Raw genomic sequence first — 72089 nt, 5'->3', positions numbered from 1 at the left:
TATTCACCAGAGATCTTCCATTCAGTTTAGTTGCAAAGTGGATTAACAGAATTATTAGTATTAGGACACAAAATTTCTAGTTCTTACCTGATCCAGAATCTGTTGTCAGCAAAGGATCTCATTGTCTCTCTTTTTAAAAATATATGGATAATAATCCTTGCCACCTGCCTGCCCCCTGGCAATATTGAGAAAAAGAACAAGTCTCTTAAGAAATTTAAAAATCTTCAGAAGGCATATCAGCATCACTATTTTGAGATTCATCCATATAGGTATATATGCATGTACATACTTGTATATATCAAGCCTTTGGTTTTTTTCTATTGTTGGAGAGTATTCTATCATAGGGATACATCATAATTTGCTTATCCAATCACCTGTTGATGATATTTGAGTTGTTCTCAATTTGAGCCATTTTTCTAAACTTCTATGGACATTCTGTGTAAGTCCTTGTATGGCATTGCCTTTCATACTTTTAGGTAAATATCTAGAAATGGAATAGCTGGATCATATTTTAGATGCACATTTTAGATTTTAACTTGTTGAAAAACTGCCAAACAGCTTGACAAAGTGATTATTTTACATTCCTGTAGGTTGTGTATGAGAATTGCAGTTTCTCTATATTCTCACCAGAATTTCATATGGTCAGTCTTTTTAATTCCAGTTACTTAATAGGTGTGCTGGGATGTTTCAATACAGTTAGAATTTGCATCTTTCCTAAAGCTAACAATGCTCATCTTTTCATGTTTTTATTCTACTCACATCATCTCTAATAGCATTTTTTTTTCAAATATTTTGCTCATTTTATCAATATATCATATGATTACTGAATTTGAGATCTCCTTAACTATTCAGATGTAAATCCTTTATCAGATATACACTTTGCAAATTTTTATGCTGGTCTGTGACTGACTTTTTATATTCATTTCTCTCAATACCGTTTTCTGGTTTTTAGCGTACATGGTTCTCTGTCTTTTGTCAGATACATTGCTAAGTGGTTAGTGTCTTTTGCTTTAGTTGCACTGGTGACATTTCAAATGCTCAGCAGCCATAAGTGACTAGTGGTTCCTTTTTGAGCAATCCAGATGCAAGACCTTTCTATCTCTGTGGAAAGTCGTATTGGTGAGCGGTGCCCCGAGTGTGCCTATGTATTTGACTTACTCTTCTGTGTGTATATTTCACATTTCAATAAACACTACTGAAAAAAATCTGTGACTATTTTTTATTTTATTTAACATGATTTTATAAAGTATATTATATGAAATTTTATATTTTTAAACACAAAAACAAAATAAATCTAGAACCTGGTTTAGAGTCAGTTTTCTTGTTTCAGATCATTGATTTATTTTATAAATGTATGTACCTCCTTTGTTTACTCAGAAAAACGGATTAAGGGATTATATGTAAGTAAATTCAAAGAAATTATCCCGGCTTATAATTTTAAAGTAACTAGCCCAAATAGCAGTATGCATTATTTTTTGTTTGGCATTATTCACTCCATAGTTGTTTGTCTTCCTCATCAGCAATTAATTATTTATTCATCAGAGATCATTACACAGCAATATAGGAAAAGCATCATGGAAAAAAATTACTGATTTAATAAAAATTTGAGATAGTGAGAAATTTACTAATCTTCAATTCAATGTTAAAAAATTCCATGTGAAATTGCATATATTTCTAATGGTGAAAGATATTATATACACTTCTGAAATCTCCTACTGATTGATTTTCTTCTTTTACAAGGTTTTCTACCAGTGCCTACTACCTATTTTCTACAAGGTGTAAGGCACAAGAAGGAACTTCTGACCTTGAATTGTTCATCTTCAGAAACCCCTTCCCAGGGAATATTGCCTGGTACTTTCCCAAGAACCTGCCTCTCTATTTACATTTATTTCTCTTGGTTGAATTTTAACAGGTTGCAGCTAATAAACAACAAAGTCACTCAGCCAGAATCTCCATAAAACTAAGAGCTACTTCTTGTTCAAAATTACACAGCATTAATCATTTTAAGAGATAAATTTAATAAGCTACAATAATTGACTACTTTGTGGACCCTTTGCTCTTTCAACAAAATAGAGTAGAATGAAATTGTGAAAAAAGAAATCTTTTTTTCTATTAAACCTCTCACATGGATGGCCTGACGGCACACTCATTCATACAAATGGATGAATGACCAAAAAGCCAAACAAGAACCTGGTCAATCCAATGCTTCATTTTTTCTTTACAATAGTCCCCAACTAAAGGAAAGAGAACCCACTGCCTCTTGTGAAGCCCATTCTTTGTGCATACTGTAACTGCTATGGATAACTTCTCATGTGGACCTGAAATTTTTCTCCATATAATTTACAATTACAGGGTTCTAGTGTAGTTCTCCAGGATTACGGAGGACAACCCAATCTTGATGACTTGATATTCAAATATTTGAAAACATAAAGCCATATATTCTACCCTCTTTTTCAAACACACACACACACAAACACACACATCTATCACCACCACCATTGCCAAATCTTTTCATTTAACCTTCCCATTATTTTCAGACTTTCTTCACATGAAAGTCTCTAGTTCCTCCACTATCCTTTGAACACATTGTGTATCCTTAAAAATGTAATGCTAGCCAGGCATGTGGCTCAAGCTGTGTAATCCCAGCGACTCAGAAGCCTGCAGCAGGAGGATCATGAGTTCAAAGCCAGCCTCAGCCAAAAGCAAGGTGCTAAGCAATTCAGTGAGACCCTGTCTCTAAAAATACAGAATAGGGCTGGGGATGTGGTACCGCGGCTGAGTTCCCCTGAGTTCAATCCCTAATACCAAATAAATAGATTTTTAATAAATAAAAAATTAATGTAATGCAAAGAGCCAAAGTAAATTTCTGGAAATGGCTAGGACAGAGAAGGTTAAGGTAGAGCTAACGTTTCCTTTGCTCTCAAATATTTTATTATTCTGTAATTTTTTGAGATCACACTAGCTTTTTGGGCATGCACTTTATAGTTCTGACTAATATTTTCCTGAAGTTATCTATTTAGTTCTTATTCAAAGCACAAAATGGACTCACAATCTTATCAACTAAACCTTTCTAGTCTTGCTCACAGGAACTATGGCAAAGCTACTCCTCCCTCATCTGTGCTAATAAAATTAGAGAATCTTAGGATCATGTAAGAAAACAGGTCCAGAAGGAGGATGTGACCAGCTAATCGTCACACAGCTAGATATTGGCAGAACCAAGCCTAGAAGATAACAAAGTCCTTCACTCTTGGGACAGTATTTTTTCACATTCACCATCCTGGTATATTTTGAACTATTGGGAGGTCTACATTAGCCCCTATTGCATTTATTTTTTTTTCAAGAAGTATTTATTCTTACGAGTCATTCAGATTTAAATGTTATTTGGTTTTGTTTTTGTACGTTTTTGCCATAACAATAGTTAAAGTTGCTCCATCTTAAAATGTACTCAGAGACATTACCTTATTTGAATCACACTGTAGGATTTACAGTGCATTTGCTCATCTGTCATCATTTATTGTCTTAGGTTTCCTCTCAGCTCATCTTAACTGCATCTTTTATAAGAACTTCAATCCTCTTCTTAGCCAAATTGTTACTAAAACTATTAAACTTGGTAGAACCAAAAACAAAGCCCTTCAGTGAGATTATTATTATTTTTTAATTTTTTTTTAGTTGTAGGTGGACCTTTATTTTATGTATTTATATGCAATGCTGAGGATCAAACCCAGGGCCTCATACATGCTAGGCAAGTGCTCCACCCCGAGACACAACCCCAGCCCCCCTTCAGTGAGGTTCTAAAAATCTTCCTTTATAGAGACATCAATCAATTAATTAAAATTATTTAGTTTTGGTCAACCAACCAATTATAATTCCGACTACTCACCCACTTCATGTGCATTTGCCTGACTCACTAGGCTACCTCCATTGTTGCAGAAACGGTCTCCAGAATTTGTCAAGCATCTTGCTGAAATTCAGTGATAGCAGCTAACACTATTGTACCAACCTTATGGGCAAAAGGAACTTAGAATTTTCTTACGCCAATTATAATCATTATAAGTCTTTACATAAAGCCTTGCTCCTCTAAGTGTGACCCCTAAGACTAATGCATTAGAATCATCTAAAAGTGTGTTAAAAATATAGGATCTTCCATAAGATCTCTCAAACTCAGACGTATTGAATCAGAATCTGCAATTCAACAAAATCTCCCAGTTATTATTTTTTAAGAGACATTTTGCTATATAAAACAACTTATGCACCTCAATATCATGCCTAATTTCTTCACTGTTACTTTTCTGGTATATCAACAAGAAACTACTACCATAAAAACTAAGTTTTAGTATTTTTCATACTAAAATGCTAATCACAAAAAACAGGACACAAAATCTGATAGATAAATAGAATTATTATAGTAAAATATTGTATATTTTTTAAAAAAGTTTAAAAATTCTAAAAAGATGGGCAGAAAATGTACCAAAATAAGTTTAGTTATCTTCAGATAAAAAACATAGTTTGTATGATATCAGACATGGATGGATTAAAATAAGCCCTGCAGTTTTGTACCATGAATAAAGTAGGAAATTAGAGGTATGACATTAGAATTCTTAAGGGCTTCATATATTGACTCAATGGATATGTTACTCAACATTTCATCCCTATGACCAAAATCTCTGGCAAGAATAATTTAGAGGAAGAAAAGTTTGGGGGGGGCTTATGATTTCAGAGGTTCAGTGCATGGTGGGCCAATTCTACTGCTCTGGACATGAGGTGGTAGAGGAAAGCTGCTCAGCTTATGGCAGACAAGAGCCAGAGAAAGGAGGCAGGAAGGGAGTGGGAGAGAAGAGCTAGGAATAAGATATAGTCTCCAATGCCACACCCTCAGTGATCTGTATCTCCAGGCATACTCCACTCTCTATAGTTACCACCCAGAAGTTCAAATAATTAATCCATCAAATGGATTAATCTACCTGTGAGGTTTATAACCCTCATAATCTAATCATTTCACCTCTGAACATTCCTGTATTGCCTACCACATGAGCTTTGAATAAAAAAATCCACATAACAATGGGGAATCCATCTTCAACCAATGGGTCCACTAGCAAGTGGCTCATCCTATGAAAACAGAGCTGACAACATCTTACTCATCACACTCTTAGAACAGAGAACAGAAAGTGTTTTGGACAGAATACATGCTACTCAAGGACTTGTGCCTGGCCTCTAACTCTTCCCCAGGAATTTTGCAAAGTGTACTGTAGGGACACAAGGCCTGCTTAGCAACAGTCAGATAAACTCCTGGCAGAGTGGACTCTAGGTCAGATTATATGCAGAGGCTGCCAGTAAGTATGCTACTTAGTGAAATAACAACCTAGATGAGGCCAGCAGGGGACACAAAAGAAGATGAGTAGAACCAGAATAAGAATTTAAGCTAGATTGGGCTGGGCCACTCTTATACTCCCATACAATAAAGTCGTCCAATATGTATTTTACATTTTGCAGTATACAAGTTAACATATAGTTAATATTCAAAGTCCATGTTACATCATTTTTCAGAAATCTTTTTGTTTGGTAAAGGGTCATTTCAAACAATATATAGATGAATTTGGTAGAAGTTTGACCTTGTTTGTGCTTAACTCTTTTTTATAAAGATGTTGAGTAAGCAAAACTAAGTAATGCCATCTTTTACAAAACTTTCTTTATTGGCAAAGATTGTTGGACTTAAAGGAATATGAGTGATTGTATTTTCTCTTATCTTTATTTTTCTGAATATTATACATCTTTTAAAATGAGTTCAGATTAATTTTAGATAAACCAATGAGACTTGCTTTTTAAAGTTCTGCCATGGGGGAATCTATGCATTCCTCTGAAAGAAAGACATGTTAAACAATTATAAAGGTGGACCTTATTTGAATTCCCAAATAAAATTAATCCTAAATAATTAATAACATTTGCAAAATATCGCATGTATTTTTATATTAATAAATTATTGTTAGCTTTTGCTTTAATCATAGACTTGTGTTTATTTTAAATTAGTCTTTATCATTAAAAGCACCCATACAAAAATACTGATGAGTATCTTCAATCTGTTTAGAATTACTATATGAAAGAATGTAGGTGGAGATGAAAAACAATGTTGCCCATGAGTTGATAGGTACTGAAGTTGGGTGATAGATAAATGGGTATACATAATCCTCTTCTGATTTTGTATATATTAAAATTCTCCGTTTAAAAAGTTAAAATCTTGCAATAAATATTTGCATGCCAATTGAATCCTTTTAAATTTTACCTATTGAAAATGTGCTCTTTTTTGCCATAATTATTATTGGTTTTTTAAAAAGAACGGTGCTCTAATTAGAATAAGATATATTCCATGCTTGTATAATTTCCAAATGGATCTACTGTCATGTATAACTAAAAAGAACCAATAAAAAAGTGAAACCTCTTTGATCAGACACTTCCTTAGTAATCTAAATCCTAGTTCGACATACCACAGAATTAAGTCCTCTTGGTTTTGTGCTGAAAAATTCTTGGTAATCTTTTCCTTGATGTATTGCAAAAATATAAAAGATCTGTTCTTATTTTTTTCTGTTGACTTTTCAGTAAACTATCACTGGGTTCTTGCTGTAGAAATTACAGATACTTACATAAGCAAAGTTGCAAGTTTCTATTGCTGTGTGTACAGAACTGAAAGAACTGTGCATCCTTATAGAATAAAGAACAGTTATTTGTCCTCAAAAATTATATCCCACAGCATCCTCCTTTGCCTTAGCTCTAATTCACTTGCTTCTCTTGACCATTTTGTGTGCATTCCTTGGCAAGGCTATAGAAACAGTGTTGAGAAAATCAAGATAAATTGTTCGTACCCTATTGAGAGTTAGACAAAAAAAAAAAAAAAAAAAAACAGGCACCTGAGGTTGGCCATGGCTTCAATTTTCAAAATGAGTTCCTCTTTTCTACCAAAAATTAGCTCCTCTTTTCCATCCCAAGACATATAGCTTTTTGTATCCCTTAAAGAAAATATAGATGTCATCCTTCAGAATATCCATTCAAATGAGAGTCAAATGTCAATCAAAAAATATATTGGATGAAGTGAGAAGTCATTAGAAAGAATGTGGGAAATATGAAAGACATCATTGTAATATAACCTCTATTACTTTATTTTAAGCTCATATGATAGGATTCAATCTTGCAAGAACTGCATAAAATTTACTCATGTACTTCGTTTTAAATAGGTGTCTTTTACTGCAAAGTGTTTCAGAATTTAATAAATGCCCTGCAGTTCCAAAGATGACCATTCATTCATCTGTGTCTAAGAATCCTTTGCAAAGAGAAATCAGTTGAGGTCAGACATAGGCAAGATGGTAGAATAGGAGTTTCTAGAAGCATTTGTTTGAACAACATCCAGACACAAAAAATACTTTCACAGTGACTAAGGAATTCAGTTTAGAGTATATGGAATCTAAAAGGAGCATTGAAATGAAAAAAGACCTGTTGATTAAGATAGAAAAGACAGTTTTACATTTCCTGTGTCACTCCCTCCCTCAAGCCATGCAAACAGGACAGAGAGAGACAACCTCTGCAAAGAGGATTTAGAGTAAAGTGAGCACTTTAATTGGACCTCAGCACCAGGCCGGATCCAGTGAACCCCAGTGTTGTCTGGTCCTCATGGCTTCAGGCTCTAGGCTCAAGCCTAGGAACTGGACCCCAAATGGACTCAGGCCTGCCCTCAGAATAGAGACAATACTTACGAACAACCATACTTTTGATAGGGATTAATGTATAAAAAACATGAATTACATATGTAAAAAATATGTAAGGAGCTCAAACATCTCTGCAACAAGGAAAGAAATAACCCAATTGGAACAAAGACCTAAATAGACATCAAAATTATACATAACAAGTAGTCAGTAGGTATATGAAAAAAGGTTCACCATTAATCATTAATGCAAACCAAAAACACAGTGAGATATCACTTTACACTGGTTAGGTTAGTTATTTTCAGAAAGAAAGAAATAACAAGTGTTGGTAAGGATATGGAGGTAAAGCAACGCTTGAACACTGTTGGTGGGAATCTAAATGGTACAATAATGTTGAAAAATGTTGTAAATTTTCCTCAAAAAAACAAAAAATGCAACTACCATATGATCCATCAATCCCATGATTGATGTTTGCACCAACATCATTCACAATAATCAAGATATTGAGTCAACCTAAATGTCCACTGGCAGATGAATGGAGGAAAATGTATATGTACACAATGGAAATGTATATATGGAATATATATATATATAACTGGAATCCCCCCATTCATAATAATATGGGTGGACATGTTAGATATTATGCTAAGTGAAATAAAATAACATAGAAAGGCAATTTCTTCCTGTTCTCACTCAAATGTGCACTCTAAAAAACTCAAATCTTTAGGAACAGAGAATAGAACTGTGATTCCAAGAAGCAGATGAAGAGGAAATGGGGAGATGTTGGTCAGAGTGAACTAAGGTAAAGCATGGTGACCATAGTTAATAATATTGTGTTGTATACTTGAAGTTTACTAAGAGAACAAATCTTAAATCTTCTCACCCTACATAAAAGTAACTGTATAAAGTAATGAATATATCAGTTAGCTTGATTGTGGTAGTAAGTTCATGTTTTTTACATTAAATATATAGAATATTTGTCAACGATACCTCAGTAAAGCTGAGGGGGAAAGGTAATTTGGATGGCAAAAATCTTTTCAATTATTTCCTAACATAACTTTGAAAATATTCGTCTTGTCACCAAATATCATTTGCATATTTCTTTTTCTTCATTCAACATGTCAAGCCAAAACCAAACAATAAAATAAAATTATTGCATCAAGTATATGATTACTGATTTAAAAAAATTAAAATATAGTTAAGAATTCTTAGCCAAATATCAGAGACTAAAACAACCTGAAGAGAGACAAGACTGCTTTTTCACCCTCTCTGGAAAGTAAAGACTCAAATTTGCATAATCATTAACTTTACCTATTTTTGGTTTGAGCTGGTCTTTTGAAAGGCCCATTTTGTTTGATGTGGGATCTAAAATGTTTGGGCAACAAACATGATAAATATTTACGCTAACACCACTCCAACCTTACATGATGTAAGCCTTAATAACCTCAGTGACCTAATTCATTCAATGGTATGCTTCTTAAGAGTGCTTTAATTATCCCACTGCCATTTGTACTTTCCACATATCTAAGTGCTAATTTAACATCATGTGACGTCCTTTACATTAAACACTAAACATGAATTTAAAATAGGACACAAAGATTTGTCCCTCAGTCTTAATCTGTGTCATGCTTCTGTGTGTGCAGCCAACTTTCAAATAATTGATTTTTTTTCTGTGTACCCTATGCCCTTGGTGAAGTTTGTACTTATAAACTATTTACTTACACCCTGCATGGTTCTGATTTTGAAATTCCTCTTTGGAGAATTTTTTTTATTCAGATTCATATGCTGATCTGGAGGTTGTTAAGAGCAGGTTTTGTTACTTCTCATGTAAGTGTCTGGAAGAGAAGCAAAAATTGTTTCTCTTCTCAAGAGCTTCTTCCAATTCCTTTTGGCTTTGCTGCAGTGGGGTGGGTTTGGAAGGGCAGATAAGTGTATTTCCTGGCTTGTTTTTGCCCATCTGTGACATTCTTCTGTACACCCAATGTTGATGCATCAATAATTTTATGCAGTTAATGATAAAATTTTCAGCTTTGAGAAGTGAATTGAGAAATGTTCTCCCATCAAAGTATCTGGCATAACTGGCATAGCGTAATAATGAGGGTCTGCAATGAGAATGGCCATGAGCCATTGGTTTTGAATAGTACCTGTCCAGGATTCTTCAAGGGGTTCCTGAAAATAGATCACTGTAAACCCCATGGACTTCAAAAATAACAGCGAATAATACTTTGTCGATGTATGTTGGTAATACCATTCCGCAGTGTTCTTAAACACTATGCCCTTGGTGCTCCTCTGTAGTATTTTGTAGCCCAGATTTATTTGTGTGCATTCATCACAACATATTGCAGACTGTGTAGTGTGCTATTTCTTCTCATTACTGATTAACTTATTTCTGTAGTTAAACGTTTTTAAGGAATCTATGATGAAAAATGATAAAAAATTCCCTTTACCTAATATGAAACTTTACATTAAGAAAGCATAGATAGTTCAATAGATACACATGTATTCCAAAGCCATTAAAACAATAAAGCATATCTCTAGATGCTCACATTGCAATAATAATATGAATATAAATGCTTTTTTCACTTAGTTTTTATACACTCCTTTATTTGATAATATTCTAATTTATTCATCCAGTTATATTTTGATTTTAATTTGGTATTTCCAATACTTTTAGTTAATAGCCTGTGCAATAGCTTAGTATGCCTGCAAGAATACTGGTATCTGGAAACTGAGTTACTAGATCAAAGAGGGTAGCATTTTTAATAGATGGACCAAATTGCCCTCAAAGAGATCCTATGAACAGTATAAGTAGGTATGATTTTCTACATTCTTTTTGGCAATTGGTATCATCAGATGTTTTCACTTTTGCTAATTGATAGGGTAACATGTTATCACATTATTTACTAGTATTTCTTAGTTATGAATGAGTCTGAAGAATGTTTAGCACATTTATACACCATTTTTATTAGCTTGATCTGAATGCTGATTAGATCTTTGTCCATTTATTTACCTTGTTTTTTATTTATGTATTAATTTGTAAACCATTTTACTTTTCAAATATTAAGGAGATTTGTAATAGTTAAAGAAGTGAATACTAAATGATCCCCCCCTTTGTGCTTAAAATTAGTTTATGACTTTTTTTTCTAACCATCAAGCAAAAATTTTAAACTATCATATTCTCTGTGGCTTCTGAGTTTTTGTGTCTTGCTCAGACAGCTTTTTGCAATTCAGCATTATGATAATATTCTCCTATACTAGTAATATTACAACTTCATTTTATATTTTAACATTTGCGTTATCTACAAACTGTTATGTTTAAAGAATGAGAGTCAGTTTTCCACATGACTAGCCACTTATTCCAAAAGCTTGTATTTTGCCTATTTTACCATTCACTTGAGATTCCACACTTACCATATACCAAGGTTCAGAATGCTTATCGTCATTTCTGAGCTTTTTGTACTTTTTTATAAAATACTTACTTGTTTATAAGCAGAAACTGGGCTTCATGCTATGTTGACATTTTAGCAATTATTAAGCTATGAATTATGGTCAAAATTGTTTTCCATTTTTATGTTGGGAACATAATATGTAAAGAACACTGATTCTGTATTTTAATGTTGTATTCTTTTTAAAATTTGTTCTAATTAGTTACACATGACAGGAGAATGCATTTGACACATCATACATAAACAGAGTATAATTTCTCATTCTTCTGGTTGTATATGAGGTAGGATCACACGAGTCGTGTAGTCATATATGTACATAGGGTAATACTGTCAAATTCATGCTACTATCCTTCCTATCCCCATATAGCTTGCCTCCCTTCACTTCCCTCTACCTAATCAAAAGTAAGTTTTAAAAAATTGAACTATACAACTTGGAGTTATTTAAAATGCTTCCATTCCAAACCATTATCAAAATACTGCAAACTAAAATTCTCCCAGCTTACTTTACATACTAAGAGCAATTTTCTGGATACATTTAGTTGAAGAAAATCTGTCATAAGGACACGATAATACTTAGTCTTTTATTTCCTGACACTTACAAATTATACATATGGTTAAAACAAAATGATAGAGTATATTTACTTTAAAACTTTTTTGTTGGCTCAAGGTGAAAGAGGAAAACTATTAATAGGACACATCTTTTTTTTTTTTTTTTTTTTTAAGGTAGCAATTTCTGGCCACTAAAGGGAAGGGCAGGAAGAAGCTGCCCAGACTAGCTCTGGGTGACCCAGACCTGCAGACGTGCAAAGGCTGGAGGGTACACAAAGCCTCCTGTCCTAACCTGAGTGTTTCTTACTTTTTGTGTTCACTTCACTTTACAAAATTCAGTGTCAACAGACTCCAAAGAGCAATTCCATATGAATGCGCTATGCTTTTATAAAAGTAGCAGCCCTGAGATTTCACATCTCTGCTCCCAAATCCCATGTGTTCACTCTCCACAGCCTTTCCCTGTGAACAGGAGGAGTTGTTGGGTGGGAGGCTGCATGATGTATGGTGAAACACCCAGCCACTGCTGCAGGCAGGCCTGCCCATGCCCACTGGTTCAGATCTCGCTGCCCTGCACATGAGATTATTGAGATGAAGCCATAGGACATTCCAATGCCTTACCAGAGGCGCCTTCTCCAACAGCTGCAACCCCACCTCCCCACACATTTCAGGAAGGGGCCTGAAAACCAGGAAAAGGACTCCTTCTGGCCAAAGCAACCAGCTCAAAGTGAATTAAGTCTATACTACTCAAGGGGAGTATCTCTATCTATACTATATCAAGGGGAGCAAGTCCCATTTACACTGGTTTAAGGCAAGTGAGTCCCCATCTACATGGTTCAAGGTGAGCAAATATATACAGTGAGCAGGAGGGGGAGGTACAGTGGCCCGGGCCCTGGAAAGATGATGACTACTGGGCTCTGGCCCTCGCCCTGAGACCTCTTTCAAAAACAAACAAAAATGGGCTGGGATGTAGCTCAGTGGCAAAGCATATGCCTTGCATTTGCAAAGCCCTGGGTTTGACCCCCAGTTCAAAAACAAACAAACAAAAAATTAAAAACAAAAAAAAAACCCTACCTTTTTAACTTTTTAAAATCTTTGCAACATTAATTTTATTATACAATTTGTAAAAAAATACATAAAAATAAATTTCTCCCAAAGTATGGGAGAAAGGACAAAAAGCAGGATAGGGCGGAGTGTCCCAGGGAAAGTCTCCATGATGTGTCATCAAGGGGTTGGCTTCTGAGCCCTAGACACACCTCATCCCACACCATGTCGTCAGCCTCCAGAGAGCTCAGGGTCTTGTGGCTGTCCCTCAGTTCTGTCTGTCTGTCTGGGCATTTCCATTGCAGCCATTCTGTTTCTGGACGATGTCCGATGGAGGCAGGGTACACAGCACAGTTGTTGGAAGCATTTGGTGATCCTCCTCCTCACCCTCTTCCAACCCCTGCTGGGCACAGGGTCCCGCTGGGAGGCTGGGCTGGGACGGGGTGTGTCTATGTGGAGGAAGCAGAGAGGGATGGCAGGCTCTGGCACTTCCTTCTGCTGGGACTGCTTGGCCTCCTCAGGATGCTGCTGCTCACAGGGCAAGGGAAGGGCAGGCTCACTGGGACACTTCTTGGAGCAGACCCTGGGAAGATCCATAGGGCCCAGCACCTGGGTTCTCTATGAGGATGAGGTAGGTGGCCATCCCATCATCAAATCTTCAACTGGCCACAGACACCCAGGTATATAGGGGTGGTGACCCATGTTGATCATGAGTTTCATAATTGTGGGATCCGGGAGTTTGGGGAGTGCCTCACTAGAAGGACTGGGCGAAGCAGCTTCCCCACCCTGGCTCAGCCATGGGTGCCTCATGACCTGCTCTATGGTGGGTCTCTGCATGGGGTCCGCTGTCAGGATCCCATTGATGAGGCTCTGTGCTCCCTCAGACACATGCAGGGGATGTCATAGGTTCCCTGTGTGATCAGCTTCTTCAGTTGTTTCTGCTGGCTGCCATGAATGGGCATCTCCCAGTGAGCATAAGAGAATGACCCCCAGGCTCCAGATGTCTGGGGAAGGGGGATGGCTTTGTTTTCCTTCCCCTGGGTGCATTCAGGGGCAAAGCATAGGAGAGTGCCCCGGTCCTCTTCAGCTTCTTCCCAGCTGTGAGTCTGATGCTCAGGCCAAAGTTGCTTGGTTTCACGTTGCTGCTGGCATCCACCATGATATTTTCGGCTTTCAAGATGCAGGATACCCTGCTTGTGGCGGTACTGCACGGCACTCAAGATCAGCCTGAACAGTCTGCAGGTCTCCTCCTCCTATATGGCATCGGGTTCCAGGATGAGATTCCATAGCTGTTCCCCACCTGCATGCTCCATGATAAGGCAGATACAGTCGACTGTCTCGATGACCTGAAAGAGCTGGATCATGTTTCAGTGGTTCAAGGCTACCATCATCTCTGATTCAGAGAACAAGGAGAAGTTGAAAGCTACTTTGGCCATGAACATATGGGGGCAAGTTTTACCTGGGTGCAGCCCTCTCCCCCAATGTTTTGCAGGACCCTGTAAGATCAGTAAAGGCAGGCTCATAGCAGGAGCTCAGCCCCTGCAGGGCTACACTGCTCTGACTACTCTCATCAATCATCCTAAAATGGTACAAGGATTCTGGCTTAAATGAATAAATAAACAAAACAAACAAAAAACAGAAACAAAAAAACCCAAAATTAAAAAAAAACCCAAATCAAAAAATTGTTTAGAAATTAAAATTTGTAGGATTCTTCAGCAGTCTTTTCATTTTGGGTATAAAAATCTGTAATAACTTTGTGGCTCTGAAAGACCTCATCATATCTACACTCAAGGTTTCTGCTCCTTTGCTGCCCTGAACTGAGTGGCTTCCCTCCACTGGGCCCTTGCCCCGTGATGGACCTCACCTTGGGCAGAGCCATGGAGTCAGCCATTGAGGAACTGAGCCATCTGGAACTGTGAACCCCAGAGAAGCTTTTCCTCCTGCAAGTTGTTCTTGTTAGGTGTTTTGGACACAGAAACGAAAAGCTAATTACAAACAGTCACACATCATTGCACCCATCTTGACAAATGTGTGTATGCTCTCTGTGTGGGAACTAAACCAGGTCCTTGCACGTGCTGTAGCAGCTGTCTGCACGTGCACATCCCAACACTGGGGTTGGAACTTCCTGGCCTAACCAGCTCTCAATACTGTTGCATTGAGCCTGAACTGTCAACAGGAATTTGGGAGGGAAACATACATTCAAACCACAGCATGTGATTAACAAGAGCTCAGGGAGTTGGTCCCCACTAGATGTGCCTTGTGTGAGGGGAGTCCTTCAGGTTGTGATGAAGAGCATTAGATAGGAACTCAGATCTTGATGAAGACAGAAAGATCCCTGGTAAAGCAAATTCATGACAATTATAAAAGCTAGTGCTGCTTCTGTTTCTACAACGTGTAAGAGAATAATATATCAAAATGTCCCAATTTTATTCTATGGAATTTCTAAATACCATATATAACACTGTAACATTAGTAACTGAGAGGGAAGGGTTGGAGAGGTACAAAAGCCACATCTGAACACTACTGAGGTCATGTTGCTACAGATTCACATCAGAGTGTCATCACTTCTCATGTTAAATGAAACCCCCATGGGAACCACAAAAAAATACTTGTACAGCATACCCAAAATGAGTGATAAAGGAATTGAAGTGTTTCACTACAATCATCAACTAAATAGGAAGGAAGATAATCATATAATGAAGCAAGTTACATTATAAGGACAAGGCAGGCTGAACCAAGACCCTGCCCTTATCTCCTTATAAGGACACAAATCAAGTTGAACCAAGGGCACCACCCTGATCTCCCTGTAAGGACACAAACCACAGTGAACCAAGGACCTTGACCTGATCTATTTATAAGGACTCAAGTGGACCAAGGGCAATGATAAACATCAAGGTCCTGCACATGTTCAAACTTGTATGCTATAAGTATTAATGTTGCTTCTTTTTCATTTTTTGATTGAAGTTGCCACTATCTTTTCATAAAAATATTTAATACATTCTAATCTCTGATAAGACACAAATCAGAACTTTTTGAGAAAAATGTCATTTCAATCAGAACATGAAAAGAAGTAGTATTAATGTCCATAGTGCAAAATATGCTTTAAAGCACTCCCTGCAAAGCATTTAAACATTCATAATCAAAATAAGAAATTTCTTCTGCAAGTATGCCACATGTATAAAACGGAATACTTTTTAGTCATGAAAAGATGAAATCCTGTCCTTTGCAACAATTATGTTAAGCGAAATAAGCCAGGCACCGATAGGCAAACACCACATGATCTTACACATATTGGAAATCTAAAAATGTTGATCTCACAGAGGCTGAGAATCAAATAGTGCTTACAAGAGGATGGGGAGGATGGAGAGGAGAAAGCAATGGGTAAATGTTGGTCCATGGGGATTAAATTAGATCGAGGTAGGAGGAATAAATTCTGGTGTGCTAATTCACTAGGGTGCCTATAGATAATGTACTATTTATTTTGATAAAGCTTAACAGGATGACTTTTAATGTCTTTACACAAAGAAATAATAAATGTTTGAGGAGAGAGATATGATTACTCTGATTAAATATGTACAATGCATGCATGTATCAAAACAGTATATGGGTGGGTTGCGGTGGTGCAAGCGTGTAATCCCAGTAGCTTGGGAGACTGAGGCAGGAGGATCACAAATCCAAATCCAGCCTCAGCAAAAGCAAGGTGCTAGGCATTCAGTGAGACCTTGTGTTTAAATAAAATAAAAAAACAGGGCTGGGGATGTGGCTCAGTGTTCAAATGTCCCTGAGTTCAATCCCTAGTACTCCTCTTCCCCCCAAAACAGTATGTAGTACCCCATAGAAATGTACATTTATGTATCAAAAATAATTTTACAAATATTTTATAAATAAAGTTGTATAACTATTATTTAAACCAGGCATGTAAAAAGAAAAGTTGTGTGGTTAATCACTCTCAAATGATTCTAGGAGAAAACAAATAGCACGCACACACACACACACACACACACAAAATAAACAAAACCAGCTATCTTAGTTGCTGGTCTTCATTCTCTATCTCCTTGAAGTGTCACTAAAAGGTGCTTAGATTTAATTTTCATTTAATTAAATCTAACATTGAGCATTAATTAACTTCTTCCCTCTATTTACTGGGAATAAGGTATAGCAATTAAATCTACGATGTTTATGAACAGGTCGAGTGAGATCCTAATAAATTTAAAGAGCACAATCAGTAAAGTAATGAATTACAAAGTCACACATTATAAACTTGATCTTTTATTCCCTTTTAAAATAAGTGTTGCAGGAGTTTATGATGAAAACTGCCTCTGCCTCTCCCTAGTTTATGGAACTGATGGACAGAAGATGCTTTCTAAAGTCTATCCTTTTATTAAGATGTGGTCGGCTATCTTCAGAGTTGTAACAACAAGAAACCAACCCTAACATATCAGTAGGGAATCCTCAACTTAAAAATGTGCTTTATTCACAAAATCCAAAAGGCAGTTATTACAACTGACTGCTTTTATGTAGTAATTATGCTGCTGAAATACTGCACAAAATTGACCCAATTATTAATACAGTTAAAATTGTCCTAAGAACTATGTCCTGAGACCAGAGCCAACCAGCAGAGAGGAAGAGAGAATGATGACAAAGAAAAGCTGTTCTTCCTCAGATCTAATGCAGGGATTATTTCACGAGTTTTTAATTAAATTTGTATTTTAATGTTTTGAAATTGACAAATTATGCCTTGGGAGCTCTCTCACTTCACTTTTTATGTAGTTCCCCTAGGCCATGATATCACTCTCCATTGATGGCCACAAGCCCAGGTCCTTGTGATGCTTCATGGTCTCTAATGAGGCCCTTCTCCCTTGTCCCAGCCTCACCCCCAGAAATACAATAACATCATTTTCCTGAAACCACATTTCAGAATCTCTTTGTGTAGTGGTTCTTGGGTTGGAGTTAGGAATAAAGATAGCTAACTTAAACTCTATACCTCATCTTTCTCTGGTGAGAAATTGCCTAATCAGCAGCCCTTTGCCTAAATCAATGGCGGTATTTAAAATTTTAAATACAGACAGTGTGAGTGCACGGCATCAATGCAATTGTGAACCAAATTCTATAAAATGGTTTGTTGCACCAATTTATATAAACATGCAAAAGACTCAAAACTTAACACTTCAAGATTAAGATACATTTTTAAAAGTGTAACCTGACCAGGAAAGATTATGTTGAGCCAATAGTGAAAATTCCAGGCAACTGGAAGGCAGCACATAGTACCAGATACTGACTACTGCCTAAACACCATTTCCAACTGAGTGCCTTAAAACTACAATCATTGATTTGTTCATGATTCTGCAGTGTGGGCAGGCTGGGCAGGAATGGTCTGTCTTTTTGTAATGTTAGCTCAGGATCTCTCCAATCAATGGACCTTCACCTGAGAGTACAGGAAGGTTCAGGATGACATCATGCTCCTCTTTGAGGGTGGAATATCTAGTAGCCCACTGGACCTCTCCCTGTCCCCACCCCTGGCCCTCCCTTCTTTTTCCCTCTCCATATAGTCTTTCCTGCAGGGTAGCTGAACCTCTTTATATGAGTTCTCACAGTGAAAGCTGTCCTTAAAGCTCAGGTTCAGCCCTGTTACAGCTTCATTTCTGTAACATATCCACAGGTCAAAATCCAGAAGAGCAGCTCAATTCCTGGGAAGAGCAAATAGTCTCCAGTTCTTGTTGGGAGGAGCAACTAAAAAATGTGGCCATGTTTAATCCACAATAAAGTTTATGCATGTAAAGTTGGACAGTCACTCCAAATCAGAGAGAGGAAGTTCAGAGGAGGACTGAAAATGATCTGAAGATAGTAGTGCCACTGTTGTTGCTGGTTTTGTTTTCAGTGTTGCAGACTTCCAACTGAGTTCAGGCAATCACATGTGTCTCTGGCCTGATGCTTAAATCTGGTTATTCACAGCATCTTTAGCACCCGTGTTCAAAGGTGTAGAAGAGCAGTGACAAACTATAGCCCACGTGGATGCTTTTGCAAATAAAATTTTATTGGAACATTTCTCTACCCAGTCATTTGCACATTATTTGTGGTTGGTTTTGTGCTATAACAATGCTATGACTGCATGACCAATATGATTCTGCAACCTGTACACTCAGAAAAATGAGAAATTATATCCCATCTGATTCAAATGTATGATATGTCAAGTTCATTGTACTGTCATGTATAACTAATTAAAACAAATAAAAAAATTTTAAAAAACAATGCTGTTGAGTGATTTTGACAAAGATCATGTGAGCCAAACTTTATGGTGTTTTTGGTTTGATTGGTCTACTACGGTAACAAAGCAACATGGTCTGGGTAGTTTAATCAACAGAAATTTTGTTCTAGAGTTCACAATGTGTTGGCAGATTTTTTTTTCCTTCTGAGGGCTTTAAAAGAAGGATGGGTTACAGACCTCTCTCCTCACCTTGTAGATGGTCACTTTCTTCCTGTCTCTTCATATCATCTTTCTCTGTGTCTTTTTGCATTCATATTTCCTATTCTTATAAGCATACCAGTCATATTGGATTAGGAACCTCATTTTTAACTTGATTATTTTCTGCTGTTTTACAGATCAATTTCAAGCAATGAAATTAAAGATGCCATCAAAAGTCTACCAAGAAAGAAGAGCCCAGGACTAGATAAATTCTCAGCCAAATTTTACAAGACTTTTAAGAAGAACTAACACCAATCCTCCTCAAATTATTATATTAAGGAACCCTTCTAAACTCAATTCTATGAAGCTAGTATCACTTTGATACAAAAACCAGATAAAGACACATCAAGGAAAGAAAATTTTAGACCAATATCCTTGATGAACATAGATGAAAAAAATCATAATAAAATACTGGCAAATTGCATACAAAAACATATTAAAAAGATGGTTCACCACAATCAAGTGGGAGCTCATCTCAGGGATGCAAGTTTGATTCAACATACAAAGTAGATAAAAACATAATTCATCACATCAATAGACTTAAAGACAAGAATTATATGACCATCTCAATAGATGCAGAAAAAGCATTTGACAAATTACAGCACCCTTTCATGTTTGAAAAACTTGGGATAGTAAGAACATACCTCAACATTATAAAAGCTATCTACACTAAACCCAAGGCCAACATCATGCTAAATGGAGAAAAATTAAAAGCATACCCTCTTTGAACAGGAACAAGACAAGAATGTCCTCTTTCACCACGTATATTCAATATCATCCTTGAAACTCTAGCCAGAGCAATTAGACAGGAGGAAGAAATTAAAGGGATACAAATAGGAAAATAAGAACTCAAACTACTGCTATTTGCGGATGACATGATTCTATATTTAGAAGATCCCCAAAATTCCACCAGAAGACTTCTAGAACTAATAAATAAATTCAGCAAAGTAGCAGGATATAAAATCAATAGCTATAAATCAAATGCATTTCTATACATCAGCAATGAATCTACTGAAAGAGAAATTAGGAAAACTACCCCATTCATAATAGCTTTAAAAAATACTTGGGAATTAATCTAACAAAAGAGTGAAAGAATGAAAATGAGAACTACAGAACACTAAAGAGAGAAATTGAAGAAGGTCTTAGAAGATGGAAAAACCTCCCATGCTCCTGGGTAGACAGAATTAATAGTGTCAAAATGACCATACTACCAAAAGCATTATACAGATTCAATGCAATTCCTATTAAAATCCCAATGACATTCTTCCTAGAAATAGAAAAGGCAGTCATTAAATTCATTTAGAAAAATAATAAGAGACCCAGAAAAGATAAAACAATCCTCAGCAAGTAAAGTGAAACAGGAGGCATCACAATACCAGAACTTAAACTATACTACGAAGCCATAGTAACAAAAATGGCATGGTATTGGCACCAAACAGACACATAGACCATGTCTGTTTTGGTACAGAATAGAAGACATAGAGACAAACCCACATAAATACAGACAAAAGCACCAAAAACATTCACAGGAGAAAAGATAGCCTCTTCAACAATGGTGCTGGTAAATTGGAAATCCACATTTAACAAAATAAAATCAAACTCCTATTTCTCACCCTGCACAAAAATCCACTCAAAGTAGATCAAAGACTTAGGCACTAGAACAGAGACCCTCTGCCTTAATAGAAGAAAAAGTAGGCCCAAATCTTCACTATGTCAGCCTAGGATCTGACTTTCTTAACAAGACTCTAAAACAAAAGAAGTAAAATCAAGACTCAATAAATGGGATGGATTCAAACTAAAAAGTTTCTTCTCAGCAAAGAAAACAATCAGTAACATGAAGAGAGAGCCTACAGAATGGGAGAAAATCTTTACCACATGCACCTCAGGTAGAGCAATAATCTCCAGGATGTGTAAATGTTATCTTATTTGATGTGTGCATGTGTGTGTGAGTGTGTGTATGCAACTGCTAAGGGAAATTTATGTACATACATATTGTTATGGTTTGGATCTCGAATGTCCTCCAAAGGCTCTTGTGTTGAAGCCTTGGTACCCAGTGCATCAATGTTCAAAGTCGGGGCTTTTGGAAAATGTCTGGACCATGAGGGCTCTGACTTCATCAGTAGATTAACCCATTGACAGATTAATAGTTTGATGACATTAGTGAGGGGAAACTAGTTGCAGGGAGTGGGTTCTTAGGGACTATATCCTGTCCTGGCCTCTTCCTCTCTCACTGCTTTGTGGCTGCCACAGACTGAGGAGCTGTCCTCTGCCTCACTTTTCCAATTGCCTTGGAGCCAGCTGGACCTTGGACTGAAATCTCTGAAACCACAAGCCAAAATACATCTTCCCTTTTTTAAAGCTGGTTGTGTCAGGTATTTTACTCACAGCAACAAAAAGCTAACACACATATCTGTGTCTACAATGTCTTTAGAACCTAGTCTTTGACATCCTATAGATACAAGGGTAGATAATTAACAAGTGGAATTGTGTACATAAATATTGGTTTCAAATTAGTCGTAAAGATTAAGTATGGAGTGTGTACTCATACATGATAATAATTACTCAAAATATTGTAGATAATTTGATAAAGAGTGAATAGTTAACTATATTGGTGTACTATGATTTAATAATTGTGGCTATAGGCAAAGATAATTTCAGTACAAAATCTTAGAATAAAAACAAAGAAAATCAAAATTTGTAAATGTTACTTATATTATGAACACATTACAATGTGTTCTTTTATGAAGTACATAAAAGAATAAAGTAGAATTCCAGATTTTCCCATCCAAATATCTTTAGTGGGATTCTGGGAATTATCATGAAGTCCATTCCAAGTGTTTAGGCAGGAAGAGAGGGTGTTGCTTAACTTGGCAGAAGATCCTGTTCTCTTCACCAAGAACAATTGGACCATCAATCAAAACAATTGATAGACTGTGTCGAAAGTTTAGAAGCACAGAACTAGGAAGCCCTATTAATTTGAGCAATCATGACAATAAGTTCCCATGAAAGAGATAAGAGAAACAATCAATATGAATATAAACTCTGCAGTCCTCTATTTCAATTTGGTTGGGAATCTGGTTCCTGGTTTATGATACCGTGTCCATTAAACACAATAATAAAATATAATTTGGAAAAAAACTTTGATAAATTGTATGGTGGAATTAGAACATCAATAAATCTTTTTTAGCTAAGACTAAAAAAGCTGAGATTATTGGTATATAAGCTATTCTCCTAGAAATTTAGCCTTATATATATTAAATTTTTTAAGCTTCTATAGAATTCACTTTGATTAATGTTACCTCTTCATTAGCTTTTAATGCCAAAGCAATTATATAATCCAATGTGGGATTAGGTAATCATTTTTCTTTTACTCTGATCAGGAAAAATCAATATTTTTAGTTTGGGGGTAAGTTCTTAGAAAGGCTAGATACAGGTAAACTTTTCTTATTCTACCTTGTCAATATCCATTCCCTCCAATAATGCCAGATAGCAATATACTGGATACTCTTTACCACATCTGCTGTATTCTGTGATGTTATCTGGCTTTTTACCTCCCATTAGCATTCATTTTAAAATGTGTATCAATCTTATGGGAATATTCCCCAGAGGACCTATTACCTCTCACGTCCTCTCCCCATTCCCCAGGTTTACATGCAGAAATGCCTTACAAACCAAGAACTACAGCAAATAAATATATCCTTTCAATAAAACAAACACTCATATAGTCCCCCATTCTGAAATTCATCAACTCAATTAAAATGTACATTTTATCTTAATAATTGGGCTGAAAAGTACCCAATACAGTTCAAAGTTTCTCAGTTCTACTAAATCTATATGCCTTCTGGTTTAAGTTTATTCATTTTGGGTATAGATGAACAATTTCGATTCACAGTGTCTCTTATCATGAATATTTATTCATAATATATTTATGCAGTATTTATAATTTTATAGAACAATGCCATTTATTGAGTACAAATGCATTATTATTATTATTATTATTATTGATTGATTGATTGCTTGATAGATACCAGGGATTGAACCCAAAGGCACTTTACCACTGAGCCCCAGCCCCAGCCTTTTTTTTTTTTCTTTTTTTATTTTGAGACGGGGTCTTGCTAAGTTGCTTAAGGCCTTGCTAAGTTACTGAAGCTGACTTTGAACTTGTGATCCTCCTGCCTCAGCCTCCCAACTGGCTGGAATTACAGGTGTGCACCACTGCTCCTGGGTCATATGAAATTATTTACATTCACAATCTCATTGTTTTACCTTCTGTTATCCTAGCACTAAGCGGAGGATTTTTTGTTGAATGAAGAGTACATGCAGGAAAGCATAGATTAAGACACATAAACTTGATTTCAGATTTTTTATATTTCTGAAAGAACAAGGAAGAATGTTTTCTGTTTTTTCTAAAATTAACTTTGACTTTCTTAAGCACTTATCATACAGCAGGCGCTGTTCTTTATTCTCTATATTCTTTACATACTTTATCATTTTTACTCTCCAGAATTAATTTACTAAAAACATACCATTCTCATAATCTTTCTTATGAGAATGAGGAACTTGAGGTACAGTTTAGCTTTTGGGTTAAGCAATTTGTTCAAGCTCTTAACGTTCATGCGTAGTGAAAGGAGGATCATTACCCTAGGTGGGCAGTGCAAGGGAACACTGATTAACAGAGTCAGCATGGGTAGAATTTACACAATGGAAATAAATCTGTGATGACAGCAGCCATTATCCTAAGACCCAGTGAAAAAGAAAGGAAAGACTCAAGCCCAGCCCTTTTCCCCCCAGGCAGGGTGGACCATACTGCCAGTAGAGTCCAAGAGGAAGAGATACCCAGGGAATGCCCAGGAACACTGGATCCTGGCCCATCTGATAGAAAACCAGTAAGCAGTGTTACAGAAACTGGTGTATACATGTGTTTCCCATTTTGGGAGGCCCTGGAACATTATTGATGGGACTGCAAATTGGTTCAAGTACTCTGAAAAGAAGTATGAAGATTCTTCAAAAAACTAGGAAGGGAACCACCCTTTGACCCAACTACCCCACTCCTTGGTATATATTCAAAGGAGTTAAAGTCAGCCTACTACAGTGATGCAGCCACATCAATATTCACAGCAGCTCAATTCACAATAGCTAGCTATGGAGCCAACCTAGGTGCCCTTCGATAGATGAATGGATAAAGAAAATGTGGTATATACAAACAATGAAGTGTTGTTCAGCTATTAAGAGAATGATTTTATGACATTTTCCAGTAAATGGATGGATCTGGAGACTATTATGCTAAGTGAAATAAGCCAAAATTCCAAGAAAAAACCAAAGGTTTTTCCTGATGAGCAAGCTAACCCACAGTAAGAAGTTGGGGCAGGGGTATACAAATTCAGTGAATTAGACAAAGGGGAAATAAGAGAAGAGAGTGGGATAGGAAAAGGAAAGACAGTGAAATGAATCTGGCATAATTTTCCTATGTGCATGTATGGGTACACCACAATGAATCTCACCATGGTGTACATCACAAGAATGAGGTCCTAATTAGAATAAAATATATTCCATGCTTGTATAACTGTACCAAAATGGATTTTACTGTATTGTATAACAAAAAAAAATTCAATTGAAAACAAAACAAAACAAAAAACCTGTGGCCAGTGAATATGAGTTAGAAGGGAGTAAAAATCACATTTCTGTTATTCTCACCACTGGAAAGAATCTTGCATCATAAACTAAAAAAAAAAAATAGCTTTTAATTTCATTTTTCTACTGTATTTTGTTTTTTACATTTAAGATATTTATTTCTAAAAATGATGTCAATTTTCTTAGATCATGTCTTTTTTTTTTACTCAGTGTCATGGGTTAGATATGAGATGTTTTTCAAAAGCTCATGGGTGAGACAATGCAAAAAAAGTTTAGAGGTGAAATGATTGGGTTATGAGAGTTTTAACCTAATCAGTGCATTAATCTTCTGATAGGGTTAACTGGGTGGTAACTGTAGGCAGATAGGGTGTGACTAGAGGAAGTGGACCATTGGGACATGACTTTGGGGTATATATTTTGTTCTTGGTGAGAGAAGTCTGTCTCTGCTTCCTGGTGTGGTGTCCTGAGCTGCTTTCTCTGCCCCATCTTTCCATCATGATGTCTGCCTCATCTTGAGCCCTGAGTAACAGAGTCAGCTATCTATGGACTGAGACCTCTGAAGCTTAGTCCCAAAATAACCTTTTCCTCCTCTAATTGTTCTTCTCAGGTCTTTTCATCACAGCAATGAAAAAACCAACTAAAACACTCAGCAAGAAATAAGTTAATGAAACTGGATGCCCTGAGCACTAATTACTAGTGGCAGAAATTAGTTGCTTCTTTTAAAACTTTATTGCAACTTTCATGCAATGAAGAATGGAGGTTCCTACTGCACATTTCACAACCAAACTTCCAACAACATTAGCTACTTGATCATGGTAACTGCTTGTCCTTAAGATTGGCAAAGACTTTGGCAAGAAAATATGTAGAAGCATCATAAACAGATGCTTCATAAGCAAAGGTAATAAATCTTCATATTGGGTTGTCATTTAGGAACAGGGTAACAAACATTGCATTTTGGGAAATCTGCATATATCTGATGCATATAACATTGATCTCAATCACTTAGACTTTGTCCTAACAGCTTACTAATGCCAGTTTCTCAAAGCCACATTCCTTGTACACAAACCTTGATTTTTTAAGTGAATCAGCACAGCTCCTCTCTTGAGCAGGGAATGGTAGGTGCAGACTAAGGGATCATTACTTGTGTAAGAGATGACTTGCTATCTTTTAAGACATGTATCCTGCATTCAAGAAATGCCTCTCAGTATTTCATTAATAACTGATACAGTTTCATTGACCTTTCTGTGGCCTGTCACACATGCCAAACTGGTTTCACTTAAAAGAACTGTTGAAAATAGTCCTCACAAATGGCACACCCAGGGTCATATACTCTCATGCATTTGAGAAATCCCCAGACAAAAGACATGATTTGCAAGATAAACTTTGAATCTGTTGAAATTAGTCAACAGTCTTTTCCTGGAAGTAAACTATTCAAAATATCTAGCTCCATAACAACTACCATATACTCAGTGTCTGCCGCCTGCCTGAATGTCCTATTCATTTCCGTGTTTAGAATTTAATGAACCTGTCCCCAAATCACACAACTTTTAAGAGAATACCACGAAATTCAGATTTATTGATTCTATACTCTGAACTCTTTCCCTCCAAATAAAACCAATTTATGATTACTTATTTACTATCTCAGTATTCAAATCAACCCTGCAAAGTTGTAGGGGGACAGAGGGAGGGTCACTTTTACCAGAACTAAAACCAAGGGAGTTGTTTGTTTGGTTTGTTTTAGAGAGATGGGACAATCCTCCACCTAATGCCCTCTACTGTTGATGCCATAAAGTCTATCTTTGCACGGTGGCACATGCCTATAATCCCCACAGCTCAGGAGGCTGAGGCAAGAGGATTGTGAGTTCAAAGCCAGCCTCAGAAAAAGCGAGATGCTAAGCAACTCAATGAGACCCTGTCTTTGAATAAAATACAAAACAGGGCTGGGGGTGTGGCTCACTGGCCAAGTGCCCCTGAATTCAATCCCCAGCACCTCCATCAAAATAGTCTATCTTTGCATTTGGAACATGAAATTGTTCTCAAATATTCATTCATTAAAATAAGATCTCTAATTAACATATGACATGTTATAAAGTAAAACCAGTTATTAAGTAGATAAATGGATTAGTCACACAATAATCCAATAAAGTGAGTCTTGCCACTACCTTCCTTTTTCAGAACAGAAACTGACATCCTGAAAGCCTCAACCAGTTATTTGATCATAACAAAAAGGTCCTGCATCTAGATTTGAATCAAGGTACCTGCTCTGCTGATTTCCACAAGTGACAATGAAAACTGACACAAAATTTTAACTGCAGGGCAACACTTTCTTGTGAACTTTAAAAATACATTAGGTTAAGGAACTTTGTGTCAGAACAAAGTATAAGTACACAAGTGAATCATTATATACACAATTCTTTAGTTTGTGATATATGGAAATATGAGTAAAACACAGTATAATTATAAAAGCATCATGAGTTCCTACTTTGAAAATATTTCACAATGTATCATCTGAAGTAAAAAGAATAGGTCAATTTAGTGATTAAGAATATCTAGTATTTACTATGTTCCTTTAATTAATTCAGAATATGTAAGTAAACAAAACATTTCAGGCAAAATCTACGCAATGCATTTTTTAAAACCTTGATTTAGAACAAATGGTTTCTGTCTGATAAGAATTAACATTCTGGGGGAACCTTGATTCTGTGAGTATCCCACTCTTCCCTTTTGAGAGATTTAGTGGCCACAATGTTTAATTTTTCTCAAGTTTGCATGAAATGAAAGGTTACTTGTAATAAAAAAAAATAGAATAACAAATGGTTTGAGTAGATTCTGAGGAGACAGCAAGCATGTACAATGCAATTAGCAAAAACAAAAAGAGTAGAGAGAATAGGGACTGTATTACAAAATAACCTAGAAGAACATAAGGATAGTTTGCAAAGGAAAAAGATAGATTAACCTTAAATTAGTTGTTTTCAAGAAGGGTAGTACAGAGTTGTCCACAGGGGATTGGTTTAATGTTCCAGTCACTTAGCATGGATGCCAAAATCTGCAGATGTTCAAGTAAGTCCCTTATATAAAATGTTATAGTGTTTTATGTAACCTATGCACATCCTCCCATATACTTTAAATCATTCCTGAGTTATTTATAATGCCTAGTACATGGGAAATGATATGTAAATAGTTGCTACACTCTGTTGTTGAATGGACAGTAACAAGAAGATAAAGTCTGTACATGTTCAGTACAGATGCAGCCATTCTAGGCCTAACTGCATGAATGAAATGAGAAGCAAACATTGCTCAGTGACTGTGGGAGAGAGAACAAAGATCTGTGAAGTTCTGGCAGCTCCAGCAGGGTGTGCTTACACTTCACTCCATTCACATGAATTCAACCTAGTGCTGGGTGTGCAGTGGATTCCAGTTTTGCCTTTGGGAAGTTTCTAGAATTTTTCCCTAATATTTTTGGTCTGTGGTTGGTTGAATCTCTGGGCGAGGAACCCATAGATGCAGAGGGCTGACTATATTGACATTGAATACTAAATAGTGACTCAATTCACTATCATTTTGGCTGGTTCTGGAATGCACCATATCAGTTTCTCTGTATGTCTACTTTCCTGATTTATGTTCTCTAAGACAATCTAAGTTCAATTCCTATTTTCTGGGCCATGTAAACTGATGCTAAGGGGAAGCAATCTAGCTCTATTTAAGACAGCAGGAGGAGGTCTGTTGGACATCTATATTGTAAATTGGCATTAACCAGTGTCTTGGGACTCGGGATATTGGCATTCTGTACTCTAAACCATGTTTCCACAGGCTTGGACTGGATGTAACACTACTCCTTGACAACCTAACTGACCCAAACCACTGTATTGGGACAGAGAACAAAAATAGAAGTTCCTTTAGTTTTAGAAACCTGTGCTCAAATATTTTTTCCATCCCAACACAGGGAGGGATATGAGACATCTCACTGGGTCACTAGAATAGAGATTTCATAAGAGACAAGGTCTATTAAATCCTGAAGGGAAGATACAAATTTTTTTTTTTAAAAAACCTTTTAGGGTTTGCTCATCATAGAAAATGACTCAATGATAAAGGGATTTCTAAAGAGCACATTTCCTTATACTCAGTGAATATTCTATAAATATTCATCAGAAGGTAATAATGATAGCTGTTACTACTAATAATAACAGCAATTACATTCTTTAGATTATTTTTAAATTTAGTAAGTATTCTAAATCATCCTGAAAATTTATGCCCTCTTTCATCATTCTAAAGACCATTTCATGCCTTATAAAGTAAGAACCTACAAATTATTAAAAGAAAATATATATTTTATTTTGCTAAAATCTTGCCTATATTAGAGATCTGGAGATACAAATGCTATTTCTCATCCATCCTATATGCACTGTGAAAGACAGTGTATTATAGTATTTTGGCCACTATTATAAAGCACTATCAACTAGATTTCTTATTAAAAACAGAAAATCCTGTCTCATTTTTCTGGAGGCTGGGAAGCCCAAGGTCAAAGTTTCATCAGATTTTGTGTCTGGTGAAGGCACAGCTTTCTGCTTTATACACTGCCATCCTCTTGCTGTGTCCTCACATGTCAGAGGGGCAAGGAAGCTCTTCCAGGCCACCTTTATGAGGGCACCAATTTCACTCATGCTGGCTCAGAATCCATCACATAGCTCCTCTTGCCATTTGTGATGCCATTTTCCATTAGGCCTTAACCAGGACTATGAAGAGAGGAGAAGCCACTGAAGATATTCAGAGCAGAGGGAACTAGGAGCGTTATAATATATTCCGCAGTGGTTCAAATCAGGTCCTTGCCTCTGTATCATAGCTCTGCCTTACAGAAGTCAATGCCTTTTTAGTGATCTCCTCTTGAAATTCATGTAAGAAAATGACTTTAAGTCTGCCTAATATGGGCTAGCCATGATTCTTAAGAACTTTTTCTCATTTACTGATATTTTCCTTCACCTATTCTTCTCTTTCCCTTCATTCTTAGCTCTCCTTTTTTCCCTTGCTTTTATTTTTGAGAAGTTGAGAACTAATGTGGTTAGTGCAGATAAATACCACTCAACTAATCCAGACTGAGAAAGACTACCTTTCACAGACAAAATTCCTGTCATATTCAAAGGCATATTTTAGCTAGTGGCAAAGCGATATTATAGAAGGGGGCATAAGTAAACTATTTCAAGTTTACTCCATAGACAAAAATTTTCTATTTTGGTTTTAAACAGGCCCCAAGCTGTCTCTAGTAAGAGTGGGTAGCATTGAGGGGTGTGTTCAATGAAACACATGACCGTGTAGCTTGATGTTTTGTAAACTGAGTGGAGGTTCCAAACATCAAATCAATTCTCTCCCAAGGGTGGTATCACATTCCAGATCATTTCAAATGGATTAGAAGACCAGAGAAAAGTCTAATCACTGAGAGAAACCCACTAGCTAAACCTCTTAAAATTTTCTGACTCACACAAATAGTATGAAATAATAGGTGGCAACTATTGCTTGAAAGCAGTATGTTTTAGAGGTAACTTGTTATATGGCGACTGATAACTAATACCATAGAGCTTTGCAAACCTTGGTAAAGACCTCAGATTTTGTTATGAGTAAGATGATAAGATACTGATCTGACATATTTTTAAATAACTATGTTGTCTACTATGTGGATAGTAGACTTCAGGGAGAAGGGGATGGAAGCAGAGAGACCACGTAGAAGATTTCTATAATGGCCCAGGTCAGAGAAAATTATGACATGGAGTGGGGTATGGAAGCAAGGGAGGTGGTCAAAGAGGATCAGATTTTGAATATATTTTGAAGATTGAGCTAAAAATGTATTTTGGAGAGAATATGAATTTACTACTGCAATTTAAATGTATAAAAATTTTCTCTAAAAATTGAAAATAGAGAATTTGTCAAAAAGCAGATCACTCACAATTTGTTCAGCATTCACCTCTCTGTTCACCGTCTTGCTCTTATTTTTCATTAATTATAACTAGATAAATTATAAAAGTATCCAGTGATAATAGCTGCCTGTTAGACTATCAGGTAGAAATTTCATCACCAAGTCTGTACACCAATTAGTGACAAGTTACATGATTTTAACAGAACTTACTTCTAAACAAAACTTTTGGATGCAATTGAATAGAATTGCTATTCTAAAGTGTGTTGATGTATGTGGGTTAGCAATATAAAATAATGAAAATAATATCAGTTAATTAGAGTAATTTACAAAGTTTAAATACCTTTAATGGTGACAATTTAGTCATGATTGCATCATTATTAGTGTGATAGAAAAGATGAATATCACTTTTGGCTTCATTCAAAACAATAGGAATTAACTAATAGAATTTACCTACGAATCACTTAATGTACCTGCCCAGGGACCATTTTAAAAGGAAAGAGAAAACATTTAAGGAAAGGAAGAGAGAATCAAGAATAAATTAAACAAAGAATCTAAGTTTTTTGTTTTGTTTTTACTTCACTGCTCTGTAGTTGGTGAAAAAATCAGCTAACTATACCTTAATATCTAGCTTTCCCTTTCATTTAAGTAGTAGATGCTCCCCCAAATTTTAACTGGGCACATTCCCACTAACCTTACAGAATATCTTTTATAGCCTTCCTTATAGCTGTTTGAGCCAGTGACCCTCAAAGGAAAGTGAGGTATGCAATTTCTCTGCCACCTCCGTGGTAAGATAGATGCCTACCACTTTCTATTTTCCACTGACTAAAAGTTAAGCAAGGACATGAGCAAGTATCAACCATGCAGACAAGAACATCATCCTAGAACATGGCAGAGCAGCAAGAAGACACTTGTGAAACCTGTGTGTAGCAGAGAGGCCCTTCCAGCCCTGGAATACTCACCCTCCTTTGACCATTTAGGAAGAAGGAAATAAATTTCTATCCTATTTAAACCACTGCTATTTGACTCTGTTTGTTATAACGACTTATCCTGTACTCTAACTCCCTCACTACAGGATTTAAAAAAAAAAAAAATTATGTGTCTTATTCTGTTGGTGCAATAACAAGTTACCTGAGACAAAGAAATTTATAAACAAATTTGTCTCTTACAATTCTGGAGGCTGGGGAGTCCAAGCCCATGGCACTTGGACTGGAAAGGGCCTTCCTGCTGTGTCCTAACATAGTAAAGGGCATCACATGGCAAGACAAAGAGTGCCAACATCAGTCTCTCTCATACAAAGTCACTAATACTATCATGGCCCCACCTCATGACTTCATCTAATCTTAATTACCATGCAAAGGCCTCACCTCCAAATACCACTAACATATGAATTTGTGGACTAAATTCCCAACTCATGAAACTTGTGGAGATTTTTAACAAATGGTACTGGGAAAATTGGAAATCCATATGTAGAAGAATAAAATTTAACAACTCTCACCCTGCACAAAAGTCAACTAAAGACCTAAGAATTAGACTAGAAACCTTGCAAATGCTAGAAGAAAATATAGGCCCAACACTCCAACAGGTCAGCTCAGGAAATGACCTCCTTAACAAGACTCCTAAAGGGCAAGAAGTAAAATCAAAAATCAATAATTGGGATGGCATCAAATTAAAAAGCTTCTTCACAGCAAAGGAAAGAAGAGCATGAAGAGAAAGCCAACCGAACAGGAGAAAATCTCTGCCACCTGCTCCTCAGATAGGGACACACTGAAAGTACAGAAGTCAGTTACCATTTTTTTTTTTTAGTGACTTTTATGCATACTATGTACTGGAGATAACAATGGTGATAAAATCTAATCTCTGCCATCTTGAAATTTAGAGACCAATGGAGAAGAAACATATTTAACAAATAATAATGCAAATTAATGGAAAGCCCCCAAGCCCCCAAATTCCTCTTCCACATGATGACACTCAAAATATTTGAAATCTAGGGTTCTACTGCTTCTTAGATACCTCCAAAATTCCTGTTATGATATGATTACATTTCTACAAGTTTGAGTTGCTTCAATAAATGTAGATCCTTGCAAAAAGATCTGAGAGTTTGATAATTCACATGTGTTCCCACCAGAACAGAGTTCAAATCTCTATTAGTTTCATATGAGTGCTATTAAAAAAAATTACCACACACTTAATGGCTTAAAACAACATAAATTTATTCTCTTACATCTTTGGTTCTTCCTGCATTTTTTAGGGAGAATCTGTTTTCTTTTCCTTTCTAGCATCTGGAAGCTGCCTTGAACTTTGTGGCCTCCTCCTCACATCACATTGCCTTTCCTCCCCGCTTCTGTTGTCATGTTTTCACCCTCCTGTAGTCAGATCTCCCTCTTTTTTCCCTCTTAGAATGATACTTTTTATAAGAACTATGTTTGAGGGCTGCCTGGGTAATCCAGGATAATTTATCTCAGATCCTTAATGTAAGCACATCTACGAAGTCCTTTTTACTGCATAAAGTAGCGTTTATGAGTTAGAGGGTTGGACCATCATTTGGGAGCCATTATTGAGTCTACTATGTAGTCACACTCTAGACTAGAATTATATTTGCTGGCACATAAAACTTGAATTTTTTTCATACATGTTGTTAACAGGCATATCCTCTACTCAGTATTGATGTGCCTGGATGTTTAGTATTCAAGTGCAAAAACGGATATTTAATACATTTATTAAGTTCTACTTGTTACATTTAATTCCTTGAACTGATCATGGAGAACTTTCTAAATCCATACTTTGCCACATGACATATTTAATAACCTATTTAATTCCTAAAATACGGGTATCAGAGGATTTTAATTCGACATTTTTTGTTGTATTTTTTAAATCTGTTAGGATCAAGTTTCAGTGCACATGGGCAGAAGATTACCACAACTCTGTAGTCCTGAGACCAAGGCTGAAGAAACTAACAAAGCTTACAGTATACTCCAGGAATAATGCTAAAAGTGCAGGTTGTAGTCTTCAAAGGGGAATTGTCTTAGCTGATTTGGGTACCATGGAGTTCAAATTCAATATGTGGACCATGGAAATGGTAGAAGTTTCTCACCAGTATAGCCGGAGTTGGTGATTTTAGGACATTATATCTTGTCTGAGGCTGACACGATCAGTAATAGATCCAGTCCTTCTCCTGCAAAAAAGTAGCTAAATCTAAATGAAGAATCTCCCTAAATGAGGTTCAAACAAGAGCGCCTCTTCCAGCAACAGAGAAGCATGCTTACCAGAAAACGAAGGCCAATCATGTTTACTGAGCCAACCAGAAAAGAGGCTTATATTTATCATACAGATATTGCCCTTCTCTGCCACATATCAGGCAGAGCATGCTGAGATTACCTTGAGATTTCACTCTTTGCCTCATTGTTCAGGACTGGGTCAGAAACCAGCAGACTGAGACTTTGGGATAGAAGACCCCTTGCTGGATCTGTGTGTGGAGAAGACAAGACTCTTGTATTACAGAATTCCAGCCCTGGGGCTGGGGTCATAGCTCAGGGGTAGAGCACTTGCCTAATATGCCCAAGGTCCTGAGATCAATCCTCAGCATCAAAAAAAAAAAAAAAAAAAAGAAAGAAAGAAAGAAAGAAAGAAAAATTCTCAGCCCTGGAAAAAGTGCAATGAAGGCTCTAGTTTATCATTTTCATCCCTTGAAATAAGTCTACAATTGGAAAATTATCATTCTCTCCTTAAAAGGAAAAACTCAGGAAAATATTTAAAATCCTCCAGGAATTTAAATATTTTCCTGACTAATGCACATGGATGTTTCCAATATGCTTGGCACTGTTTTTTCCTAAGTGCTTTGAAGCACATTAGGCTAGGTCATACTCACAACAACCCATGAGATATTATTTTACAGATGAAGAAAGGGAAGCCCAAATAGAATAAGGAACTTCTCAAGGTTTCATAGCTGGTGAGGACGTGAACACAGACACTCTGCTCCAGATGCCATGCTTGTCACCACCACATATGCTGCCTCCTTTTGGTGCCTCTCCCAGTATGTAATGCCTTGCATATAATCCAAGCCCAACAGACACCTGTTGGGCTGACAGATAAATGGAAACAGATGTGTAGCATAGATAGATGGAAGAAACTTCAACTGTGGGAACACCAGCTTTCTTCTATCAACGACAACATAAGAACCCTCTTATTATATAGAACATTTCATAAAGCAGAGCAGTATTGCTTTACTAACAACCAACCCTTCTCCATCTTTTATTATTACTAAATGCCTTTTGCGAAGCTTCCACAGCTAAACTATGATTCAAACTTGCTAAGTACCATAAACAATGGGTGTATTTTTTTTTTTTGTAAAAAATCAGAAATAAAAGTGAACACTAAAATAAATGGAACAAGAATTATTTGGACCAAACACAGAAAATTATTCATCCTCTTCCATTACTCTGTTTTATGTGTTAACATGGGTATTTAAATACACATTACTCATATTTCTAGTAAAGAAAAGTGTTTGTTCAATTCTGACTTCAATGACAGCAATGGGGGGAAAGCCAGTTTTATCATCAATATCTTTCCTCCAGATATAATTTTCTTTACATTATGTTATAAAATTAAATCTAGGACTGTAAGTGACTTTTCTGGCATTTTATAATGCTTGGTAATGGACATCCCTCCTGCTATTTATACTTGTTTTATTTTAATATCTTCTTGAATTGTTACTGAATATAATTCTATTAGAAGTGTTCTCGACAAATAACTATTTTTTCCCAGGTAGCTTTTATACTGTGGGGTTATAAAAACACAGTTCTGTTTAAAGTAGCAATTCTAATACCAATGAATATTATCCAACTGAGCTTGATTGAAATTTTTCTTTCCACTTCTGAATCGAAACTCATTTTCACATAAGATGGGAGGAAAAATTATAGGAGAAAAAGCTGACATAGTCTTTAAGCATTTCATCCAAGTATTATTGACCTAGTCACTGAATGTTTGGCAAATTATTTAAACATATCTAAATTTTAGGATTTATTGGGTTTTCAAATACTAAAGGCTTTATGATGCCCTTGATAAAAATTACTTTGCAAAGAAAGTCTGTGGATCGGCTGTCAGGAAATCATTGGTCTGTTTTATGACTTTTGGCTTCCAGCCACCCAGCCTAAACCTTGTCTGATCATTCAGTCATATCTTCACAACAACTCAGGTGATAGAATCTTTTCAGCATCATCTGAAATGCAACTGTCCTTGATAGCCTTTCAGTTTACCCAGACAGAGAGCAAAGGCCAAATTGTTTTTCAGTTTAACTGATGCAAAAGCACTAAAATTTTCATTACTTTTTTTTTTTTATATATTTCATCTTGGTCATCTATGAATTCCTTTTACCTTCTCTTGAAATTCTGATGGCCGATGACCTAAGTCAGGGTGGTTTTCTATAACTCATTCTTCTTTTCATTAATTTATTAACTAGTTAATTCAACATGTGTGTCCAGATCTATGATACACAAATAACAATGGGTCACTGCTCTTGAAGATTTGGTGTCTCAAACGAAAGAGAAATGTGTACCTAGGCATTAGAATATCATGTAAAAAGTGCTAGTGTAGCAGGCCTCAGTGGTAATCCCAGTGGCTGTAATCCCAGCCTGTAATCCCAGTGGCTCCAGAGGCTGAGGAAGGAGGATCATGAGTTCAAAGCCAGCTTCAGCAATGGTGAGGCATGAAGCCACTCAGTGAGACCCTGTCTCTAAATAAAATACAAAATAGGGCTGAGGATGTGGCTTTGTGTTTGAGTGCCCTTGGGTTCAATCCTCAGTACAAAAAAAAAAAAAAAAGTTCTAGTGTAGAGGTAAACTAAGTGGGATGAGATCTCATGGGAGGAAGTGATAAGGGCAAGGGACAATGGAAGGGAGGCCTAAAAACTGCCTTTGAGGACAACAGATACTGATTAATATTCGGCATTTATTTTAATTTTGAAAGCATTTTCAATATTTTTGCTTCACTTATATTATCATTACATTATTTATGAGGCAACATAAGAGAACAGTATCAAAGCACAATTCTGTCACCTACTACTTTGTGTCTTTGACAAATGACTTAACTCTTCTATGACAGGTGCTTTATTTGCCAATACACAGTATCTGACCCACTTTTCTATTTATAAAAGTGCTCTTATTGCCACAGTCCAGGTGTTAGTCAATTTGTATTGCAAAACATTGCAGGATAATGATAGCTGCTCTACCTTTGCCATTCAAAAGTAGGATCAGCCAGTCTGATTCTCCCAGTGGAGATTACATCTAAAGCAAATATTATAAGGCCTGCAGCATTCAGTTTAGGGTAATGGTGTCCACAAACCACTGAATGCAGTGATTGTTTCAACAGTAGTGTTTGGTAGTGGTGACCAGGGCAGCAGTCAATCAAGCTGTTCTTTGTGGTTTCTGTCATCTAGCCTGCAGTGGCACTCTACATTTTCAAAACTTGGTTCTCCAACCTTCTTTACATTTAAATTCCTTTTCTGATAAAGTTATCCAGAGTCCATTTCTGTCACTTGCTATCATGATCTCTGAATAAGAAATTTAATACCTGGCTTAATCACTAGTTTTCAAAATTTTAATGATGATTACAAAGGATAAAATGAGTAACATTTGTAATACAATAAAGCACTTGGCCCACTGGATTAGAAATCAAGGTGGGATTGTTAAAGTGCTCTTCCAGAAAGCCCAGAACAAACATATCTCTTATGCTTCCCAATAGATTCTCAGTAAAGGGGACTGAAATATTTCATTGATAGCTGCACCTAATAATAATGCAGGGCTTTGGTGGAACTTTTTTAGAGCACATACATTGGCCATCTATTCATGCTGCTTTTTTGAAGTTCACATTCAAATCATTCAAATTTAGAAAACTTTCAATATCCTGCTTTACTATGTGACATAAAACCAAAACCAGCTAGCTCAGACATGCAAGAGATAGCTAGAGAAGACCATGAGTGCACACCCCTGGTATTTACAGTGCAATGAAGACATCCATCAGGAAACCTAGCCTAATCTGTGTCTTTAAATCTGACCTACACATGAACCACTCCTTTCTGCAAAGGAAAAAAGATTCAGAAGTGGACAAAGGAAAGGAAGTATTTCACCTTCTGTGGTAGATGCACTATATTATAGTGGAAGTATTATTATAGAAATAATAAACAGCCCCATGAGGTATCCAAATTAAAATCATTACTGATAAGACACCTAATGACATCAATAAACACCAACAAAAATGTATTGAGCTCCAATGGTAGAAAACAGACTGTTGTGTGTTTTTATGCCCCAGTTGAAGGCTAGTTCTGAGTGTAATTTCAGGCTTAATTTATCCACTCTTGATCTTATGGAAAATGACAATGAGAAATACAAACATTTCATATTGAAAGTAGAAAGAACACAGTCAATCATTTCAATATGAATGCAGAACTGTGCATTTTTTTTTTAATTAATGATTCTGAGGATCCAGACTATGTAATGTGATTATGCTCATTTTTTTTATATATCCATCTAGCCTTGCTTACAGTCCACGTTTAGAGAGCACCTAATTTTTCTTTCAGGAAAAGATGACCACACGCCTTAGTTTTCTTGAAGTAAAAATATCAGTTCTTATGACTGATTCTTTCAAATAGAAATTGATTGATTTCTTAGTGATTGAAAACAAAAATAGCTACTGTGTAAAATAAAAGCCAGCGATCTCTCTTCTCACTGGTTCACAGATATATACTGTAGACAAATCATCTGCTGTTTTTTTTTCCCCAAGCACTGAGATCTAGAGATGATGGAGAAGTGGGTGTGCTTTCAAGGAGTGTAAGGGGAGACATACTTCAATAAGGCCACTGAGTGGTAGTGGAAGCCACATTCGAGTCACTTTCACCCACAGCACACAAGAGTACCTGTCTACCCACATCTTGGGCAACATTAGATATAATCCACATTCAAATTTTTGTCTCAGATGGACATGTAGTGCTTGCTATCTTACAGATACTTAAATATGTATTTTTTTCTGATAAAATTGAGCTTGAGCATCTGTTCATGTACATGTCAGCTATTTCCCCCAATAAATTATCTTTTCATATCATTTGTCTAGTTTTCTCTCTGCCTTTCTGACATTTGTCTTTTGATTTGGAGAAGGTCTTTTTATTATAGATATGAGTTCTTTTTTTGTTTTGTTTTTGTCTTCCACACTACAAAAATTATTCTAATCTGCCTCTGTTAACATCTGACTACAACACTCCACATTGATCTGAAACAATTAATTAATAACTCATCTATTATAAAGTATATGCTTTGGGGATCTAGTTTAAGAAGTCTTTCCTAGTCACTAGGTCATACAGATTCTCTATTTAATTTTCCTTCTATTAGGAAGGAAATAATTTTACCATTCACAGTGAAGTTGTTAATTCATCTATCGTCTACTTTTAAGATGTGATATAAGGAGGAATCTAGCTTACATTTTTACACTTCCCAACTTCATATACTAAATAAGCCATTCTCTCTTGTTTTTGTGGGAACATCTTTAGTAAATAGCAAGTATTCAAACATATATGGAATTCCTGGGAGCTATCCATTCTGTTCCACTAGTTAACTGGTCTGATTAGTCCTCCCCTAGCACTACAGTTTTTATTTATATGATTCTGCACTGTCCCTTAGTGGGTAAACCACCCCAACCTCATTCTTTCCACGAACCTTTATTTACCTGTAAACCTTTTAGAATTGGTTTGTTGAATGCCCCCAAAATATATTGGGAATTCATTATAATTCAATGGAAATGATTTTCTATGTATTATAAAAAAACTTTAGAAATTTTCTATTTTTCTAAAATTCATCTATTTAATCTGAGCTGAAATTTTTATTTGCAAATAAATGTCTGTAATTTTGAATTAAATTTTAGATTTTTTTGCCTATTTCTTCTTTTCACTTTGTATTTTTATTTGTGTTTTATTTTTTGCAGATTTGTCTACTATACTTATTTGAATAAATAAGAGATGTATTCTCTTCATTAATCTTTTCAAAGAATAATTTATTAAAAGTTTTATAATTTCTCTTCAAAACACTGCTTTAGTTCCGTACCATACAGTTTGACATACTATTTTTATTATTAATTATAAATATTTCATTATTTCTCTAATTATTTCCTCTTAAATTTCCATGGTAATAACTTATTTTCTGTTTTGTTTAATTTTCAGGCGTGGATTTTGTTAACTAGAACTTTGGTATTAAATTCTAATTTTATTGAGTTATAACTTAAAAAATATAATCTCTATAATATTAATTCCTTGGATACTATTTATAAGTCTGTTATGGCTTTTCATACGGTTCATTTATTATGATTGTGTACAAAAGTAAACAAAAATATGTAAATGGCTACAAAAATTATCAGTTCAAGCTCAATGTATTATCTAAATATTTTCTGTTTGCTTACTATTTTGCTTGATTATCAATTTATAAGAGGATTTTTTAAAATCTTAACTATAATTATTTATCTTTTTCTTCTAGTAGTTATGATATATGTATTTTAAGGCTATGTGTATGAATTTATATATTCTTATCCTTTTTAATCATTATGTATTTTAAGGCTATATGTATGAATTTATATATTCTTATCCTTTTTAATCATTAGTGATTATTTTTGTCGTTTCTTTAACTCTTGAATTTTGCTTTGACACAAAATTACTACTCATATCCTTTTCCTTTTCCATTAGTTTATGTCAGTATTCCATGATCTCTACATTATATTGCTGGTCCTCTTTTTGCTGATCAAAAACTATGCTTTGGGGGCTGGAGTTGTGGCTCAGTGGTAGAGCACTTGCCTTGCATATGTGAGGCACTGGGTTTGATTCTCAGCACCACATATAAATAAATGAATAAAATAAGGTCTGTTGAAAATTTAAAAAAACTATGCTTTTAATACATTGCTTGTACTTACTACTATTGCCACTATGCTAGAATTTATTTTATTTTCCATGTACCATGCTTTCTCCTTTAATACCTTCCTTCAGAAAGATAATACTTTCTTCTACTTGTTCGAAGATCGATTTCTTAATATCAGCATCTTCCCCCCAAGAAAGCAAGTGTTTAGACATGCTTCATCTCTCCCTCTACACCTGCTGCCCACAGTACCCTCTGTCTTAGTGATAATTCTGGATTTTATGAATATTCTTTGTTGTGGCCTCTGCTAATTTTCACTAGATTATTCCTTGTCTTCCCATGTAATGCTGATTCTCAATTGAGTGCCACTTAAAAATAAGCATCACCATAAAAGCAAATTAATAATGTATTTACTCTCTGAATATTGAAAACACATGGTCATAAAAAGAGCATCTTTTTTAGTAAGGAGTGAAAATATTAATCTCTTTGGCATCATTATTTTCATATTTATGATATTTCCCCCTTTCATTCTATAAAGTGTTTTAAGTATTATTATACTAGGGATGTCTATTGTTTTGTTTTTAACCTCCAAATAATTCACGCATCAGTTTGCCATAGGAGAAAATACTCCTTGCCAAACATCAAAGTGAATCACCTGGAATTGCCTTAAAGAACGTGATGTATGAAAGCAACACTAAAAGCTTCTCAAAATATTTGTCTCTGTGGCTGGAATAGAATCCATGTGAACTAAAGTAATTGGTTTCCTTCTAGATCTAGAAATTCATTTTGAGCTACATTATCAAAGTGCCAGCAAATATTGACTTTAGGCTCATGGTGTAGGAGGCTCTATGCTAGAAGCTACATGTCGGGCATTAAGCAGCTTTAAGTGTCTACCAGTTCCTTCAATGTCAATATAAGTGAACTGGTGAAATTTTCATTTCATTGGATTAACTTAGTCTTTAAGGTAAACATTATGTGAGTTCAGAATCCACCTATCCCCTAATGGTTCCCATATTCATGCCCAATTTCAAAGGGTAGACTATATATCACATAGGCTAGGCTTCAAGAAAGAGACTTTATCATTATTGGCTGATTCCCACTTGCCCCAGAGTGAGGTTTAATTCATGACTCCTGGCCTTGATGGAGCTCCTGCTTAAGTTACAGCTGTGGAATCCAGGATGTGTCCTCTCCTTATGATGAAGGAATTCCTATTCCAACACCATGACTCTCACGGGCACTCAGGTGCTTCTGGTCTGAGGCTCCTCCTCCATCTGCATTAGGTTGCATGCATCCTCAGCTTCTCACCTTTCAACCACCGGAGCACATTTAGAGCTATTGGCTTCCATCCACACTGCATGAAAGTATTTGCAAACCCCAGTTCTGGAGGCATGACAATGTACGAAAAGTTGGCTTATGCAGAAACCAGTTTGTATATTTTAATCAGCTTTTTTTTAACAGAATTTTTATTTTTGTTTTCACACCATGTGAAAGCACTTTAAAGCATATTAAATGCTTAGTGAATATTTTGTCATCTGCTGCAGCTCCTTGTTTCTAGAGTTGAAGAATGAGAAACAGGAGTCACAAGGGTGGAATGAGGCAGGGAAAATGAGAGAGATGGAGGGAAAATGAGAAAATTGCATTCAGAAAATTATGCATATCTTCTTATGTCTATACGAGTGTGAGTGAATATACACCTCATGAACACATTCATATAGATACTTTCATAGGAGTATAACACAGCACACCTCAAAAAGAATTGCCCAAATTTGTCAATAGAGTTGATTTACTTATTATTTGATGTCTCAACCAATGCACTCAATTTATTTAGAAGTTCTGGGGAGAAAAAAAAAGAGACAGATATTTAGAATTATTACCTGGCAACAAGAAAGCATGAAACTGTACTAATGTAACCATCTACCTATATAGCTGTATCTAAATACTGTCTAAAAATAAAGAGCTTAAAAATGGATAAATTAATTATTCCTTAGTGGTTCTCATATTGAAAAAAAATCTACATATTTGTTTTATAGTTATACCCTGTGTAATTTAATCTATTTCTTTCAGAAAGAAATTTTATCACAGTTAAATCTCTCTTTTCATTTTATATAATTTCCCAGCAGAGTCTTTGGTTCATTATGTTCTGTTCTGGGTTTCAGCTAGAAGGCAACATTTATTACGGTCTTATTTCTAAAGAATCAGTAGAAATCTTTTCTTTTTCTTTTTTCCCTATCTAGTCTGCCTACTCACAGCAATGCATGGCTTCATAACACAATAAAAAGCATCTTAGTACAGTTAGGAGAAATGTCATGCCAAGAAACAATGCTTTGGCTTTCCATAGTGATTTTCTGACCCCAAATATGGCTCAATACAATTATTTGCTGCAGTAATTCTTCCCAATTAACTACAGAGCTGAAAAATCACCAACTGCCTCAAAACTGAATGGCAGAAAGAGGAATAAGCTGGGTTGACCTTCTGTGTCTATCACATGGACTCTGCTCTCAGTTGCACACAGGAGGAACCTTTCCTAGTCTGGAAGAGGTCATGGAGCACTAGCCATTCTGCCCACTGCCAGAACAATACATTGCATTCAGGCTTTTGATCTGACTACAACCCTTATCATTTGTGAGGATTAGAAAGGTTGCATACCCTGCCTACACCTGAACTCCTCGTTTGTAAAGGAAGTACTTGATCCAGGAAGTCTCTACCACCCTGTCCCCAGATTCTACCCCTCATAACTTCAGCCAGGCCCTGGCTAGGGTGGTTAGGACTAGATCTCATCCTAGGCAATGGCAATGTAAACGTCCTCATTTCTACACTCCTAACCATCCTCAGGACCATGGCTCTGCATTTCTTTTTCCCTATCATGCTCCAGTCACCATCCCACCTGGTGCTCTTCATTGCTGTCTTACCTGGTATCTGCATTTATTCTCCTCCTCCTCCATTCATTTGCCCATAAAGTCACAATAATCTTCTTAAAAGATACGTATGTTATTATGTCTCTCTCTTGTACAAATTCTGTCAATATTTCCCCTTTCTCATAGACCTAATATCTTTACCGTAACCTGTAAGGCTGCCTCCTTTGTCCCTGACTGCCTCTGAGGCTTCACCCTGGCGTAGCACTGCAATCACACTCTTCTCTTTATTCCCACAAAATAACCCTTGCCCTTTCCCTCCTCAAGAATTTCCACTGCCTGCTTCCCCGTCCTTCCTTAGTGTCTTGTCTCCTGGCCTGGAATATAAACTTCTGAAATTGCTAGATCCCTCAGTTCCTTAATGCTGTGTTTTACGCAGGATAAAAATCAGCAGCATTTTATGGATAAAATGTTAACAAAGTCATCTTGACTATTATCTAGTTTTAAATTCATCCATTGACTGTTTTCCCTGCGTCTGAGTTGCATTCGTGACAGTTTTCCTAGTTCACCAGTTAGATTAATCGTCACCAGGCTTTACTCATGCATAGAAAACTATTTTTTAAAAGTTGGTAAAATTAAAGAACTACTTTTAATCGTACCGAAGATTCATCTTACTATAGGACTTAAAATAGAATTCTCCTACGGTACTTGATTTAAACTATTATGTGATTCTTCAAAATTCAATTTACAAAATACGCATTACATATTGATTGACAATCTTATGACTCATCTGTGTCCTAATTTCCCACATGACAAAACAAATGTTCCAAAAGGTCTGGAGGCTGTGAAGATGACCCTGGTTTATGACCAGAGGACAATCCTACTAAGAAAAGACAAAATTGTATTTTAAAATGTTTGGTAATACTACATTTAACAAGTATGTTTAATTCATAAAGACCTCTTTAAATTTTTTAACTTAGAGTTGATGTACCAATGACCAAGACAGAATAGATGCTCATTCAATGATCTGCTGAGTTAATGAATGAATAAAAGAAGTAAAGAAAACTGGGAAAGAGAAGCATTGGATTGGGTAATACCCTAGAGTTCTCCAAATCAGTTAAGCCTAAGTAGAACATGCTAAGATTGCTGGAAACAATATAGCTGCCAACAATTTAGAAATGTCAAGAGGGGAATAACTATCATTAACATATCAGGCTAATCATTTTAACATGAAACTTGGAGGAATTTTCTCTTTCTTTTATTACCCATTGAGCTAAATTAGCTACATTTTTATGCCAAAAAGAAAATATCTTAGAAGAGATGTAGCTAAAAAAAAGTTAACAACTTTATTTCTACATAGATGTAAAAATGTCTGCCCCAGACATTTGATAGACATTTTTATAAACATTTCTTGAGTCTCAAATTCAAAAGCCAACTTTGTCTTCTTCAACCTCACCCTTTTTCAAGGTTCATTTTCTCTGTTGCTCACCCTCTTTACTTATAATCAATATGAAATTATTTTTATCATTGCCATGGTAGCCATGGTCTCCACTTTTTATGTGTGAAGGGCTTACTACCCATTCTACACATTTGAGAAGTTGCTTATCTTATGTTGTTTTCGGACTGCATTACATTTATAAGCCTTGTTTCTCTTAACTATATTAGAGAAATCTTTTGAAAATAAGATAGCTCACTGACGTGACATGGCACTTGACATGGCTGGTCGTGGCCAAGCTGCAGAGCCAGCCCTACTAATCTCTGCAGAGAAACAGCAACTGACCAGTAGAGCAGTGGAGTAGTAGCCCCGAAGGGTTCAAGCATGGACCACAAACACTGCCACCAGCCACATGGAGCCCTCCATGCAGGCCTGGCAGGCCAGCACCCAGGCGGGCCACCTGTCATCTTTTGGCTAGGTCTGGGCTCTGTAGAGATGCTTGCTGCAGAAGCCGGCTCCATGCAGCCCTGGAGCTTCAACTGATGACCTCAACCTCCCACCTCCTGACCTGCCATGAGGAAACGGAAGTGGGGTAGACTTGAGTGAAATTTGGGGCTGAAAAATTGACCAAGAGTTAGTGTTTTTCCAAGCATAAATGTGGACCAATAACAGTGAACCCCTAGAGTAACGCACTCCGACTGAGAAAATCTGCTATAGGGTCCCTTCTTGCACTGCAGGAGTTCTGTTCCTGTTTTCCAATAAATCCTACTTTTACACTCACTCAACCTGGTCTGTGGATTTCATTCATCAAATTCACAGAAGGAGAACCCAGAAAGAAGAAGAAATTGTTGGTGGTCTGCTAGCATCTGTTGCAATGCCGGGGAGCATGGCCCTCCATTATGAGCTACAACACTTCTCCTCTACAGAGGCCTGCAGCTTGCCCAGACCCCACCTGCCAGCAGAAGCAGTGAATCAAGTTTCATCTCAAAACTCGGGTTTCCTTGTCATCCACAGTGACAACCACAGTGGGCCCTAAAAAAGATTGATCTATCCAGTTAAACAAATGACAAGCTATCAGGAGGTGTAGCATCCTAACTGTGGCAATGACATCAGAGGACTCATTTATCAAGTAAAAGACCTATTGGTTTAATCAACTTCTTGAAATTTTTTCATTCTTCCAAAAGGGTGAAGAATCATTCTGTTCATAAGAATCCATGCTCATTTTTCTCTCTTTAATTTTCAGTCTTGAAATGTATTCATTATCAATGGAAGAAGACAGACCATATTAATAATTCTCTGGCAAAGCCCACTGTTTCCAGCTATAACTAAAGTGAGTCACATTCTGGATGTGAATTCAAAGTGGCTTACTAATGACCAGTTGTGAAATTATCACCTAAAGTTTCTAAAGCTGCAAATAAAACATTCAATAATTGCACACACATGGTTGCTGGGAAAATCTTTCAAGAAACACTTACTGGCTATTCCTGAGACTGACATAGGAATCTCTTTAATTAAGCAACAGATTCAACAATGACAACAATAAACAAACACTGTGAAAAATTTGAAACAAAAAAAAAAGTACAGTTCTCATCACTCATAGAAAGAAAGGCTTGAATAAAATCCAGCCATCTATTGGAAGTCTGAGATCAACAGATTGGTTTTCATATATAAGAGAACATTGGTCATTTTTACAGGCTTAGCAACCTCTGCTTCTTTTCTGGTAAAGAATTTTTTTTTTTCTTATAAGGAATTCATTTCATGTGATTCACATAGGGCTTTTATTACCCTTTTTCTTGCCCATAGAGATAGACATATGACTCAGGTTGTGCCAATCACAGAATTTCATCTTGCTTTCTGCACTGATTGATTTAAAATACATAAGATCCAACTTGAACAAGATTCTCCTTGGGAATTTTCTACTAGGTGTACTGAAAAATACACTCTCTTTTCACTTGGGTTGCCAAGTTGGTAATATATGAATCTTAGATTACTAAGAACTGTTATGACCAAAACATGGAGAGAGCCTAAGAAATGAAGGGAGGAGGCCTGATAAGATTGCCTTTACCCCTGGATCCAGCCTTGCTTGAAGCTTTGTGACACTGTATTCCTCCTTTTTTGTTAAAGCAAGTTAGTGTTGAGTTTCTTTCGATGGACAGAAAAGTAATTAACACAGTGAGACCTCTCAACTTGCTGTAAACCCTCTTTAAACTTATTCATCCAAAACACAAAACCTTACTGATTAAAAATTTAATAAGACTTTAAGAAAAAAATATGTAATGTTATGTAATTCTAAAATTTAAAAAAAAAGCTGCAGAGGGACTAAAGTTGATATTAATTGTCAGTAATTACTTTGAGAAGAAAGAAAGGAATACTTTTACTTGGTTGTCAGGAGCTAGACTGGCTAGCTCCTTACCCATAGATATCCTTTCCCTTCCTGGACATAAAAGAGACCATTTCCCAGCGTGCCTTAGAAATGGTTTGGAAGCACAAAATCAAATCTGGCTAATTGAATGTGGTTAGGAGTCATTCATACCACTTCTACATCAAGCCCCTAAAATTTCTCTTGAATTCTTTGGGGTTTTTTTTCCTGTCTCCCCAATGTTTACTCACTTAAGAATGAGTTTGGAAGTGTAAGATACCTAGGCTAGGATTCCCTTGATGGAAGAAACGTGGACATCTGAGTCACGTGTGGGAGAAAGTTGACCAACTTGTATATTTGACTTTGCATGAACTAGAAATGTCTATATTAAGTTACTGAAATCTCAGAATTTTTCTGTTATTACAACACATAGCCTATGCTATAATAACTAATACATTGGTTAGTTAAAGGAGGTTATTTTTGTGTATAGAAAATTTGAATAAGGAGCAAAACAGAAAGTTAATTTAAAAAGTTTATCTTCAAAGGTTAATATGCTATACATAAGACTGATGGTATGTAGAGAAAAGAAAGAGATGAAAGGTTCCCTGTGAAAAGTTGAGGATCTTGTTAGATGAGTGGCTCAGGAGCATCTCTGAGCAGGTGATAATTTGGAGTAAAAAAAAAAAATGGTCATATAGTGTTTAATTTAGACCCTTGATTTTTCTTTAAGTTATGGAAGCAAAAGTAGAAGTTCTATCAAAATACTTTTAATTGATAGACTGTGTTAGTTAGATTTTCATTACTGTGACCAAAATGCCTGACAAGAACAACTTAGAAGAGCAAAAGTTTATTTTGAGCTCATGATTTCAGAGGTTCAGACCATTGTTGACTGGTTCCATTATTCTGGGCCCAAGATGAGGCAGAGTATCATGGCAGAAGGATATGGCAAAGGAGAGGAGCTTACCTCATGGTAACCAGGAAGCAGAGAGAGAGTGGGAAGAACCAGAGACAAAATATATAATCCCCTAGGGAACCCTCCAGTGACCCACTTCTTTCAACTATGACCCACCACGTACAGCTACCACCCAGTAATCCACTCAAATTGTTAATCCATCAAATGGATTAATTCACAGATAGATTAGGCTATAGCTCTCATATTCTAATCATTTCAACTCCTGGATTAATACTGGAGTTTGGGGAGGACACCTCGTATCCAAACCATAACTCTTAGCTTTAAAAATGACCCCTTGTGAAGATAAATGCTTATACACTTTTGGTGGGATTGCAAAAGCTATGTAATTTAGTACTGTCAATGAAATGCCAGTGTGTCTCTCTGGGCAGAAATTTGTAAGAGCTGCTGCATGATTGTCTGTCCTTTTCCCTGCCACAGGGGCAGGCAACATTCTGAGTGACAGGGCCTCCACAGCAAGGCTCCTAGGAGGGAGCCTGTGGAGTAACACTCCGGTTATCTATGATGGTTAGCAACAGATATAAGAAGTAAATCTTGATTACTTTAAGACTTGAAGATTTGGAGTTTGTTACTGTAACCTAACATAGTTTACCAGAGTGATACATACACCAAACAAAGGGGATGGGAACCTTTCCTCCTATTCTTTATTGATGGCCATAAATGTAAAGTAGGGGTCTTCCTGTGCCTCAGGCAATCGTAGGTCTTCCTACAATTATTAAAAAAATGCGTACAAGCATCCCTACTTTGCAAAGGGGTTCTTATGGAAAATCATTTAACCAGAAGTAAGATTCAAACAAGCTCTCTCTGAATAAGAAATAGTCTACTAACTATATAAATGGTTGGTCATATAAGAGAGGAGTTATAAAGAGGTAGGAATCTTTTAGACATCTGATAGTTCTATAAAGATAAGTCTATTAAAATTTAGTTAAATTTCAATTTCTTAAGAAATAATACCACTAAAGCAAGGAGACATCTAGAATCAAAGATTGTCAGCTAGTCAGAAAGCAACGTGCCAATCTCAAGAACAAATAGACTCTATAATGGCCAGAGCAAGATGGCAGCAGAAAGAATGTCTTCAGAAAAGTGGATGAGACTGCAGAACCTCATGCTAAGTGAAATAAGCAGACTCAGAAAGTCAAGAATCTTGTTTTCACTCATTATGCAGAAGCTAGAAAGAAAAATGGGGAAAGGGGGATCTCACATAAATAGAAGGAAAATCCAGTAGAGTAGAGGAGGGGATTAGGGGGAGAAAAGGGGAGGGAAAGAGGAGGTATAAGGGAATTATTTAAACTGAATTAATCTATGTACAGGCACAAATATGTCACAATGCAGCCTACTATTATATATAATTATAAATCACCAATAAAATTATTTTTAAAAGAAAAAAAGAAATTCTCTACCTATTCCAGGCTATCCATTGTAAGGAGAACTAAAAGCACAGAAAGAGTTGACACATCAGAAAAAATTTAGTAGAGTTTTGGTACAAAGAAAGCTCAACGATGCAATCCAAGCAGGGTCACACTGGCCTGTGTTCTTGGGCAATTTATCCAATCCCTCTGAGACCCACATTCTCATTCACAAAATGGAAGGAAGCCCATCTCATTCAATTTGTGAGATTAACACTAAGGCATTCCAGAAAGCTTACATAAGGGATTTTTAAAATATAATGTTTGCATCAATATTAAAGGGGGTGTATAGGTATCTAATAGGAGCTGTGGGAAGTTTGGAGCAGACATCTCCATCCCCACTATTGCTGTCACTTCTACCACCATGCTTCCTGCCTGCCTGCCTTTGGGGGCAGAAAGCAAACAGTAATAATTATAGAGAAAATAAATGTTATTAAAAGAACAAGATGCAAAGACTCATAATAAACAGTTACATGCCAAAGGGGAAAAACAATAACAAAAAATTCAGCCAAAGGTAAGAGTGGCAATAAAATAGCTAATAATCAAGAAGATAGCTCAAAAAGCAATGAAAAGAACAAGCTTTAGGATCACATAGACATGGAATAAATGTGTGCTCTTTAGTTCATTAGTTTCATGGTCTTGGTTCACTAAATATGTCATTGGGTCTTAGTTTTTACAATAATAAAGTGAAAATAATACTGTCTGCCTTGCAGGTAGTTGTGATAATTAAAAGACATTGAATCTATCCATAGTATCAACACAGTATGTGACACACAGCATTGACTGCTTCTATAACATATGAAACCTGGGCCTTTTTTCCTGATACTATAGCCTTGAAAATGTGAAGTTGGAAGTGCCAACTTGGAGTCTTGGGCTGCCCCTGCCTATATGTTTATTCTGAATCTCAATTAATAAGCTTTTCAAAAATAAGATCGGTGATAACTTTGCTGAGAAATAGGTCATTTTAGTATAAAAGCCCATCTGCTTCACAGAGCTAAATGTGAAGAGGAAATGTGGATGTGTGTGGAAAGCACTTTGTGAATTATGAAATGCTAAACATCTCAGGCATTGCTATTTTTATCCCCATGAGTCTCACACCAGTATTCACACAGCCTGTTACTCTTCACCCTGTTTGATTTTTTTTTTCCCTAATAGTGAAGCTCTCAAACAGAAAAGAAATAGTTTTGTGAGATGATAAGCACAGAAATGAAGGCTGATTCTTTAACAAATTAAAACTTAGAACGTTCATTATGAATAAGATATTGTACTTAGTTTGCCTTTAGTTCAATTTATAATTAATCTCATATAGAAGCAAAAGCCACCAAGCAGGAAATTGTGCATAAATTCTCTAAGACTGTCAATTAAACTAAAAGACTGAACTCCAAAGTTCAAAGAAATTACTGGGATTCATGACAGATCTTCAAGCACAAAGTATTCCATCATTGCATAATCCAGAAATAGCTGGAAAATATTTATATTTGTCATTTCTCTTTTGAACCTTTAAAAACAATTCTCAGGAAAAAAAAAAACAAAATCGTGAGCAAAATGGTGGGTGATATTTTCTCTTAGGTTTGCATTATTTTCAATCACAAAAGACAGAGGAAGTGGTACCACTTTTTTTATCTATTTCTTAACCAGGAAGAATCAAATTAATATCCCAAAACTTTATTTAACATGAATATGCTCAATTCTATTTCTATCCAAATGTCTTTCAACATTTATTCTCTAGCAACACAACGTTTCCATTTTGTGGGCAAGCTAGGATAAGAGAACCTCATCCCTTTTGCTCAGGGTTTGTGTGAGATGGGTTGCAGCTGGGACATGATTCCATTTGACAGGGTATTTGTTTCTTTCCCAGGAATAGGTGGCAGAACCTTCCAGGAGAGAGACATGAGCCTCATCGATGAATAACTGCTAGGAATCTCAGATTTTGATCCAAAACATTGTTTATTCAGAAATATCAAGCACCTACTCCACCTCTCTGCCATTTCCTGGAGCAACCTCTATAGATATGCCATGGAAAAAGAACCAGTTTAGTGGACAGATAAATCTGGGTTAGAAAAAATAGCCCTGTAGCCACGTGATCTTGGGCAAGTCCCTTAACAGTGCTGAGCCTCAGTTTCCTCATTGTTAAAATGGAATAATAATAGCTACATAAATATTTGTGCATGGGGAAGCATAAATAAATGAGATATGTTTTAAGTCACAACAGACCATAGCTTAAAAGGTACTCAGAAAGCATGTTTCCTTATGTATAAATGTCTAACAATGGGACTTGTTTCCACCGTGATGATAAATATTCCTTACCGTATTTAAAAAAGATCATTTGCCCGTCCTAAACATATTTTTACTTTAATTTTACTAAACCTGTGAACTTTCTAAAAACACATTAATTACCATGATATTAAAGTAAATCGGTGGTGATATGAAAATTAATACAATAAGCGTGTATCTAATTCCATACTTCAAAACTTTTAAAGTCCAAGCATTTTACTAAAGAGCCCAATGGTTTCATCTTAGGGAGATTTAACTTCCCCAAGGGACATTAGCAATGTCTGGAGACATTGGTTTTTACTACTGAGAACATGCCTCTAAGATCTCTTGGGAAGAGGTCAGGCATAGTGCTCATCATTCTACAATGCAAAGGGCAGCACCACATAACAAAGCGTTATTTGGCCCCTGATGTCAAAATAGTGCCAAGTTTAAGAAAACAACAATTAAGAAATAAACCAATTTAGTCTATTCACTCAACAAAAATTTAATGAGCAACTATCACTTGCCAGATATTATGCTATCTGCCAAGATAAACTGAAAGAAGAGAAATAGCTATAAATTTAGATAGAGTTTGTACAGTGGTGAAAACAAATAATTAAATATGGAATATGGGGATATGCTTCAATAGGTAAGAATAAAACGGTCTCCATACTTCAGGAGAAAGAAAAAAAGAACTATTGACCAATAACCAAAAAAGTGGTTAGTATAAACCTTTCTAACTAATCCATGACAAGTCATAGACACAAGCAAACTCAGAACCAGTTTTAAACCTCATAATTGATCAGTAACTCATTGCAGTGAACCTGCCTCTGAAAGCCAACCTATTAGTGATAGCTCATGCTTTGAATGTCAGTTATCAGTCTGATGCCTGCCAGGGAAATCACCTGTAAGGCTGACATCAACCTATCACTGTTCCATAACCAACTCAAAAATGCTTCTGCACACAATGCAAACCCAAGGTCCAAAGCTCAGAAAAATATTGTAACTCATGTCAAATCATTTTTGTGTTAATCATTTCTCTTCTGACCCTTACTAAAACAATTCTTACTTAAAAAATCATCATGAAGTCATGTTTTCCTTTACACTTGATCACTTTTCAACCCAAGACCCTTTAACAACCATGGACATTCCCTACTACAGTAGCCATTCCCTGGCTATGGCCTTCTGGCATACAATTGTATTTTACAGAATGTTTCACACTTAAGATCAACTAAAAACCAGAGTTCTTAAAAAGTTGGATACCAACACATTTTTAAAAAATGGATGGAGGAAGGGTAGTCAGTGAGTAGGGTTAGAACTCTGAGATAGTCACGTGCTATTTTGTTAGTTCAGGGGAAAGAACAAGGAGCCCTCACCGAAAGAAGTAGATAGATTCAGAATCATTACTACTCTGGTGACTTATTTCATCAAGGAAATAGGGATTGGGAAGAGCCAATGTGGTATTACCCACCAGGAGGCCAAATGTAAGAGGAAGGGGAGGGTTGAGAGGAAGACACTAGTGGCAGATGTGTTGAACTTGCAGAATCTGAGAGACAAAATAGTTATAAAGTCAGATGGTAAATGTTTAAGTGCAACTTAAAAATACTATAATCACATAAAAGTCCAAAAGTATGAGTGTTACATAATAAGAACAAATACTAAATATCATTTTAGTCAACTTGCATATATTTGTTTAAACCAAATCAGTACATACTTAGTTTGTGCATAAACTGGGTCTACCCCATTTCAAACTAGGAGTTCTTGTAGGGTGGCGCATCTCAAGTCGATTTCCAAAATTCCATAGTGCATTTCTATTCAGAAACACTGCTGAGCCTCTCACTAATTTAAGAGGAAATTTCATGCTATGCTTTCTGCCCATTTAGAGGTCATATCTGAGAAGCAGACATTTAAGGGATGCATCACTGTGACCTCCTGAAGGATGTTTTCAGCCCTTTGTTGCAGGTTTCTTATGCAAGGACCATATTGCTCCTTGTGCTTTTGTCTGGGAACTAATAATGATCTGAGCACTTTAAGAAAGAGCAATCTTATGGATATTTATAAAATATGACTGAGATAATAATAAGATATTAATAACTTAATTAAGCACTTACTGAAGTTCTGGAAGCCAACTCTGAACCGTGGGTAGACTGAGCAATGTTGGAGCCATGAGGCAGTGAAGCCTGGTATCAGGAACTCTCAGTAGGAATCCTCTGGTTGGAGAAGACCTGATTCACATGGCCCCCTGCCTAGCTCACTGCTGGAGTTCTCGCATAGCACAGGAGATGGAAGTGACCCACTAGAGCCAGATAACTTCCTGGAGATGGGTGTAACTTGCCAAATGTCAACCTATTCACTGAAAGACACCTGACACACCCAGAAGCAAGCACAGAAACAAGACTCCTCCCACTGAAACCTTCTCCCTTCCTTTGATATATTCCCCCTTAAATAAAGGATCAGGGCCTTTTTTCTTTCTTTTTTTATTATTAGTTGTTCAAAACATTACAAAGCTCTTGACATATCATATTTCATACATTTGATTCAAGCAGATTATGAACTCCCATTTTTACCCAGTATACATATTGCAGATTCACATCGGTTCCACATCCACTTTTTTACCTATTGCCATACTAGTGTATGTTGTATTCTGCTGCCCTTCCTATCCTCTACTAACCCCCCTCCCCTCCCCTCCGTTCCCTCCCATCTTCTCTCTCTACCCCATCTACTGTAATTCATTTCTCTCTCTTGTTTTTTTCCCCTTTCCCCTCACTTCCTCTTATATGTAATTTTATATAACAATGAGGGTCTCCTTCCTTTACCATGCAATTTCCCTTCTCTCTCTCTTTCCCTCCCCCCTCTTGACCCTGTTTAATGGTGATCTTCTTCTCATGCTCTTCCTCCCTATTCTGTTCTTATTTGCTCCCTTATATCAAAGATAACATTTGACATTTGTTTTTTAGGGATTGGCTAGCTTTACTTAGCATAATCTGCTCTAGTGCCATCCATTTCCCTGAAATTCCATGATTTTGTCATTTTTTAGAGCAGAGTAATACTCCATTGTGTATAAATGCCACATTTTTTTATCCTTTCATCTATTGAAGGGCATCTAGGTTGGTTCCAAGTCTAGCTATTGTGAATTGTGCTGCTATGAACATAGATGTAGCAGTATCCCTATAGTAAGCTCTTTTAAGGTCTTCAGGGAATAGTCCGAGAAGGGCAATAGCTGGGTCAAATGGTGGTTCCATTCCCAGCTTTCCCAGGAATCTCCATACTGCTTTCCAAATTGGCCGAACCAATTTGCAGTCCCACCAGCAATGTACAAGTGTACCCTTTTCCCCACATCCTCGCCAGCATTGTTGTTGTTTGACTTCATAATGGCTGCCAATCTTACTGGAGTGAGATGGTATTTTAGGGTGGTTTTGATTTGCATTTCTCTGATTGCTAGAGATGGTGAGCATTTTTTCATGTACTTGTTGATTGATTGTATGTCCTCCTCTGAGAAGTGTCTATTCAGGTCCTTGGCCCATTTGTCAATTGGGTTATTTGTTATCTTATTGTTTGATTTTTTGAGTTCTTTGTATACTCTGGATATTAGGGCTCTATCTGAAGTGTGGGGAGTAAAAATTTGTTCCCAGGATATAGGCTCCCTATTTACCTCTCTTATTGTTTCTCTTGCTGAGAAAAAACTTTTTAGTTTACCTAAGTCCCATTTGTTGATTCTTGTTATTAACTCTTGTGCTATGGGTGTCCTATTAAGGAATTTGGAGCCCGACCCCACAATATGTAGATTGGAGCCAACTTTTTCTTCTGTCAGACGCAGAGTCTCTGATTTGATATCAAGCTCCTTGATCCATTTTGAGTTAACTTTTGTGCATGGTGAGAGAAGGGGATTCAGTTTCATTTTGTTGCATATGAATTTCCAGTTCTCCCAGCACCATTTGTTGAAGATGCTATCCTTCCTCCATTGCATGCTTTTAGCCCCTTTATTGAATATAAGATAGTTCTAACTTTGTGGATTAGTCTCTGTGTCCTGTATTCTGTACCATTGGTCTACCCACCTGTTTTGGTACCAGTACCATGCTGTTTTTGTTACTATTACTCTGTAGTATAGTTTGAAATCTGGTATGGCTATGCCGCCTGATTCACACTTCCTGCTTAGAGTTGCTTTTGCTATTCTGGGTCTTTTATTTTTCCATATGAATTTCATGATTGCTTTATCTATTTCTACCAGAAATGCCATTGGGATTTTGATTGGCATTGCATTAAACCTATAGAGAACTTTTGGTAATATCGCCATTTTGATGATGTTAGTTCTACCTATCCATGAACAGGGTATATTTTTTCATCTTCTAAGATCTTCTTCTATTTCTCTCTTTAGGGTTCTGTAGTTTTCATTGTATAAATCTTTCACCTCTTTTGTTAGGTTGATTCCCAAGTATTTTTTTTTTTGAGGATATTGTGAATGGGGTGTTTTTCCTCATTTCCATTTCAGAAGTTTTGTTGCTGATATACAGAAATGCCTTTGATTTATGCATGTTTATTTTATATCCTACCACTTTGCTGAATTCATTTATTAGTTCTAGTAGTTTCTTTGTAGACCCTTTTGGGTCTTCTGGGTATAAAATCATGTTGTCCGCAAATAGTGATAATTTAAGTTCTTCTTTTCCTATTTTTATGCCTTTAATTTCTTTCATCTGTCTAATTGCTCTGGCCAGTGTTTCGAGAACTATATTGAATAGAAGTGGTGATAGAGGGCATCCCTGTCTTGTTCCAGATTTTAGAGGGAATGCCTTCAATTTTTCTCCATTCAGAATGATGCTAGCCTGAGGCTTAGCATAGATAGCTTTTACAATGTCGAGGTAAGTTCCTGTTATCCCTAGTTTTTCTAATGTTTTGAACATAAAGGAATGCTGTACATTGTCGAATGCTTTTTCTGCATCTATCGAGATGATCATATGGTTCTTATCTTTAAGTCTATTGATGTGGTGAATAACATTTATTGATTTCCGTATATTGAGCCATCCTTGCATCCCAGGGATGAATCCTACTTGATCATGGTGCACAATTTTTTTTTGATGTGTTTTTGTATCCAATTCGCCAGAATTTTATTGAGGATTTTTGCATCTAGGTTCATTAGAGATATTGGTCTGTAGTTTTCTTTCTTTGAAGTGTCTTTGTCTGGTTTCGGAATCAGGGTGATATTGGCCTCATAGAATGTATTCAAAAGAGCTCCCTCTTTTTCTATTCCCTGAAATAACTTGAAAAGTATTGGTATTAATTCTTCTTTAAAGGTTTTGTAAAACTCCACTGTATACCCATCTGGTCCTGGGTTTTTCTTGGTTGGTAGTCTTTTGATGGCTTCTTCTATTTCATCCATTGATATTGGTCTGTTCAAATTGTGTGTATCCTCCTGACTCAGTCTGGGCAAATCATATGACTTAAGAAATTTATCGATGTCTTCACTATTTTCTATTTTATTGGAATATAGGGTTTCAAAATAATTTCTAATTGTCTTCTGTATTTTTGTAGCATCTGTTGTGATATTGCCTTTTTCATCCCGTATGTTAGTAATTTGAGTTCTCTCTCTTCTTCTCTTCATTAGCATGGCTAAGTGTTGATCTTATTTATTTTTTTGAAGAACCAACTTTTAGTTTTGTCAATTTTTTCAATAGTTTTTTTTGTTTCAATTTTGTTGATTTCTGCTCTGATTTTAATTATTTCTTGCCTTCTGCTACATTTGCTGTTGCTTTGCTCTTCCTTTTCTAGAGCTTTGAGATGAAGTGTGAGCTCATTTATTTGTTGGTTTTTTCTTTTTTTGAGGAAGGACCTCCAGGCGATGAATTTCCCTCTTAAAACTGCTTTCATTGTGTCCCATAGACTCCAATATGTTGTGACTGTATTTTCATTTATCTCTAAGAATTTTTTTGATTTCCTCCTTTATGTCTTCTGTAACCCATTGATCATTCAGTAACATATTGTTCATTTTCCATGTGATGTAGGATTTTTCCTTCCTTCTTTTATCATTGATTTCCAGTTTCATTCCATTATGATCAGATAAAATGCATGGTAATATCTCCAAGCGACATAGGCTGGTAACATGGATTAAAAAACAAATCCAACAATATGCTGCCTTCAGGAGACACATTTGATTGGAAAAAACATACACAGACTGAAGGTGAAAGGTTGGGAAAAAATATACCACACACACGGTCCTCGTAAGCAAGCAGGGGTGGCCATCCTCATATCGAATAAAATCAACTTCAAGACTAAGTTAATCAAAAGGGATAAGGAAGGACATGATATACTGTTAAAAGGAACCATTCACCAACAAGACATAATAATTATCAATATTTATGCACCAAATAAGGGTGCTGCGACGTTCATAAAACAAACTCTCCTCAAGTTCAAGAATCAAATAGACCACAACACAATAATTATGGGTGACTTCAACACACCTCTCTCACCATTGGACAGATCCTCCAAACAAAAGTTGAATAAAGAAACTATAGAACTCAATATCATAATCAATAACCTAGACTTAACTGACATATATAGAATATACCAACCATTATCAAGTGGATATACTTTTTTCTCAGTAGCACATGGATCCTTCTCAAAAATAGACCATATATTATGCCATAGGACAACCCTCAGGGCCTTTTTTCCGTTGTTCAGTTTCAGCTCCTATCAGGACTGGAAGACCCATCAGACAGTCCTCTGTATATATCTAATTTCTGGATTTTTCATTCATTCATCTTCTAATGGTGGTGGAACTTTGTGTAGTAATAAGAGCCACCATTTATCTGCAATCTTCTAGTCATGCTACCAAGTACTTTGCAAAAGATACATGATTCCTAAAAAACAAACCAAAAAAAAAAAAAAAAAAGACACTATGTACTGGTTTATGTTTCCTCCCTTCCACTCACTCCTCAGCAGGATATGCACTGGATTCTACCCGCCTGGCAACAGTTTCACCAGATTGGCTTTTCACATGGGTCATCAGTGACCTGCCTAATTCAAAAATTGAAAGGACATTTACCTCCAAATCTTCTTTGCTCTTCCTGCAATATGCAATATATTAACACTTTCTCCTTGAAATATGCCTCAGTCTTGAAATTTGTGACCTTCTTTCCCATATCAGGTCATTATCTTTTCTGCCTCAACAGATCATTATATATTCATTCTATGTACACAAATTATAAAATAGACCATCTCTATTTGCATGAAAAACTTTCCTTTTCATACAATGCGTTCTTTGCATTACAAAATAAAAAGATCAGAAAAGAATTGCTGTCTAGACAATGAAATTAGAAAACATATTTCAAATAAAAATGTTTCAAACAGATCTTAAGTAAAAATAACAGAGGTTTAAAATATATTAAACAAAACCCGATAGAACTTCAGGGATAAATAGACAGATCCAAAATTTTAGTAAGAGATTTAAATACTGCTTCATTAATCCCTGCTATAACAAGTAGACAGAAAACCAAAGGACATAGAATATTTAAACAACACTATCAACCACCTTGACCTGATTTATAGAACAGTGCATGCTACAACAACAGATGCTCATTTTTTTTCCAACTATACACAGAATATTTATAAATACAGATCATATCCTTGGCTACAGAACAAATTCTACAAATCTGGAAGAATTCAAACCATACAAAGTCCCACCACCAAAATAGAATTAAATTGGAAATCAATAACAGAAGATTTCTGGAAGATCCCCATGTGTTTTGAAGCAACATACCTCTAAATAATGTATGAGTCAAAGGAATTGAAAGAAAAATAGGAACACATATTTTGAACTACAAGAAAACAAAGTCCAGCACAATAATAATTGTGTTATTCCTCTAAGGAAGTACCTCGGGGCAAATGTGGAGCACTAAATGGAAAAGAAGAAAGTTCTTAAATCGATGAACTAAACTTCCAATTTATAAAGATCAGACTAAACATCACATACTCAAAGAAAGGGAACAAAAAAGAGCAAAATTGAAAGCAAGCATGAAATAGAAAAGCGATGGGGGAAAATCAATAGAAACAAAAGCTGGGTATGTGAGGCAGAATTTTTAACTGGTCCCTTCAAGATTTTGTCCTCAACATTAACTACCTTTCCTCAAATATGCACAGGACTCATAAATAGCATAAGATATGTCTTTTGTGGCTATTTTACATAATAACAATAAAATATTTTGAAAGTGTAATTGAGGTCCCCAAAGAAGTTAGGTGAGTCTGAGTTGATCAAAAGGGAGATTTTCAGGGTGGACCTATAAAAACCAGATGACCTCTTAAAAGGGTAAGCAGTAGCAGCAGATGCTCTCTTGCTGGCCTTGAGATTAGATACCATGACTGAAAGTAGGAGGCCACACAGTTAGGGTCTCAGGATGACCTCAGACAGCACTAGCAAGAAAATGGGGACCTGGTTGAATTCTGATAATCAGTGAATTTGGAAGAGAATCCGAAGCCTCAAGTGAGCTCAAAGTCCTAGGCAATACTTTGATTTCAGCCTGGGGAGACTCTGAGCAATGTCACAGCTACACCACAACCAGACTTCTGGCCCAAAGGAACTGCAAGACTTTTGTTGGTTTTAGATCTCCAAGTCTGTAGAAATGTTCAGTGCAACAACAAATACAATGGTTATATGAGAAGACCAATAAATTGTTAATCCTCCAACTCGAGTGATCAGGGGGAAAAAAAGAAAGAAAACACAAATGAAGAATATCAGGGATGAAAGAGAAATATAATCACTACAAATTATACAGGGGCATCAGAGGTTATAAAGAACTTTATGTTAATAATCTTTGACAAGTTAGAATGGTCAAATTCCTTTAAAGACACAAACTACAAAAGCTCACTCAAGAATAGATAACCTAATAAACCTACAAATATTGAAGAAGTTAAATTGTAGTAAAAAATCATTCCCTCCAGGGAAACTCCAGGGATAGATGTCTTCTCTTGTGAATTCTACTAAATGTTTAAGGGAGAAATTATACCAGTTTTATATGACTTCTTCTAGAAAATAGACCCGAAGGGAATCCTTTTAACTCATTCTGGAGTTCAGCCAATACCAAAACCAGGAAAAGTCCTTAAAATAAAGAAAACTACAGGTCAGTATCTCTCAGGAATATAAAAGCAGATTTTCTAAATGAAACTTCAGCAAATCAAATCCAAAAATACATAAGATAGATTCATTGTGGCCAAGAGCTGTTTATCCCCAGTGATGTTTCAACCCCAGTAATATTGGTTTGAGGATCAAGGAAATCACAGATATATTAAATGACCTTCCAGTATCAGACAAGACCTTTAGTTAGATGGGAGGTAGGCAAGGAGGATCTCTCTGAAGAAGGTGAGTAGGTGTTAACCTGAGGGACATGGTAAGAGTAGCATGATAGGCAGAAGAAGGCCTAAGGTTAGAAAACATCTGGTCTATTCAAAGGCTAGAACCCCAAGAATGAGCATGTGAATGGGGGAAGATGAGTTTTGAGAAGCAGTCTTGAAGGTAAAAGATGAAGTGACAGTGGGGGAAAGAAGTGGTCTCAGAAATTGATTTCATACTGAGGATGGAAGTGTGGAGCTGAAACTCTCTGAAGAATCTTATATATCCTATAGACTCTTTGACCTTGGCTGAGTAGAATGTCATGACCGTGGAGAGAGGGAATGTTGCAGGTCACAAGCCAAAGTTATCATGAGCTATCTTAGACCCTTTAACAGTCATGTACTAAAAATCTCTGTACCTAACCTAACAGCTGCTAGGTAAAACTTTTGGAAAGTATAACTTGGCAGCCCTCAAGTTATCTCCAACCCTAAAACTCAAGAGTGCTACAAAAATAACATCTGAAACTATAGGAGGGATTTCCCCATTTCACTGTAGCCACCTACTTGATGCCCTGCCAATGTTTTTGGTAAATGTATTAACTTACGACTTTCTTTATTGTGTGGCTATAAAAGTTCATGTGACCTCTTCCACGGGAAAACATATCATTTCAGAGTAACTTGGATCCCTGTTCCCAGGACATGGTCATTCACATATGGCATAGAATATACTATTTTCTTATTTCCTTTAAAGCAGAGTTTATATATAAACTGGAGATGTAGCTCAGAGTTTATATATAAACTCTGCTTTAAAGGAAATATATATATATATCCAAATGATTGTATTTTAAGTTTGTGTATCCAGATGGGTAGTATTATCATTTGCTGAAACAGAGAATGCTAGCGATTAGATTTGGTGGGGGAGAGATGTATCCTGTTCTAAATATATTTAGTTTGAAGTATGTGGGGATAAATCTCATAGTAGATATAATCTAAGCAGGGATTTTGAGTAAGTAAATGTATATGCAGGTCTTGAAATGGAGAGAGGTATGGTTTGGAGAGATGAATTTAGGTGTTGTTAGGTATTTAATTAGAGTACAGGCTAAACAACTAAAAAAAAAATCAAAGTCCTAAAAATAGTAAGTCTCAAATAAATTTAAGCTCTTTCATAAAATAACCTAGAAGAGTAAGCTTGTTCCATATCATTCTTGGATTTAGATTCCTCCCATCTTATTATCCTGTCAAACAGTGTTGCCCTGCTCTTCATGATTGAAGCCAAAATTCCAACTGTGGGGGTCAGAGGAAAGTGGAGCGGGGAAAAATAAATCTGTAGTAAACATCTTTGTCCTCAAGGAAATAACCACAGGTGCTCATATCTCTTCCATTACTGTGCAGTTGGCTCCAACTTGATCACAGGGCCACACTGGTAGCAAATGTTGACCCAGCTTGCCTATAGCTGAGTAGCTACATGCCCACTCAAACTCAGAGCTTTACTTTTCTGAATTCATTTATTAATTCTAGAGGTTTTCTAGTGGATCCTCTAAGTATAGAATCATGTCATCAACTAATAATGATAGTTTGAGTTCCTCTTTTCCTATTTGTATCCCTTTAATTTCTTTCTCCTGTCTAATTGCTCTGGCTAGAGTTTCAAGAACTATGTTGAATAGAAGTAGTAGAAGAGGGCATCCTTGTCTTGTTCCAGTTTTTAGAGGGAATGCTTTGAATTTTTCTCCATTTAGAATGATGTTGGCCTTGGGTTTAGCATAGATAGCTAAACTATGTTCCTGCTATACCTAGTTTTATTAGTGTTTTGAACATGAAACGGTGCTATATTTTGTTAAATGCTTTCTCAAACCTGAGAGTAGGTAAGACCACCTACATTTGAGGCATAGAATGAGAAGCAAACCTAGGGCCGAGTATATGTTTATTTGGGATTCCGGACTTAAGAAATCTGGAATCAAATTAGTCTGCTAAAAAGGAATGAAAAGTAAATAGCAAAAGGACTCAATCATATGAAGAAATGTATAATTGCAGATTGGTCAGTCAAGGCAATGGTAGGGAGACAACTATTGATAGCTTTGCAAGTTTAGTAGACATTTCCAAGTAGTCAAAGTGACTGTTGAGCAACTGTGGACCAAGCATGGTCCAGGAAAAGCAGTGAGCTTCTCTGCCATTTGGGGAGCTAAAACCACAGCTTCTCCAGGGAGGTCTGGGTCCTTCTTTTGAGAACAGGGCTCCATGTGCAAATTTGTCCTTCCTGGGGCACACTGTGTTACCCTAACATGCTCTCCAGAGTTCTCCACACATGGTAAATTAGTCTTTCATTAGAATTTCATAATTCTTCATATTAACTTTTACTATGTTAATCACTGGGTTATTTGTGTATCCTGAGTGGACTAGTGTGGCAGTATATTAGTAAGATAAAAGTATATTAATACATTTTTATTTATTCATTTGTTGAGAGATAAGGAGCCAGGGACAAGATAGTCTCCAAGGGTTGGGAACAGTGGCATATGCCTGTCATCCCAGTGACTTGGGAGGCTGAGACAGGAGGATTGCAAGTTTGAGGTTGGACGCAGAAACCTAGTGAAGCCCTAAGCAACCTAGTGATACTCTGTCTCAAAATAAAATATTAAAAGGGCTAGAGATGTAGCTTGGTGGTAAAATGCCTTTGGGATCAAATCCTAGTACTCCTCAAAGAGAGAGAGAGAGAGAGAGAGAGAGAGAGAGAGAGAAAGAAAGAGAAAAGAAAAAAATTTAGTCCCAAAGGGCATACTTCCAGGAACCTACTTATTCCAACCTTGCCACACCTACACCTACCCACAGTTTCCATTTCCTCCCAGTAGTATTGAATTATATTTGCATTCCTAGAGTAATCTCTACTTCAGTGACAAAGTTTTTAAAGTTATTTTGACTTTCCTTGATATTTTGTATTTTAAATTGATATTCATAACTGAGTTTGGTTGAGGGGTGTGTGTGTGTGTGTGTATGTGTGTGTGTGTGTGCATGAGCACGTGTGCCTGTGTATGAGCTTTCTTATGTTTTAGTATCCTTATTTTTCTCAATTTATAAAAATATAGAATCATTCCTACTTTTCTCTACTTTAAATAGCATAGAATAAATCTCCTTAAAAGTTAGGTAAAATCTATATATAAAACCTCTGGGACTTCTGCATTTAAAGGAGTGGCTGTCTAACAATTTTCTCTACTTATTGTATAGTAATTGGTCTTCTTGTATTTTCTCTCTCTAAAGGTATCCATGTGATTAATTATATTTTCCTTAGGATTATTCAATTTATCCAGGTTTTCAAATGTGCAGACCTTTGAAAATCTGTACATGTTTTAGAAATTCTTATGATTCCTTTGGTTTCCTAAGTATCCATATTACTTTGATTTTTCTTGTTCTCATTTTTCTTTTTTTTTTTAATTTAGGTTCCAAAGTTTGTCTATTTTATCTCTTCTCCCTCAATAAAAGATAATGCTTGGGTTTGACTATTATACTCTTTTTTTTATTCTAATCTACTATTACTTCCTGCTTTTTCCAAGTTCACATTTCTACTGTCTTTATATTTACATCATTTCTTATAACATAGCATGTTTAAACTTTAATTCATTGATTTTCCATTCTTGCTGATTAAGATAAATATTTAATGTTATAAATGATCTTCTGAACATTTCTGTAATTATATGCATGTACATAAATATGTGAACATAGCAGAATACACACTGGCAGAATATCTATAAAATAATAGTGCCAACTATGTGTAATACAACAATGCAATATATAATAATATTTCTTAGATGTTCTATGGCTTTATATGAATTTCCTGTGACTCAAGTCTTGATTGCAAAGACATTTTTAGTTGTTCAGTTTTACTTTGTTTTAAATCTGGTTGGACCAGACACAGTGGTATACGCCTATAAATCCAGAGGCTCAAAGGCTAAGGCAGGAGAATTGCAAGTTTATCCATTTTCCAGCCTCAGCAATTTAGTGAGGCCCTAAGCAACTTAGCGAGATCCTATCTCAAAATTGAAAATAAAAAGAGTTGTGGATGTAACTCAGTGGTAAGCAACTCTGGGTTTAATCCCCAGTACCCACCGCCCCCAATATCCTGTTGGTTAGCATACTTGGCTTCCTGGTTCTTTTAATAATTTCTGGTTTAAATGTGTATTAATCAGAGAGTGAGTTATGGACTATTTTTATTTTTGTTATTACATAAGAGTATGAAAAAGGGTGTATTCTTTGTTCTTAAAGTACAAATTTGATAGGGCATATGAATTAGATATAGCTATTAAACTTATTCTTTCATCTTTTTTATTCCTATTTTTTTCTACTTAGTCTGTCACAAGCTAAGAGAATATAAGAATATTCTTACATTCTTTTAGCATTGATGTGTTTCTTTTTGTAGCTCCTAAGTTTGCTTTATGCATTCTTCCTCCTTCCCAGACTTATGTTGGTTTGATGCAGTTTACTGTGTTCTATTTCTGCCTTTAACTAATTTGGAAACTATAGTTTTCTTTCCTTTTTAAATGATTTTCTTCATTTTTAATAATCATGCTTAATTACCAAAGTTTCCCACAAGTTTCTTACAAGTTTTAATTTTTTACTACTGAAAGACAAATAACTACAAATATAATGATTTAATGCTACATAAAAGTTCAGAGTTCTAAAGGTCAGAAGTCTGGCATTAGCCAACTGGGTTCTCTGCCTAGGGCCTTACAAGGCCAAAATCAATATGTTAGCCAAGCTGGGATCTCCTTTGGAGAGTCCCCCCACCCCCTCACATTTTTTTTTTTATTGGTGTATTATAGTTGTACATAACAGTGGGATTTGTTGTTACCTACAGAATGTACACATAAAATAACAATGTAATTTGGCCAATATCCACCCCTCAGCACTTCCTCTCTCTCCCTTTCTCCCACACCCTCATTCTTTGCTTCTACGGATCTCCCTTTGCTTTTCATGTGATCACCCACACGTTTCTTTTTCTTTTTCCTCTTTAGCTTCCACACCTGAGAGAAAACATATGACCCTTGATTTTCTGGGTTTGGCTTATTTCACTTGACATAATGGTCTCTGGTTCTATCCATTTTCCTGCATATGGGGTAATCTCATTTTCCTTTGGCTGAATAAAACTCTATTATATATATATCATATATATATATATATGATATATATATATATCTACATACATATAATGTGATATATATATATCACACTTTTTTAAAGAGAAAGAATTTTAATATTAATTTTTTAGTTTTTGGCAGACACAACATCTTTGTTTGTATGTGGTGCTGAGGATTGAACCCGGGCCACACGCATGCCAGGCGAGCGCGCAACCGCTTGAGCCACATCCCCAGCCCATATATACCACATTTTTAATCCATTCGTCTGTTGACAGACACTTAGGCTGATTCCACAGTTTGACTATTATGACTTTGGCTGTTATAAACATGGGTATTCACATTGGAGGTTCTAGGGGAGATGGACTGGCTATTCAAATACAGAGATTCTGGAAAGTGTAAATCTTCTTTGACCACTAGGTACATGCTAATTCATCCTTTTTATTAGTGTGTGCAGGGTAGGAATGAATAAGAAGTACAACCTACTCATTTGATTTGAAGTACTTAGGCAATTATAATGATGCTATCTTTAGTGTTGTTTTTTTTTTCCTTTTGACTTACAGACAATCAAAGAATGTTTTCAAGGAAACGTTTGTTTGAGAATACTGAGGTAAAGCCTTCAATACTTCAAACCTATTCTATTTCACATCCATATTCTAAATATATTTAGAGAAATTAAATCTTAGAGATTCTCAAACATACATTGAAGTTGCAGTTCAAATGAATTTAACCTTTTCTCAAGCGGCATGCCTGCTTCATGCAGGGATAAATTAGTTATAAATGTGTAATTATTATTGAAAACATTAACAGAAAAAAATGCAACCCTTTCCATAATAGGCTTTGGGAACCTAGTAGCATCTGTAAAGTGTGAGCTGGCTGATCAGAGAGTAGAAGTGGGATAAAGAACAGAAATAGAATTCATTTATTGTAAACTACCTCCAGTCCAACCTAAACACAGAAGAAAATGAGAAGTAAAAAAGCTCACAAATATTTGTTTGTTACAAAAATAGTATTCACAACAGACAAACAAACAAACCATTATGATAGTACCCTCAATCCTGATGTTAGCACCTTTTGGTCAATGAAAATCTTTCTTTTCTAAAAAAAGAGTTAATGAGTGCTCAGAGGTAGAGTCCAATTCACCAGTGGGCTAAAACAATGAGTTCTGATGATTATCAAATTCTAGACAGAATAGCAATCACATTTTATGAGAATGAAGAAAATCTAAATGAATATTAACTTATTAGGGGCAAAAGTCATAAAATCAAGCATTTAGAATTTTAAAAACTTGAAATAAGCCAATCATAATTTTACATGCAAGTGGATTTTCTAAACATATGATGCAAGAACACTAATTTTGGAAATCTTTTCCTTTGGAGTGATTTTTCTACTAATATTGTAATTGTAACTTACGAATGATTTTTTGTTTGTTTTATACAAGTGAAGAGATTGTAACTTTTCATCAACATCAATATTTAAATTTTGTTGAATATGGTAGCCTCCCTTTAATGTCATAGCTCCGCACTTCAACATGCAAGCCAGCTTGATCACATAAGAAAATAAAGCTCCATAAATAGACTTAACACAGTTTTCCTTTTTAATTTTACCCTCTGGAATGAATAGTGCTATAATGAAGATCTGATGTTTTCCCCTGCTTGACTTGCAGCATGTTTGGGATTCAGTGTGTGTGTGTGTGTGTGTGTGTGTGTGTGTGTGTGTGTGTTTTCCTTTAAAAAAAAAAAAAAAAGCTCATTCAGTGGATACTTTTTTAAATCAAATAAATTTATCAGTCCAGGATTCTCAATGCAGAAAGATAACCAGAATTATTTAAATCCTTTCCAAATATAAATGATGATCCTCTCCTTCAGAAATATACGATGGAATTTAGGTGCTCAAAGACAGCTCTTCAAAAATTCTTTGTTAATTTATCCAGTCACTAAGCACTTTATGAATCTTACATTCATTCAACACTCAGAAGGAAGTTTCCATTACAATACTTATTAATGAATTCTGCAAAGGTGTGTTGGGTGTGTTTATGATGTGCATGGAAGGCACTGGAACATAGCAGTTATAACCAAGTTCATTTCAAATGGACCTACATGTGAGACCCCCTTAGTCAATGGAGGCTTGCAATTTAACCTCTGCAAAATTGTTTTATTCTGTAAAGTGAAATTAAATATAACTATACCCTGCATCCCTACACACAATTTTAAGTATTAAAGATTAATTGAAATAATGAATTCAAGGTACTTAGCTCATGAAATTTAATCAATGTTAGTAAATGTTTGTATTATCTGTTATTCTCATTACTACTTCAACTATTGTTGCCCTATAATTGGCTTGGCAAAGAGCAAACCAAAGATATGAAAGAAGCAATGCAAATCCCAGAAGATCCCCTAGTCTTAATGAAGAAGGTATTATATATAGATGGAACAGAAAATGGCCAATCATGTGGTCTATACAAGTCTGAGATCTAGGAGCATGAGGCTTACAGACAGCAGTACAGTGCACTGGCTGACATTACAAATGCTGCTGGAGACAGCTGCTTTTGTTCAAATTCTGCTTCTATCACTGGCCAGCTGTTTCACCTGAGGCTGGCTAGTTACACTCTCTCTGCCTCTGAAATAATAACACTATACCCTTCACAGTATCATTGGGAGGATTAAGTGAAATAATATTTGTAAGGCATGTATGACTGTGCCTGAAACATTGTGCTTCATAAACAATAGCCACTATTATATCCTTCTATGTAGGCAGCTCAAGACCCAGGACAGAGAGGTACAACAAGTATTCATTCATTTACTAGAAGTAATAATATCAATACCATACTACAGGCTTGTAACAATAGTGGCATTAATATAAATTAAAGGGAAAGGGGTCATTGTGAGCTCTAGATGTAGAATGGATATGTAGATAATGTAGAATGCCTAGTTTCTTCTTTTTTCTAAGTAAAGACAGAAAAGAAAACTGAGAGTTTAAGGAGAAGAAATATGATATATTGAATAGTATCTGTGAAAAGTCCAGAAAGTAATTTGATAGACTAATTGTAACTTATTGACATTGGGCTTCCCTGCCTGTGGGAGAGCAGGTTAAATGGGGCCCAAACCTCCAATTTCCTGACTTGACTAAGTCCGGAGGTGATTCTCAATCATTGCAGACACCAAGTCTCTTTACTTGGTGCTACTCAAACCATGTCCCATGTCCTATGATATGTTCATCCCTGTTCCATGGAGAAAATAAAAAGATGGAGGTTTTCCACAATTAACTTTGGGGTACATTAATAAACAACATTCAATAGTCTTCTTTTCTGAAGTTTTTTCAAATCCTTTTCATGAACAAGTTTCCAGAACAGGACTGGGATGCAAATAAACAGCCTGCTTCCCTGTATTTGAACATGGGACTCTTTTTCATTGAAAATCTACCTATATTTTCTATTACACTTAAGAAAGTTGGGGATATGCTGCTTTAACTAGAAGGAAAAACTTCAATGGCAAAATAGCAGTTAATATATATTCATATAGACAATATTTTTTAAAAAGAAATTAATATTTTCAACACTCATGGAATGCCAAAACCTTAAACTTTTATATAATCCTTGCAGTAACTGCATTATATTTTATCACTAAGATTTTACACATGAGAAAACTGAAGCTCAAAGATTCAAACAGTCACACAGCCATAAGTAAAGGTAGCTGTTTCTATTAGTTGAAATTCTTCTTAAATATCTGGAATTATAAAATGGAGAAAGAAAGACCAGCAAATGAAACGATGATTACTCCAGGATACGTATGCATAATTTCATCATCTAATCCTCAAAATATATTAACTGACATCCATGGAAAGTAAGAGAAAAAAAGTCTTCATAATACAAAAAATACAGAGTAAATGCCAACTAGGCTAAAAAAAAAAAGCACAAGAAGACATAGAAAATATTGATTGTGTTCTTTTCACATTTTAACATCACAATTCTTTTAACCTGGGGAACTTTCACAGCAAGTTCAGTGAAGTGCATGAATAGCAAATCTGTATTTTGATAGTCTTGCTTTCATTTTAATATGGAACCAGTAAAATTAAGATAATATTTTTAACCATATGAATTGAAAGAAGATCTGGTTCTGGAATTTGCAACACTTTTTTTTTTCCTGATTTTTAGACCTGATGACACCCAACAGAGTGATACATGCATAAATACATACATACATTAGAATACACACCCATGTACACATATATGAGTAATTGATACTGTTATCTCTTAATAATAATATCTTCCAATTGGATCCACTGATGTAACCTAGTTATTGTCATAAACCAGGTATTTCTATATAGTTTAGTTATTGGGTAAGACTGCCTGACACAGATACATGATTTTCTGAGAGGCCACACACCATCTGTCTGGACTAAGAACACCTAAAGAACTTTGGTGACTCAGGAATGCAGATTCCCCTCACCCATGTAACCTAAAATTCACATGCATAGGCCCAAGACCTATAAAATTGAGAGGCTCTGGGTAACGAACCTCTTTTGCAACACCCAGGGACCTAGAGTCAGTCCACATTATTTTTCATAAGGAGAACTAATAAAGTAATTTGTGACTTAAAAGAAGGTCATGTCTCTGAGTCAATGACTATAACCTGATTGCTTGAAAAATAATTTCCAAACAAGTGCTCTGGAATTCTTTTACTTATAAGCATTCCTAAATCTCTTTAATTTTTTTGCTTCCTGGATATCTTGGAGAAAATAAACCCATGCAACACAAATTTTTGTCTTCACAGCATATTCCCACACAGAATAGTGTCTCATTAGATTCTCCAAGTAGCCATATAAGTAAGAATGGCAGATAATTTTATTACCATTTTTAAGATGCATGGTCCCAGGCTTAATAACCACAATGAAACAGGACTTCCCATATCGAGTCCAGCACTCTTTATGTGACAACCCTAGGGAGTCTGCCTGCAAGAAGCAGATAGCAAAGTAGAATTATGACTGAGAATAAAAATATTTTCATTTATCTGCCTGCATTTCACAAATGGTGAAATTTTTCTGAGACAATCAAATGTATACTACAGCCACAACACACAAACGTTCTACGACTATCATGTTCATGAATCTACATAGTAAATCACCCCATTAAAGTGTTTCTTCTTTTTCCTTCTTGTGAAAATAGCCGGAAACAGCTCCCCCTTGCTGTCTTTCCTAACATACCTTCACCAAAGCTAAAACAGCTGAAGGTATGTGTATTTCTACCTCTGGGTCCTCTCTCTCCTACCCCCTCAGCAGAGCAATAGTTGTCCAGAGTAACTAATACAAGTAGGTGGTGTTTTCTGTCTTTTTCCCCAGAGCTTGTTTTCTGCTTCGAAATTTCCTCTTTCTCACCCCTGAGAACGGAAGCCTGGAGGTTTTTCTCTCCTCTGCCCTGGACAGCACTGCCAGGGTGGATGTTGATTGGCAGCTGTTCTTTAGCCTTCAGAAGAAAACAGAGAAGTCTGCAGGATCCAGTATTAAACAAATGAAGTCTCCATGGACTACAGCAGCCCAATTTCCGCCATCCCCTCAATGGGAATCCGGCTTTCCCAGAGAAACTCTCTGGAATCTAGCTTAGAGAAAACTCCCTAGGCCCCAAGTCCTACACTGAAGCTGGAAAATCAGAAGATGCTCCTTTCCCTTCACTACTAATGACTGTGTCCTTCCCTCCCGCAAACCAAGACAGTAACAGCGGGCACCAAGTCCCATTGAGAAGAATGCATCCTTTAAGTCACAAGGTTATTACCAGAGAGA

Source organism: Callospermophilus lateralis, chromosome 4 (genome assembly GCF_048772815.1).
Source record: "Callospermophilus lateralis isolate mCalLat2 chromosome 4, mCalLat2.hap1, whole genome shotgun sequence".
NCBI lineage: Eukaryota > Metazoa > Chordata > Mammalia > Rodentia > Sciuridae > Callospermophilus > Callospermophilus lateralis.
Note: the sequence above shows the minus strand (reverse complement) of the source record.